The sequence below is a fragment of the Dendrobates tinctorius genome, unplaced genomic scaffold, assembly GCF_039654945.1.
Source record: "Dendrobates tinctorius isolate UK_male_01 unplaced genomic scaffold, ASM3965494v1 ptg000089l, whole genome shotgun sequence".
Classification (NCBI taxonomy): domain Eukaryota; kingdom Metazoa; phylum Chordata; class Amphibia; order Anura; family Dendrobatidae; genus Dendrobates; species Dendrobates tinctorius.
Genome location: NW_027361757.1, coordinates 19,937,278 through 20,009,366, shown reverse-complemented (window position 1 = coordinate 20,009,366; position 72,089 = coordinate 19,937,278). Strand labels below are relative to the sequence as shown.

The 72,089-nt window shown below is 45.3% G+C and overlaps 1 protein-coding gene and 1 long non-coding RNA gene across 2 annotated transcripts; one reads left to right on the top strand and one right to left on the bottom strand.

Moving 5' to 3' along the window:
• Positions 1 to 17,031: 17,031 nt before the first annotated feature.
• Positions 17,032 to 59,314, bottom strand: KIFBP (kinesin family binding protein). Its single transcript, XM_073585884.1, has 7 exons — positions 58,909 to 59,314; positions 37,500 to 37,598; positions 22,642 to 22,721; positions 22,380 to 22,563; positions 20,005 to 20,098; positions 19,183 to 19,298; positions 17,032 to 18,187 (listed from the first exon to the last, which is right to left on the bottom strand). Exons 1-7 carry the CDS (start codon positions 59,278 to 59,280, stop codon positions 17,309 to 17,311), a joined length of 1,824 nt encoding a protein of 607 aa, XP_073441985.1. The 5' UTR covers positions 59,281 to 59,314; the 3' UTR covers positions 17,032 to 17,308.
• A 111-nt stretch (positions 59,315 to 59,425) lies between these two features.
• Positions 59,426 to 65,574, top strand: LOC141098259 (uncharacterized). Its single transcript, XR_012234193.1, has 2 exons — positions 59,426 to 59,490; positions 63,810 to 65,574. It is a non-coding gene; the product is annotated as an uncharacterized lncRNA (long non-coding RNA).
• The last annotated feature ends 6,515 nt before the right edge of the window (positions 65,575 to 72,089 follow it).

Genomic DNA, 72,089 nt, shown 5'->3' with positions numbered 1-72,089 from the left:
CAAAAACTTAATGGTCAGTTATAATGTCAGGAACACCGCACTGTACTTGCTCACTGAGCCAGTGCGCGTGTCCTGAGTGTCAGGATCCTGTCAGTGCCGGCGTGCAGCCTCCGCTGAGCAGGGACTCACCCGCACTGTAGGGGTACCGGGGTCAGGTGCAGCCAGAAAGTACCGATGCACAGGACCTGTGGATGCTGAAGTTTAGCAAGCAGACACGGGACCTGCGGTCATGTGACTGCAAGGGGGCGGGGCTTAGCGTCCTACTTAGTGAGATGGAAAGACACTATACAGAATTACTCAGTCAGGCAAAACAGGGTTCATACACAGAGATAGCCGTAACGTACAAAGGATGAGACAGAGCGGATAGTCAGGGCCAAGCAGCTGTCAAAATCAAACAGACATAGAAGGTACCAAGCAGAATCCAAAGCAATATCCAGGGAACAGACCGAGTCATACACAGATTATCAAGCAACCAGAATACAGCAAAAACACACTCAGGGGTCACCACACTATGCCAAGGGCAAGAGTATAACTGACAGGGATGGGAGCGTCCTGAGGCTATAAGAAGCCTCCCCAGAACCAATGAGAGGCCACAATCATAGCCCCAGGTGTGCAGGTAAGCCTGCACCGGGATCACAACCTTTAACCCCAGAAATGCCAGTCATCAGCACTGGTTCCAGACATTAACCCCACGTGTGCGAGTCAAAACCGCACTGAAATCATGACACCATCAGCAGATTTGGCTTTCAGTACCATCTTTATGTGGATGACACACAACTATACACGTCATTCCGCGACCTTACCCCCTCTGTACTACAGAACGCCAGCGACTGTCTGTCCGCAGTCTGTAATATCATGTCCACTCTCTATCTGAAACTCAACCTCTCCAAAACTGAACTTCTTCTGCTCCCGCCGTCTACTAACCTCCCTAAATCTGACATTTCCTGCTCCGTGTTTGGCACCTCAATAACACCCCGGCAGCAGGCGCGCTGTCTTGGTGTTATGTTTGACACCAATCTCTCCTTCACATCCCATATACAATCTCTTGCCCACTCTTGCCGCCTACACCTAAAGAACATCTCTAGAATCCGCCCTTTTCTCACCATGGAAACAACAAAAACCCTCACTGTAGCATTGATCCACTCCCGGCTGGATTACTGCAATATTCTATTAATTGGCCTTCCCGTCACTCGACTATCCCCTCTCCAGTCCATACTTAATGCAGCAGCCAGGGTTGTCCATCTGGCTAATCGGTACTCGGACGTGTCCGCTCTTCGTCAGTCATTACACTGGCTGCCCATTCATTATAGGATCCAATTCAAATTGCTTGTTCTCACCCACAAAGCTCTCCACGGTGCGGCACCCCCCTACATCTCCTCCCTCATTTCTGTCTATCGGCCTAGCCGATCGCTGCGCTCCGCAAACGACTTTCGACTAACCTCTGCACTAATCCGTACCTCCCACTCCCGACTCCAAGACTTTTCCTGTGCTGCTCCTATCCTCTGGAATGCTCTACCCCAAGAAATTAGGACTAACCACAATTTGCACAGTTTTAGGCGCTCCCTCAAAACACATTTGTTCAGAGCGGCTTATCATGTTCACTAATCAAAGTCATTCTATGTGTAAGGGTGCGTGTGTAGCCCATTCACTATCTCCATCCATCTTTCACTCCCTCAAGATGGCTTGACCATCATTATAAATACACCATTGTAAATACACCCCTGTACTCTGTATTTCCCCCACCTCATTGTAGATTGTAAGCTCTCATGAGCAGGGTCATCTTATTTCGTCTTATTTTGCTTTATTTATTGTATTGTTAATGTTGTTACTTATGACTTGTGTTTTGAAACTGTTAAACTGTAAAGCGCTGCGGAATATGTTGGCGCTATATAAATAAAGATTATTATTATTATTTTGAAGGCATGCAAATTGTCTCTTCAGAGAGGAAGAGGACTAGAACTCTAGTGCCACCTGTTGGAAGTAGCAATCCTAATGTGACAAGTCTTGTTGGAGGGTCGATATTGACTTTTAGGATTGCTACTTCCAATAGGTGGCACTAGAGTTCTAGTCCTCTTCATCTCTGAAGAGACAATTTGCATATTTCCCAGAGGAGTATTGTGGCTTTAAGTCTCCTCATCTTGGCATGCTTAACATGTCACTCTCCGCAAGGAGAAACGATACGTTTTGAAGGCATGTCACCCAACCAATGCTTAATCCACAGAGACCTACGGGCTGAGTTGCTAAGAGCCAAGGACCTGGACGAAATAAGCACATCCAAGAGAGCATTACAAAAATAATCACTAGCAGACCATGAATTATAGACAACATTTCTTCTCCATCCACCCCATTTTGCAGATCACAAGGTAGGTTGCACAACCAGATATGAAGTAACCTTGCTAAAGGGATTGCAGTCATGGCGGCCTTAGAAATGGTTGCAAAGGCAGAGTATGATTTTTTCAGTAACGAGTTTGCTTTCTTCTCCATTAGGTCATTAAAGAGGAAGCAGTCATCAGAAGGGAAGACAGACTTTTTAGCCAATTTGGCCACTGCTAGAAACACTTTTGCAGGAGATTGCCAAAGTTCAACAAAAGAGGGGTCTAATTTATACATACACTTAAACTGGGGTCAGATACTTTTTATCTGGTTTGTTCCAATCTATTCTAAACCATGGCTTCAATGAGGAACGAAAATGAAAGGATTTATTGTCAGATTAAGAATAGCAGTAGAAGGTCTCTCTTTCTGGCTTACCCTTTATGTCTTTGTCCAACTCTACTAGCTTAGGTAAATTCTCTTTATGAAACAAATAATAGTCCTCCGGGATTCCAAATTCAGAGCCCTCAAAAGAGTCAGAATCGGAAAGATCAGTAACCGAAGAAGGAGCTGGGTACAGAACATTTCTTCTTGATTTACATTTTTTCCTTTGCAAGCCATGGCTTCATTAAATGCATCTATTGAGAGCAAAACCAAGAAAAAGACTGCACCTTTCATTTTGGAGAAACGCAACTAGAGCTCTTCTGCGCAGTCAGCAGGGAGTGGTTGTTGACAAGACACAAGATCTATGCTTACACTTCCTTTTTACTTAACAGGAATGGAAGAAGACAGACATTTGAAAGCAAAAACTATAAGCAGTTGGTTATAAAATAAGAACAGGGCACTGTAAAATAAAGGTTCATCCCAATTAATGCTAGGAAGAAAAACTAATAAGCCTGAATATATTAGCTCATACATGTATGTACTGATGCAAAAAAATCAAATCCCCTATCAACTGGTATCAGAGGAATGAAAGTGGGGATCGTCCTGTATTTACATTGGTGGAAAGACCGGCTGCATGGAAGAGTTTCGGCGTTGTAAGCGGCTTCCATGCTTCAGGCACAGACTGAACTTCCGGACGACAAAGAACTGCTGAACATAGACCCGTCCTGAGAGACGTGTCCACCGGAAGTACGTCATCGAAAAACATCCACACGAGGAAAATGATCATAATAGTACTACAATGCTGCACAGCCCATGTGAGAAATCACTTTCAGAAAGAGGGGAGAGCCTCTACCATCAGTGTTCCCCACCAAGAATACTCTTGGTAAAAAAAGGTAAAAGTTACATTAGAGATTATCCTCCAATCACCCAGAAAGACTTCAGAGGAAGAACCCAGGTTGTCTCTCCATAGAACTGAAGAAATAAAAACTCCCATGACCCTATATAGTGGTAGCCATTCTTGCTGCTAATCACTGCTAAATATTTCTTATGTTATATCAGGTAAGTAACCTAAACCCCATACTGTGCTGCCACAGGGTGTCCAGGAAATACTAGATACCTTAGGTCAGTGTTCCCGAACTCCAGTCCTCCAGAGCCACCAACAGATCAAGTTTTCAGGATTTCCTTAGTATTGCACAGGTGATGAAATCATTGCCTGTACAGGTGATGAAATTATCACCTGGACAAGACTAAGGAAATCCTGAAAACATGACTTGTTGGTGGCTCTGGAGGACTGGAGATGGGAAACACAGCCTTAGATAATAAAGAGCAGACTTTTGCAGAAATGTGCTGGAAGTTGCTGACTCTAACCCTTCCTTTTGTCATTTACCGTAGTTATGATCTGCAATTATTGGAGTCTCTTAATACTATGTCGATTACCGTATGTCAGACACCACCTGAAATAAACAGTTTTACCTATATTTCATACAGAAAATTAAAAAACACAAAATAAGAAAAAGAAAAATTATAAATGACAAAAGCACAAAAATAAAAACTTGGCAAAAAAAAAATGAATTCAAGATTTAAAACAATGTCACAATGAACTTGATCAATGGTATCCGCTGTTTAGCTTTAAACAAAGGCCAAAATAATATGAAGATATGATTAGAAGATTCATGGGGTTTAGGTTAACTTATACTGTGTATATTTAATGAGAACAATTTGCCTTCCTACTTACGCCCTTTTGAAGTTATGTCATGTGATGAAGCGCATCAACGCCAATTCCAAGCACTATCACACACCAATACGGCACAGACGTAAACCTTTTCCAGTGGGAGGTGGTAATTGACGTCTGTTACATCATCTGTTGATTTACAGACAGGAAATGTTCTTTTTTTCTTTAGTCTTGATGACTTTAATGGTAAATCTAACGATAATTTATATATTCTCATAAACTGATCATTTATTTTAATCTAGACACTGATAAATATTACCGCAAATTATTTCCTACACTGTCTCAGCAGCTAAAGTTGCCACAGCATGTTCATAGTGGTCTACCACTGGTCCACCTAAATTAATTGGTCATTAGGATCACTTTTGAGCCTTCTTTCACATATGCAGGGTAAATGTAATATTATATAGCTGATGGAATTATTTTTCTTAATAACTGACATAAGGCGCCAGCCTCCTTCTTCCTCATTAAGTGTTTCGCCTTTTCCTTTTAAACCCATTTCACAATGGCCGAGTTCCCTTATTTGTGCTGATATGCTTTACCCCTTAAAACGTTAACTGTATTTTTAGGTGTTGGCTAACATTAAAAATAAAGAGCCTCAAGGAGCAGCGCTAGACTTCTAGACAGGCAGTACATAGTATTGCTGGTGTGTCCTGCTGATTTAAAGGGAACCTGTCATGTCAGGTAACCCAATATCTGCAGGTAAATAGCGTTAATCTGCAGGTTAAGGGCAGTCCAACACGGTCTTACTGCATACTGAAAAATGGGAGTCTTTCAGACTTACAAGCGTGCCGGCACGGCTACAGTCATCGCTCACTATACTGTGAGCCACATCTGTAAGCATGTTCTGTCCCAGGACTTTGACTGACAGCTATGCAAGGGCCGCTCATAGTGCAGTAGCCATACCAGCACGCATGTATGACTGAAAGCCAGCTCCAGGGAGGAGATACATTTTCTCCCAGGAACCACACTTTCAGTAAGGCTGTTAGCACCCTTCTGATGCTACTTACGTGCGGAGTAACCCTACATTTGCAGGTAAAGTAACATGTTCCCTTTAAATAGTGTTGAGACTAATACTAGTCATGGTTTCTAGAAAAGACAGTCCTGTTGCTAATCTCATGCAGAACTAAATCTAGCTAAAAAAAAAAAGACATCATAAAGCCACTACATTATTAAATAATTATTATCGGAGTCAGAATTCTGGGTTTTAACCGCTAACCGCCACAAGCGACAGGTACAGTAGTAGGTAAACTGACCAACTCAGACAAGTCTTTGTGCAAATGGTTATAAACGGTCACGGTATCTTATCATGAGCGCTGTTTGGATAGTCACTGTTAGGATTGTGCAGGAACATTTCCTATTAACAAGGGGAATGGTACCACCATGTTGTCGATTTAATCATACATTTCCAAGAGGAAGATCAGAGAAAAGGTACACCGAAGAGTTCTAGAAAAAATATTCCTATTGAAATTACATTGTTTTCAAATCTACTGATTTTTTTGGACTATAAAATGCACCAGACCATAAGACGCATCTAGGTTTTAGAGGAGGAAAATAGGAAAGAAAAGTTGAAGCAAAAAATGTGGTCATGACGCACTGTTGTGAGGGGAAATCTGTTGCCAACACTGTTAGGAAGGTAATGTCACCCAATTCTGTACTAATGTCCTCCATCCTGTTATATATTTTCCCCATCCTGGGCCTTGTATATACAGTTGAACCCTGAAGTTTGCATACGCTATATAAAAAAGACACATCTGCATGTTTTTCTCAATATCTGACATGAAATCAGAATAAACCTTTCCCGTTTTAGGTCAATGAGGGTTACCATAATTATTAATATTTGCCAAATGCCAGAATAATGAGAGATAATGTTTTAAAGCATGTCAAAAGTTTACATACATTTCATTAGTATTTGATACCATTGGCCTTAAACTGAATGACATGGCTCAGACGTTTGAGATATCCTTCCACAAGCTTCTCACATTTGGTCGGAATTTGGGCCCATTACTCCCAACAAAACAAGTGAAACTGATCCAGGTTTGTAGGGCGCCTTGCTTACACCGGCCTTTTCAGATTTGCCCATAAATTTTCAATATGATTGAGATCAGGGCTTTGTGATGGCCACTCCAAAACATTGACTTTGTTATCCTTAAGTCCAGGCCTGGGCAAACTTCGGCTCACGGGCCATATCCAGCCCCCTCACTGTTCCTGTGCGGCACACCAACACAGCCAGACAGCTGGAGAAGAACAGATCTTTCTCAGAATCATTATTGCAACTGTAGCCCCGCCCCTGACTTCTCATTGGTGGATGTGGGGCTGCCCAGTTCCTGGCTTGCAGAGAGCTGGTGAAACCTGTGCAGGAGCCAGAGCAGTCAGCAGGACACCAGGAGGGAAGCACGGACTACAGCACCCATCTGCTGCACATAATGGGCAAGTAGTTTCTAAGTGGAGCCCAGATACCCCAGATACCACCTGGGAGGCAGCATGGACTGTCTGCTGTGCTGAGTAGGTCACAGCACCTGCGTTGCCTTTCACACTGTGGAATGAAAGTTGTGGGACTTCAGTTTATGGTCAGGGAGAGCAGCTAATTAGCAGCCACTGCATCTCCCTGGATTGTCCTGGCAGCTGATAGGAGAAAAAACTTGGGCTGAGTATTCCTACTGAATATAGGGTCCAGCACTCCCTTCCCCCCACCTCCACTACATGCAGCCTGCAGATGGGATATTCCTTGTGCTCCCCAAACTGCTTTTCTGCCCCACTATGTACTCTGCTGTCTCCTTACCTCTGGCTATGAGGGTTAACCCTTACCTCTCTCTTTGCTCCCAGCTTGTACTGTTGTATGTCCTGTGCAGGAGAGGTAAGGGTTAAGTCCCCCATAGTGCACCCCCTGTGATCTGTGGCTTATCACATCGACTCCATAGACTGCAATAAGGATTCCCACCCCCTGCCTGTCACCTTCTGCCCCATATGTGATGTGCATCTCTGCATGTGGAGCAGAGGTGGGGAACAACATTTTTCCAATATTCCCAGTTTGATTGCTTCTTACAATAAGCTTTACTGCAACAAGTATTGTCAGGCTATGTTCACATGACTGTAATATTTGTCCGAGTGCTGTCCGTGAAAAAAAATAAACCTGACCTCAGACAGAGCACTAGGAGCAATGTTATGGAATTGGGCTATCCAGATTACAGTCAGAAAATGTCTGTGTGAGAAAGGTCATAGCACCCATCGGTCTCTTCTGTATTTCGAATGAGACTCGCTTGTTGAAGTCTGAGTGTGCAAAAAAAAAAAAAAAGGATCCCATATGAATCATCTGCATAGCATCTGATTTTTGATAAATAATCTTTAATTTTATACAGCGCTAACATATTCTGCAGCACTTTACACTTTGCTCACATTATCATCGCTGTCCCCGTTGGGGCTCACAATCTAAATTCGCTATCAGTATGTCTTTGGAGTGTGGGAGGAAACCGGAGTGCCCGGAGGAAACCCACGCAAACACGGGGAGAACATACAAACTCCTTGCAGATGTTGTTCTTGGTTGGATTTGAACCCAGGACTCCCAACGCTGCAAGGCTGCAGTGCTAACCACTGAGCCACTGTGCTGCACTTCCAGTACTAACAATGGACACTGTATTTTGTAAATTTTATACATTTCTGATGTATAAAAATGGATGCTATACGGTTGATAATAAAGATGGAAAATCATCTTTTTCTTGATGAAAATGATTTTTTTTAATATGTTCATGTAAACTTGCAGTAATCACATAAGCAACTGCTTTTTATAAAGTGATGAAATTAATATTATACAGAATTAAACGGTGATCCAAAACCAAAGGCGAATTCCATACTAAATTTAATTCAAAAATCTAATCACTTTTCTAATATACCGTATATACTCGTGTATAAGCCGAGATTTTCAGCCCATTTTTTGGGGCTGAAAGTCCCCATCTCGGCTTATACACGAGTCATATACCTGGGGGTCGGTGGGGCAGCGGGGGTGTCAGAGATCATACTGACCCCCCCTAATGCATCTCTGCAGCCCCCCCGCTTCTCCCACAGTCTCCCTTCAGCGGTCACGTGGTCACGCTCATTAAACTCATGAATATGTGCATATTTATGAGTTTAATGAGCAGTACCACGTGACCGCTGAAGGAAGGGAGACCGTAGGAGAACGGGGCTGCAGAGACCGCACCAGGAGGGGGTAAGTATATGCTATATTCACCTGTTCCCGGTCCATCGCTGCTTGCTGCTGTCTGCTGCGTCCTGTGTCAGTGACGTTAAGCCAGCAGAGGGCGTGGTGACGTGGCTAGTGCGCGCCGCGCCCTCTGCTGCCTAAACAGTCACTGACAGATGATGTGGCAGACAGCGGCGAGCAGCGATGGACCCGGGACAGGTGAATATCTCAGGTGCCAAGTCCTGAGTGAGCGGCGACAACGGCACCTGTCCCCCATCGACGAGAGGTGAGTATGGCAATTTTTTTTTGCAGCATATGGGGTATAATCTATGGAGCAGCATATGGGGGCAGTCTATGGAGCAGCATATGGGGGCATATTCTATGGGGGCAGCATATGGAGGCATATTCTATGGGGCAGCATATGGGGGCAGCATATGGAGGCATATTCTATGGGGCAGCATATGGGGGCATATTCTATGGGGCAGCATATGGGGGCATATTCTATGGGGCAGCATATGGGGGCATAATCTATGGAGCAATTTATGGGGGCATAATCTATGGAGCATCTTATGGGGCATAATCTATGGAGCATTTCATGGGGGAAAAATCTATGGAGCATCTTATGGGGCATATTCTATGGAGCATCTTATGGGGTCATAACCTTTATGGAGCAGCAAATGGGGCATATTATTCCATGGAGCATCTTATGGAGCCATGATTAACCTTTGTGCAGCATTATATGGGGTGTATTTTGTATGGAGCATCTTATGGGGCCATCATGAACTGTATGGAGCATTATATGGGGCTCCTGATTCAATATGGATATTCAAAAACATTTAACCTACTGATGTATCAATTAATTTTACTTTTATTGGTATCTACTTTTATTTTTGAAATTTACCAGTAGCTGCTGAATTTTCCACCCTAGGCTTATACGCGAGTCAATAAGTTTTCCCATTTTTTTGAGGCAAAATTAGGGGGGGTCGGCTTATACTCGGGTCGGCTTATACGGTAATTCAAAAAAAAATTCTACCTTTCCCTCTCTATTTTTTTTTTTTTTTTTTTTTTACTTCCAATGACTTTTTTTGAGAATCCCAATGGATTTTGGGGTACTCACACGGGACGTCATTAGGGGGCATAGGCTGCGGTCACTGCCACAGCTGCTTTCCCCACCATGAAATGATGCATCTATTTAAAGACTGGACTGGTACCTGCCGGGTCATCACTTCTCTTTAGAGCCATCAAGGGAGCGCACGGACACTGTGCATTCAAAGGAATATAGCAAAGGAAGCTCATACTAAGTATGCATCAGAATTTACGTATAAACGCATTATCAGGTGAGCAGGACTAGCCGAGCCTCCAAAACAGACATCACTGATGGAGCTTCATTTCAGAGAGGGTGCAGAGTCTGCGGCAGTGACCACAGCTTCTGCCCCCTGATGATGGCTAATTCGAGTATCCCAGCATGTGCTGGTGAATCTCAAGCAGTATGTCATGGGACGTTAAAAAAAAAAAAAAATAAAAAAATAAAAAAAAAAAAATACAAGAAGTCACAATGTAGAGGGTACATTAGGGAGTGTCAGTTTCTCATGCAGCCCCTTGGGAAAATTAAATGCCCACCCCTGCTTAAGCCACTTTACCATTTTGGCAGTATGCTTCGGGTCATTGTCCATTTGGAAGACCCATTTCCGCCCAAGTTTTAACTTCCTGGCTGATGTCTTGAGATGTTGCTTCAGTATTGACACATAACCTTCTTTTCTAATGATGCCATCTATTTTGTGAAGTACACTAGTCCCTCCTGCAGCAAATCAACCTCACAACATGATGCTGCCACCCCCATGTTTCACAGTTGGGATGATGTTCTTAGGCTTCCAAGCTTCTCCCTTTTTCCACCAAATGTAACGATGGTCATTATGCCCGAAAAAGTTAAATTTTAGTTTCATCAGACCATAGGACATGTCTCCTAAAATTAAGGTCTATGTTCCTGTGTGCGTTTGCAAACATTAATCTGTCTTTTTTATGTTTCTTTTGGAGTAATGACTTGTTCCTGGTGGAGTGACCTTTCAGCCCATGTTGATACAGTACTCATTTCACTGTGGCTAATGACACAATCTTACCAACTTCCGCCTTCATCTTCACAAGGTCTTTTGCTTTTGTCCTTGGGCTTGATATGCACGTCGGACCAAAGCACATTCATCTCTGGGACACTGAGTCAGTCTCCTTCCTGAGCGGTATGATGGCTGGACATTCCCATCTTGTTTGTACTTGCAAATAATTGTTTGTACAGATGAATGAGGCACCTTCAGGTATCTTGAAATTGTATCCAAGGATGAGCCAGACTTGTGCAAGTTCACAATTCTCTTCCTGATATCTTGACTGATTTCTTGAGACTTTTCCATGCTACACAAAGAAGCAATGTGTTTCAGATGTGCATTAACCCCTTCCTGACATCAGACGTACTATCCCGTCCATGGGACCCGGGCCTCTATGCCCATGGACGGGATAGTACGTCTACCGCGATCAGCGGCGCCCACGTGGTGAGCGCCGCTGATCGCGGCCGGGTGTCAGCTGATTATCACAGCTGACACCCGGCACAATGTGTCAGGGGCGGTCACGAAGGAGTTAACTGCTCCTACCCCCCCAGGGCCTGTACGCATATTGAAGAAAGCAGGATTTAGTGCCCAACATTGAATAGCAAGGCCTTTTAGTATGATAATGAGATAAGGCCCAAAACAGAACTTCAAAGTTTAAGCAGGAGCCACGCCAGCATGGGGCAGGAAGGGGCCTGGGGGCTTCAATTAGAATATACCTGTCAGCTAGACTCAGAAATACACATCCATTGTCTCTCCCAGCCTCTCCGGCTCCATCCTAGGATCATGGATTATGAGCACATCTTTCGAGTTATGGACTTATGAAAATATCCAAGTGACCCTGAGGAAATCGCGCATCTGGCAGTGCGACTCCTGAGGCGGTGAGGGTTCTGGGGCCTGAGAGACATAGATTGGCCCCCCACAGCGACCCAATGGGGCCATGTTTGCTCTCCACACGACAGGCAAAACAAACGGCATTCACTGGTACCTCTCATGTCCTGATCCGATCATGCTGTTGAAAGTTACCCCCTTTCTTAGATATTGGGAATAAGTTCTGCAGGGAGCTAAAGGGTGGAGATTATTAGCCCACCCTCTGACACAGGGGGAGGAACCTAGCGTGCTTAACTAGCAGCACATGGCACAGAGTCTCTCACATTCACAGAGGAACCAGACGATGATCTAAGAAGGAACTGGGGACAGATCTGCCAAGGGGAGCAGCGCCCGCGCTTTGGGGTCTGTCCGGCAACTAAGATTCTTGTACCTGTGGACTGCAGAGCTCCCGGCACCCACATGCAACCTACAATCTGGTAAAGTGACCTCCAGCTTAATATCTCTAAGTCTTGTACCCTTATTGTTATATTTTACTGTGACTGCAAATCCACTGTAATTCCATTGTATAGCTTACTGTATATTTCTGTAATTATCTAGTGCGCCCTTAAGGCAATTAAACCATAAAATTAATCTTGGGCTGATGCTTTTACTCTGATTACGAATCTTAGAATACCCAGCGGGTAACAGGACATCCTCCCCGGCGGCCATTTGCTCTAGGTGCAGCTCCCTTACTGACCTGAGAGACAAAGGGGGCGCCGGAGAGCTGTGCCTGTGTAGTTACGTCACATTGGTGACGTGGGAGGAACGGGTCCTGTTTCCTCCACAGATACCAAATGTAAATTTTTGGTGAAGAATCAACAACAAGTGGGACACAATTGTGAAGTTGAACGAAATTAATCGGTTATCTTAATTTTTTGTGGAAATACAAAAACTGAAAAGTGGGGCGTGCAATGTTATTCGGTCCCTTTACTTTCAGTGCAGCAAACTCTCTCCAGAAGTTCATCGTGGATTTTTGAATGACCCAATGTTGTCCTAAATGACTAATGATGATAAATATAATCCACCTGTGTGTAATCAAGTCTCCGTATAAATGCACCTGCTCTGTGATAGCCTCAGGGTTCTGTTTGATGCCCAGAGAGCATCATGAAGACCAAGGAACACAACAGCCAGGTCCGTGATACTGTTGTGGAGAAGTTTAAAGCCTGATTTGGATACAAAGTGATTTCCAAAACTTTAAACATCCCAAGGAGCACTGTGCAAGGGATCATATTCAAATGGAAGGAGTATCACACCGCTGCAAATCTACCAAGACCCGGCCGTCCCTCTAAACTCAGATTATGGTAATCCTAACTGACCTAAAACAGGAAAGGTTTATTCTAATTTTATGTCCGATATTGAGAAAAACAGGCATATATCTTTTGTGTATGTAAACTTCTAATTTTCAGCACTAAGTTGAAACAAGTATTTGATACACTGCCAATTTTGTAAGTTTTCCCACCTACAAAGAATGGAGAGATCTGTAATTTTTATCGTAGGTACACTTCAACTGTGAGAGACAGGATCTAAAAAGAAAAAAGAGCCAGTTGTGGTTCTCATATGTGATATACCGTTGAAGGAGTGATGTATCATAAGAAAATAACATACTATTGGCATCAGGTTTGGTCTATTGTGTCAGATTAGGGGATTAGCTCCAGGTATCACTGTCGCTTAGGTCAGAAAGCTCATCAGGAACTCCAAGATACAGTTCACACCAGATAGGTTTGATGATACAATTGAGTGCAACCAGTTTTATTGGTCCCATATAGAAATCAGCAAAATAAGAACAGAAAAGGAAAAAAAAAAATCCTAGGCTGTCTGGCAGCTAACTATATACGCAAATCCTGACTCATCAGAACTGAGCCTAGTGCACAGCATCACCAACAAACAATTTCTTTACTTACCGCAGATTTTCCAGGAGCAGAGAATCATCAACTTGAATACTCTCTGCCCTTTAATACCATGGCATTGCAGGTTGTTAGGGTTGGCGGAACGCACCAAATATGAAATAATAAGATGCGTTCGCAACCCGGGGTCCACCATGCAGTGATGGAGAAACCGCAGCTAGCACAATGGCGGGGCGGAGCGGAGCTGCGAGTAAGCATGTCATTCATTGTGAACAGAGCGCAGAGTACCTGACTCTGTTACTCCACAGAGCAGCAAACAGAGAGCACTCTAAGCTATGCCCTGTTAGACGTCACAGGAGCATAGTAGAAATTACGCTAGCTGGGGTCCCTATGACTTAACCCACCAAGGAAGACTTATCTGGTGGTTGACCCTGCTCTGACACACGGTGTGCTTTAGCTTGCGCACCTGACCACGCCTGGTGCAGATGCTAACTTCAAGCGGAAGTTCCCACCCTACACTGCCTGTCTAGACCAACACTCGCAGTGCTATTAGCAGCACACGTGCACACAGCGTGGTAAAGAAGCCACTAACACACCACACCTGATACTAGCACACAGGCGTGGGCCATTGAGCTTTTTAAACCTTGCTCAAGTCCAGACAGACAGGACCTTGCCTGTGGACCAATCTGAAGCTGCCACATCACCAGAGCAGCTGAGGTCCGAGCACCAATGAGAAGGCGCCACATCCTGGACATGCTCAGTAGGGTGAAGGCCAGCTCCAGAGCACAGCGCTGCACATGTATACCAGTAGTCACCATAGGCTTAACTGGAGAACCAGCAGCAACTACACATGCAGCACGAGCCTGAGCAAGGCGCTGAGTCCGGAGTCTGTGCTGAGCAGTCATCCCAGCGACTGAGCCCGAATGGGAGACTGTTACACCAGACAAGGCCTGGGATCTATGCCGTGCAGCAGGAGAATCCCGGCGCCTAACACAGGTGATTAGCCAAAATTATCCTGAAAGCCAGAGAAAATACATAGTTGCCACCTAACCAAACAGCCTGGCTTGTTTATTTACACTGTATAAGAAAGGAACATACGGAAACGTACATCACATACTTTTTCCCTGGTCCTGTATTTAGAAAAAAAATATAAAATATTGAAAATTTTACCCTGGCCACTAGGGCTTTTTTTAGTATCCTTCATGTTCAACTAAGTAGTCTCACTATAAATCAGAAGCAGGATGACAATGACAGGTAACACCCCTATACAAAGCTGATAATATAGGATCCATCAGTCACAATAGATCTCACAGCTTAGATCCCCCTTTGCACATGCTTATTAGATGCTTCAATAGAAAACATTAGGGGCAGTGTCAGACTATTTGTTATGAGCTCATTTTCTGCTCCACCAGTTGAGAGCTCTCCTTCCGTTCTCCCTCTGGTGGTGACAGGAGGTGGTGAGGTTGGTTTAATTGGTAGTGATCTGTCACCTGGTGAGGAGGATAACAATTGGATCTCTGGAGTATCAGACTGGATATAAGACACCCGACGCCCTATCATGGTGCTGGTGATTCAGTCTGTTTCTCAGGTCTTGGACTCAGCTCTGTTCCAGTCTTCTCAAGTTAAGTTTGTTTTTGCTAATGTTCACACTTGCTCTTGTTGGTCAATTCAGTTTTTTTGTGTGGTCAGCCAGCCCGGCTGGGCTGTGCTGAATTTCCACTCTTATTTATCTGTATTTGCCAATTTGCTCTTTTGTCCCTTATTAGATTGGCCTCTTTTTGCTCTGTCTCAGAATATTTCAGAGTGCTGATATAGTGGAGAAGTCTAGTGACTTTAGGGTTAATTTTCCTATCAGATGTGTTGGACATTATTTTTGGTAGGGTTTTTGGCAGATTGCAGACAGTGTCTTTCCTTTCCTGTCCTTTCTAGTTAGTTTGGCCCCATCTTTTGCTCAGCCTATTTTCCTGCCTTTGTATGTGTTTTCATCCTGTTTCACCATCAATACATGGGGGGGGGGGCTGTCTTTCCTTTGGGGTCTGCTCTGGGGCAGTTAGTTTTCCTCTTTTCCTGCTTTAGGCTGATTTAGCTCTCCGGTTGTGACGAGGCATCTAGGAACAACGTAGGAACGCTCCACGACTGCTGCTAATTGCGTGGTTAGAATCAAGGATCTGTAGTCTGCATAGTTACCAACCTTAGCTTGTGTTATTTTTTTTCCTCGGCGACCCATTCATAACACTATTGCTGCTAATGTACATGTGAATTTCCTAAAACAGGAAGTTACCATTATTGAAATTCAGCACATTTTTTTCCAAAATACATTTAACAAAAACTGAAATTCAACTGTAGCTCAATTTCTGATAACATATTCCCTTTTAATATGGCAAAAATATAACTTTTCCTTGCAGACGTGGTACAACTAATAAACAGGAACAGGTTTATTTATGGATTCGTGTACACGTTATTTTGGGGTTTCTAGATATTTTTCATATTCATCTACACCTTTGGCTTGGGGACAGCTCATAGAATCCCACGGCTTGCAGTACCACCTCTACGCCAATGACACGCAGATTTACCTTTCTGGATCTGACCTCACCTCCCTACTGACCAAAATCCCACAATGTATGTCTGCTATCTCAGCCTTCTTTTCTGCTCGCTTTCTCAAACTGAACATAGACAAAACAGAATTCATCATCTTTACCCCCATCTCACTCTACCCCTCCACCAGACCTATCCATCAATATCAATGGCTGCTCGCTTTCTGCAGTCCCGCACGCTCGGTGCCTTGGGGTGATCCTCGACTCTGCCCTCTCTTTCAAACCACATATCCAAGCCCTTGCCGCCTCAAAGTTAAAAATATTTCCCAGATTCACGCATTTCTCAACCATGAAACCACAAAAACACTAGTGCACGCCCTTATCTCCCGCCTCAACTACTGCAACCTCCTACTCTTTGGCCTCCCCTCTAGCACTCTGGCACCACTCCAGTCCATCCTACACTCTGCTGCTCTGCTGCCTGACTAATCCACATGTCTCCCTGCTATTCCCCAGCCCACCCCCTATGCCAGGCCCTTCACTGGCTTCCTATTGCCCAGAGGCTCCAGTTCCAAACCCTAACCATGACATACAAAGCCATCCACAACCTGTCTCCTCCATACATCTGTGACATGGTCTCCAGGTACCTACCCGCACGCAACCTTCGATCATCTCAAGATCTCCTTCTCTACTCCCCCCTTATCTCTTCTTCCCACAAGCGCATACAAGACTTCTCCCATGCTTCCCCATACTCTGGAACTCTCTACCACAACACATGAGACTCTCACCAACAACAGAAACCTTCAAGAAGAACTTGAAGACCCACCAGTTCCGACAAGCCTACAGCCTGCAATGATCCTCAGTCTACTGAACCACCACACAACCAGCTCTACCCTCTCCTAGTGTATCCTCACCCATGACTGTGAGCCCTTGTGGGAAGGGTCTTCTCTCCTTCTGTACTTGTGTGTCCCTTGTCTTACACGTTTATTGTACCTGTCTATATTTCCCCTTTTTCACATGTAAAGCGTCATGGAATAAATGGCCCTATATAAATGTATAATAATAATATTGATTACATACAGAATATCTCTCTTAGTCAGTCAATCATTAGCATTATTTTATTTTTTTATGTGACACTACCATAAGATGGTTTCGAGTTACATTGTTACAAGATTCCTCAGTAAGGAATACATGTACGTAGTGCATATAACGCATGCAACGTAAAATATGCAATGACGTAAAAAGATTGACAAAACTCCCCATCAAATACTACTCTCTTCTGCACTTTTTGCTCCGGACATAATTTAATGGTAAGATGGTAGAGTATTAATAGCAATAAATAGACATGTAAATCACTAATCTCACAGTGCAGCTCATGAGAAGGAGGATAACTGTATCCTTAGCCTTTCCATCCGTGCGGGGAGGAGAGCCACCATTTCCTTGGTGAGTTCGAGCTCTGTCTCCACCGACTTAATGGCATCCTCATGGTCTGCACAGTAATTTACTACAAAGGAGTAGTAGCTGAGCGATATCTGCATGTTTTCCAACTGTTTCTTTCCATCGGCTGTAATGAGCTTTCCATAAAGGCGTGCAATGTGGAACTTGGCTACTAGCGCAGGACGGACGACATCATCCTCCAATTTGTCAGGGAACTTCTTATCTGGACTTCTCAAGGAATCCAAAAACATCTCGTAGAACTTGATTGCCGACTGTGCCAGGCTGTTGATTTTCTTGATGGTGTGAGAGTCCATTTCGTCCAGTTTATTTCCGATGGCTACCTTCAAGTCCATCATCTCGTAATAGGTGTCTGCCAACTCGAACTGAAGCTGTCTACAGATGAGAAGATAGTACTGCGGGTTTAACTCTTTACATAACGGCTCCAGCATATCTACTCGGCGCTTGTGCATTTTACATCGCCGCTCATAGTCTTCCTCAAAGAAGGCCAGAACTTTAAACAGGGCACTGTGGTCCTGGATGACTTCTATATGGTCGGTGACGTGTCCATCCAGCTCAAAATATTCCTTGGCCTCATTAATATAATTTTGCCCCACGAGAAAATTCTCTCTCGCTTCCTTAAAGTCCAGAGGAAGTGAACAGTCTACTTTTTCTTCCACAGCTAAAATGGAATCATACAGGTCACTTGATCCAAACAACACTGCCTTCTTCCGGCCTTTTTCCTTCTCATCCTCCTGCTTTTTACGTTCAGCTTTAAGTTCTTCCTGAAGGTCAACATCGAGTTCGCCTATGTTATCCTAAGGCCAAAAAAAAAAGAGGGAAAATGAAAACAAGCAAGCATTTACATAATAAAATAGTAATGTATAGAAAGACATATCTTCACATTGTTCCACATAGAAAATGCTACTGAATGATAGAATGGCCAAGAACTTTATACATGAATATACAGCTTTCTTCCATTCCAGTCATTCTAACACTTGTAATGCTGGCCTTGATAATGTTACATTACCTTACACACCAGGATATGTGATTACGGGCACTGGGATTTTAAAGAGAATACCTGAGGTATGATCACGATAATACCTGAGGTTGGTGGTGACCTGCGAAGGGCTGGGATCTTATGCGGAGGCGAGATCCCGGTGACCGAGCGTTTTGTTAGAAGCTGCCACGTGGGACTGTGTTGTATCCCTCATCTGCTGGATCCATTGAACTCATCCAAAGACTATTTCAATATTTCCCTGGCGTCGGATTACCGGATGGCGCCCCCGGGTCGGCTCCCTTTGTGTGGACTCATTGTGGACGCTGTTGCATTACCCTCATTTGTGCTGCCCAGCTGCCTGTTCCAATAAATCTTGATGGATTGTTTATCGGCCTGGTGTCTCTTCCTGCTATGTCGCGTACCCCATCACAATATTATTATTATTAGGTATGCCCTTGATAATACCTGCGGTATGCCCATGATAATACCTGCGGTATGATCACAAGCTGCTTGTACAAGCTTTTTTTACATGGACACTTGTCTCTGACTGCAGTTTCCAGAATGTAAATCGGCAGAGAAAGCTTTGTGCCCATGCTGTGCCAGATAGTAATCCCTCACACTCCTGCAGGTTGGCATTAGGATTCTCCCATACCTACGGTGAGGGATTCCAATACTGCCATAATACTGGGGTTCAGCTTCTTATGTAAAATTGTCTAATAGATTAAATTGACACCTTAAATATACACTGTAAGTACAAAAGTATTGGACTCAGTCACTTTTATTGATTAAAAAAAAAAACAACAAAACTGTTACCTCCAGCTGTTTACGTGCATCTGCCAATAAATTGAGACAATATTTCACCCAGCATCGGGCTATTTCGGCTTTCTTTTGTCTTAGATGATCCAGGCGCTCCTGTTCTGATTCATCGGCTTCAAAAAGTCAAAAAGAAAGTTATTACTGCTTATGAAAAAGAAGTGCAAGCTATGAGACCTCGTAAAGCTGGCGGTCGTAGGAACATCTACATGAGCCCCAAAAGGCTGGAACGGATGTCACAATCCATCAATATAAAACACTATACGGTGTACATATTCTGGAAAGGCAAAAAAATGAGACCCAATCCTCAGACGTGAAGCTAAACAAAATTGATTTAACGTATGCGGAACATTTACACATGCATCAAAGTTAAGGACATGACTTGACGTACATGCACGCCAAAAGTCGAGAAGGACTTTACATTTTCCTATGCTAAGAATTCTAAAGTATCCGTAAAAATTGAATACTAAACAGTTGATCCACATGTGATCCGATTTGTTTTGCGCACCCATAGAGTTCACTGAGCAAATCTCATCCAACACAAGAAAAAAAAAAAAGCTTGTGTACGCCGCGTTTTTTTTTTTCTTTTCAAACGCAGATTTGGTCTGTGAAAAAATCAACTCAATGGAACAGCCCAAACTGAAGTCAGTGTTTTTTTATGGACAGTACTCGGACCAAAAATATGGTTGTGTGAACTTGGCCTAAGGCAATGGTTGAACGACTATTCTAATCTAATTCTAGGACAGACTCTAGATCTGAACGAGTCACTAAGATCAGGAGGAGAAGGGCACGAACAAGAAATGTCTTTTAGGTTTCACCTACTTTCTTTTGTGGCTTCAGGGGAAGGTATTTGTCCGGCTTTGCTGAAAATGACAGTGGATGCAGCAAGGCAGTGTCTGGCCTCCATGTAACATTGCTATCAATAAGGAGAAAAAAGGAAGGGACAGTCAGAATAAAAAACATAATCTGAGGAAAGTAAAGAGACCTGGGAAATCATAACCTGATGGCGGTAGAGAACCTAAGTACCAGTGGTCCTGCTCTAAGACTTGTCTGCTATGGTGGTTCCCAGCGTATAGTACAAAAAGATTCTCACAAGCGGAAAGCTTACTTGTAACCATGTAATAAATCCTGAGAAAATATGTTATACCAAAGAACAAGAGACAAAAGGTATCGGCATTATATGTAAAATGATCAGGTATAATATACATATGCCGATACCTTTTGTCTCGTGTATCATTCTTTACTTTGTATATGGTCAGAACCTTTATAACATTCTTATACGGCAGAAAACAGATGCAAAAAGTGTAGTTGCAGTTCTTTGGTAATATCCATTTTATCAGGATTTATTAAATTTTTTCGGTAACAGGACTGGCGGGGTTATAGCCCTATTATGGCCTTTTGGGTACTTATTTGTCATTTTAATTGCTATTAAATTGTGCGTTGTAGTGTGTTTCAATAACATTTCTATTTTTACATGGTGTTCACTGTGTATATAGCACGTTTCTTTTTCTTTCATCATTTAGGTCATTCAGACATGCTTCAGGTTGATCCCTAAAATATTGGGGTGCCCTCTTCGCCTTATAGTAACACTGATAATGTCCACAAATAGGAATAGTAATAGTATAGAGCAGTAGCCAGTGCTGAGCCCGCATCTTTCCCCACACATGACAGCTCATCTGTTCGGCTGTCATGTGCCTTTAAGGCCGTGATCACACATGCGAGGAATACAGACGAGTCTCGCGTGTTAATACCCAGCACTGCCACCAGCACTCAGGAGGGGAGTGTGCGGCTCCATGTATTGCTAAGCAGCCGCATGCTCCGATCAGAGTGCCGGCAGCAGCCGGGTATTAACATGCGAGACTCTGCCATATTCCTCGCATGTGTGATCCCGGCCTAACAGCTGCGAGTGAATCAGAGCTCCACCCACGGCTGCTAATCAGTTAATTGCCAGTGTCAATCTCTGACAGTGAGATCTAACATGCGCCAGCAGGACATGTTTCATTTTGGCTGTCAATCAGCGCTTATGTCACTTGATCTTGAGGCGCCGAAGGGTTATCATAACAGCCGGGGGGTCTGCAGGAGGCCTCCGTTCTGGTCATTACAATACTCGTGTAGCGCAGGCGATCAGATGATCACAGCTTCAAGTCTCCTAGAGTGACTATTCCATACAGTAAAGAAATAAAAAGTTTTTAAAAATATGAAAAAAAAAAAAAGTTAAAAATCACCCTCTTTTTGCCCCATTGAAAATAAAAGAATAAAAAAAAAAAAAACTACACAGATTTGGCATCTCTGCGCCCAGAAATGTCTGACCAAAAGATAAAGTAAATTAATCAGATCTGTAAACGACGTAACAAAAAAAATAATATATAGAAATGCCAGAATTACGGGGTTTTTGCCGGCAAAAACATTGCAATAAAATGTGATCAAAACATCGTATCTACCCCAAAATGGTATCAATAAGAACATCAGCTCAAGGCACGAAAATTAAGCCCTCACCCGCCACAGAGCCCAAAAAAAGAAAACGTTACAAGTCTCGGAAAATGGTGAAAAATGCAAAAATATTTTTTATTCATACAAAATTTTGGAATTTTTTTTTTGTCCACTTCAATAAAAAAACAACTATACATATTTGGTATCTGCGTACTCTTACTGATCTGAGGAATTATATTACCAGGTCAGTTTTACCATATAGTTGACATGATAAATAAAAAAAAAAAAAAAAAAAAGAAAAAACAATTGTGGAATTTTTTTTTTAATTTCGCTGAACTTTGAATTTTTTTTTCAGTACACTGGTAAAACCAATGGTGTCACTCAAAAGTACAACACGTCCCACAAAAAACAAGCCCTCATACGGCCATATTGACGGAAAAGTTCTGGCTCTTGGAAGAGGAAAAAACGGAAGCGCAAAAATAGAAAAAGGCCCCTGGGTGAAGGGGTTAATACTTTTCCCAAAAAGCACTAGTAATGTTGGACTAATGCCTGCCCCAGATAATACTTTAATAATGTATTAATGCCTTTCCCAGATGGATTAGATTAGTAAGGCAGCAGGGACCCCTTTCCAGGATGGTACTGCGACAGTGTAGGAACCGTAGAGCTTCTTACACTATGATATATGACAGTAATGCAGGACTGAGATCTTCCCCCAGATAATCCATTAGTATTGATATCCAACACTGATAGTAAGGCTGCTGTGATACCTTTCCCAGATAGTACTGTGATAAAGTAGCGGCGTTGATTGCCCACTCCACTGGGTTGTAGCCATCATATTCCAGTTGCCTCTGCAGGGTAGTGTGACAGTACTGGGCGGCCTTTTCGTCCTGCTTCAGGTGTTTGTATACTTGCGCCAGGTAGTACAGTGTGTGCGTATAGACCCTCTCGAACCTGTAACAGTAAAGTCAAAGTTTTAGGCCAAATCTGTTACTAAGAAGCAGCAGGATGGGAGGGTGATGTAGCACCGACCTCTTGGCTCTCTCCTGCTCAGTGACTGTTTGCTCCTCAAGTGTGAAGTGCTCATCAGGATCAGTCGGGGGTGTCCCAATCTGGTAAGAGACAAAAGAAGAAAACATTCTGGGCTTATCTGTTAGTCACTAGTAAACCTATAAAAAAAAGATTAAACAAACCACATCTGCCCCCTGATGAAGCTATGGCGAAACGCGAATCGGGAGCAAACATCTGAGGTGATGTAGTTTGTTTGATACAGTCTTATTATGTTTACTATTTCTGTGTGGGTTCTTATGTGGAAACATCAGGAAGGGCTCATCCATAAATGCTTATGAGCGAGCTAGTCACTTATGCCATAGTTTGCAGCATATTATACGTAGCACTCCTTTTTCACTTTTTGCATACTTATTATTGCAGTTTGTTAGATATTTGCATGTAGTGTTATATACAGTGAGGGAAATACGTATTTGACCCCTTGCTGATTTTGTAAGTTTGCCCACTGACAAAGACATGAACAGTAATAATAAAACGGCCAGTATAATGTATATAGCGTCAAGACCACCAACTGATGCCGATCAACGAAACGTGCCCAGGTCAAGCAGCTTGTGGGTTATCAGCTGACCACGTTGTAAGGCGGTCAATTAAAACATAATAAGTATGATAGGACATAACATCTTACCCATATGTGCAAGAATGCCTGCAAGTCGCGCCGAGACCCCGACGCACGTTTCGCTAACCAGCTTCCTCGGGAGGCAGTGTGACACTGGACGTTTTGTTATTAATTTATATATATGGGAGATTTATTTCTACCTAGTACCCTGCCTTTCTACCGTCTGGTGAGCATCTGGGGTATTCAGTTATATATAGGATATCACTGCGCTTAGCATTAACCCTTTTTGTACCTGCATTGTTGCACCATGGTTTCATCATTGTCCACTGGTCTTTTACTATTTGCCCTCTTTTACATGTGTGATGTACTATTGTCTTTTATTTGTTAGTGTCTTCTTGAATAAAATTTGTGACATTTTTGCATAGAGGATGTTTTTCATTTTTTGGTGGTATAATATATTTTTTCACACATGTGAATTATTTATTTAAGGGATATAAGCTCCTAGTTTTTCTCTTATGTTTTACAATTTGTGTGGAGTATCTCGCTGCTTCATTAAGCGTGCCATATCTTTCTATCTTTGGTCCTTGGTATGTTTTCAAGACTTAATACTTGGTGGAAAAACCCTTGTTGGCGAGCACAGCAGTCACACGGTTTTTGTAGTTGATGATGAAGTTTGTGCCCACGTCAGGAGGAATTTTGGCCCACTCCTCTTTGCAGATAATCTCTAAATCATTAAGATTTTGAGGCGGTCGCTTGGCAACCTACCCTTAAAATTATAGACTGTTCATGTCTTTGTCAGTGGGCAAACTTACAAAATCAGCAAGGGGTCAAACACTTAATTCCCCCACTATATAAATTTCATTATCAATCCAAATAACTTATTATGAATTACTACTTTATTCACTGAGCCTTTTTCCTGACAAATCTACTTCTCATATTGGTGACACTGATATTGCAGAATGGAATTTATATATATTATAGTTGTGCTCAAAAGTTTACATACCCCGGCAGAATTTTTGCTTTCTTGGCGTTTTTCAGAGAATATGAATGATAACACCAAAACTTTTTCTCCACTCATGGGTAGTGGTTGGGTGAAACTGTATCTGTCTTGTTAGATGTTACTTGTATCTGTTGTTATATATTATGTTGCCTCTTTGCCACAAAGAATTCCTTGTATATATGTAATATGTACTTGGCGATAATAAATTTGATTTGAAACCTTTTATTGTCAAACTTACTGTTTTCTCTTTTTAAATCAAAATGACAACCCAAAACATCCAAATGACCCTGATCAAAAGTTTACATACCCCATTTCTTAATACCGTGTATTGCCCCCTGTAACATCAATGACAGCTTGAAGACTTTTGTGGTAGTTGTGGATGAGGTTCTTTATTTTCTCAGATGGTAAAGAAGCCCAAAAAAAAGCAAAAAGTCCAGTTCCTGTAAATTCCTAGGCTGCATAGCATGAACTGCGCGCTTGAGATCTCACCAGAGTGGGTCAATGATATTGAGGTCAGGAGACTGAGATGGCCACTCCGGAACTTTCACTTTGTTTTGCTGTAGCCAATGACAGGTCGATTTGGCCTTGTGTTTTAGATCGTTGTCACGTTGGAACGTCCAAGTACGTGTCATGCGCAGCTTCCGGGTTGATGATTGCAAATTTGCCTCCAATATTTGCTGATAACGTGCTGCATTCATCTTTCCTTCAACTTTGACCAAGTTTCCTGTGCGTTTGTAGCTCACACATTCCCAAAACATCAGCGATCCACCTCCCTGCTTTACAGTAGGAATGGTGTTCCTTTCATCATAGGCCTTGTTGACCTCTCTCCAAATCAGTTTATGGTTGTGGCCAAAAGTTTAAATTTGGTCTCATCACTCCAACTTACCTTGTTCCAAAATTTTTGAGGCTTGTCTCTGTGCTGTTTTGCGTATTGTAGGCGAGATACTTTGTGGCATTTGCGCAGTGATGGCATTCCTCTGGCGACTCGACCATACAGCACATTTTTCTTCAAGTGCCTCCTTACTGTGCATCTTGAAACAGCCACACTGCTAGTTTTCAGTGAGTCCAGTATTTCAGCTGATGTTATTTGTGGGTTTTTCTTTGCATCTCGAACAATTTTCCTGGCGGTGTGGATAAAACTCTTGTTGGGCTAACTGACCGTGGTTTTGTTTTTACAGAGCCCCTGATTTTCCATTTGTCAATCACAGTTTGAACGCTGCTGACTGGCATTAGCAATTCCTTGGATGTCTTTTTGTATCCCTCTCCTGTTTTATACACTTCAACTACCTTTTCCCGTAGATCTATTGACAATTCTTTTGCTTTCCCAATGACTCACAATCCAGAAATGTCAGTGGCTGGATGAAAGATGCAAGAGTCTGTCTGGATCCCAGAAACTCACTCAGCTTTCATGCACACACACTGATTACAAGCAAACAGGTCACAGGTGAAGATGTTACCTTCAGTAGCCAGTCAAACCCATTTGTATCAACTTCTCTGCATGTTATCAGGCCAAAATCTCAAGGGTATGTGAACTTTTGATCAGGGTTATTTGAATGTTTTTAGTTGTCATTAGGATTTAAAAAGAGAAAACACAGTAGTTTGACAATAAATGGCTTCACCCAACCACTAACCATGAGTGGAGAAAAAGTTTTGGTGTCATCATCCATATGCTCTGAAAAAGCGCCAAGAAAGCAAAACTTCTGCCGGGGTATGTAAACTTTTGAGCACAAATGTATATTAGGAATGTCAAGCCATACCGATAGGCTTCATAGAAGGTTGTTAATTTTCACTATATACAGCGATGTCGGTGCCGGGTCTCCCGAGGCTCATGTGACATTGATATGCCATGTGAGCCCTGCAGCCAATCAGCTGCTATTTGGCTGCTGTGTGATCACTTCCTTTAGGGCCGGGGAATCTTTTCTGACAAGAACCATTTGGATATTTATATCATCCCTCGGGGGCACTACAAATCACGGGCTAACTCCGCCCACAAATTACATCCTAGTGCTCGCACTGGTGTCAGGACGTAATTTTTTATTGAATGCACATCAGCGGTCAGTAGTGAACACTGGGTGTGTGTGCCCACAGAGGAAGAAGGAATTAATGGAAAGGCAGCCATCAAAATACAGCCGACGCCACAAGTACTGCAGGGTCCCCGGGAATCTGTCTGGGGGCCGGATGAAAGGTCATAGAGGGCTGTGAACAGCCTGCGAACCTGAGGTTCCCCACACCTGCTTTAGAGGAACCTTGAACAAGCGCAAAAAGTGAGAGGTCAGCTGTCCAATAGCGGGAAATGATTGGCTGCAGGGTTCACTTGGTATAACAATGTCACGTGAGTCTTGGGAGATTCGGCACCGACATCTCTGGAACGTCTACAATATGGGAGGGAGAATAAGATATTTTACATTTTGCAATGTGGACTACTTCATTTAGAAAGGGATTGTTCAAGTAGTGGACAATCTCTTTAAGCTGGCACTAAGGGAAGCTCACTGCAGAGATTTATGCAGCTCCCATCATCATCCCGTCATCAATGTCATGCTTCTTGAACAATGACAGCATGAAGTCCTGACAGGCCTCGTCAATACAGAGAGCAAACATCGCTTTAAGCACAAATCAGACATAAATAAGGGGCTCTTTGGCTCATTCACACCATACTTGACACGTCTCTCTGCTAATCAAGCGCAGCAGGACAGGACAGGGCGGGCGTCAGGACAGGGCGCGTGGCAGCTGGTTTTTAGACCTTGTTTTCTCTCAAAATGTTTCAGACTAAAACACTTCTCTCTCTAATGCAGAGGTCGCACAGGCGTATTTCATGGTCCGTATAGAGAACACAATACCTGGACTGACGATGGCTCTCCCAACCTGAACTTGCAGACACACACAAGGCTGTAAATTTGGGTCGAGCATCGTGGTCTACATACAGATGGTGAAACACGCCTGTGTGAACCCGGCCTAATAAGGAGCCCTGATGGGATGATTCATTAGCAAATAAGACATGGAGTGAGCTCCCCCTAGTGGCTATAGAAACGCTTCATGGTAGTCAGTAAGCACTGCGTTTCATATGCCAGTCTCGAACATGAGATGCGCCATCTTAATAAATCTGGCATATCTTGTAGGTCCGGATGCCACAACCTGAAATTTCCACTAACAGTAAATGTAACATAGTAACATAGTTATTAAGGATGAAGGAAGACTTTAAGTCCATCTAGTTCAACCCATCTCCTATCCTAACATGTTGATCCAGAGGAAGGCAAAAAAAACCCATGTGGCAAACAGTAAAGGCCCCGTCTCACTTAGCGATCTCGGTAGCGAGATCGCTGCCGAGTCACAACTTTTGTGACACAACAGCGATCTCGCTGGTGAGATCGCTGTGTGTGACAGCGATCAGCGCGCGCCCCCCCCCCCCTGCCGGTATCCGCTGGAAGAAACCTCTGGACATTTCTTTGGTCGCTGGTCTCCCGCTGGCCAGCACGCATCACTGTGTGTGACAGGCGGGAGACCAGCGATCAGGTGTAAAAAATAAAAAATATAGTTATTCTCACCTTCCGACGTCCCGTTCAGCCATCCTGCCTCTCTCCACGCTCCGGTCCCAATAATCCTTTGCACGAATGACCGCGAGATGTCACGGTCTCGAGGGATAACAAAGTCTTGATTTTGATTCTATGTTTTACAGCGATGGCCAGCGATGCCGGGTGCTCGGCATCGCTGTGCTGATCGCTGGTGAAGCTGTCTGTGTGACAGCTCACCAGCGATCACATAGCGACTTACTAGCGATCCTGACACCTTGATATCGGTGTCGGGATCGCTAGTAAGTCGCTTAGTGTGACGGGGCCTTAAGCTTCACACTGGGGAAAAAACTTCCTTCCCGACTCCACATACGGCAATCAGACTAGCTCCCTGGATCAACGCTATATATATATATTTTTTTAAATTCGTTTATTAAACCATAAGCAGTTTTACAATACACACATTTAGCACAAGACACCAAGCTTGATACAAATTATATATATATGTTCTGACAGTATGAAAACATGAGGCACAATGTGTGTATCAATTGTGTGTAAATAAAGCAAGCATAATATCAATTGAATCACAATAGTGTTGTGTGTATTATATCGGTAATAAAACCTGCCTGGCTTCTAAACCCTACCTACATCTACCAAAACATAACCTAAACTATCCCGCAGCCTACTTCTATATAATGAGCAGTTTACTGTGCGACATCTCCGCTCTGCAAAGTAAGGTGAGAGGAGTTCCACTTCTCCCAAATCTTTTGGAATTTACCCGGGCACCCTCTATTCTGATACAGTGTACGTTCATATGGGATAATCGAATTTACCAGAGTGATCCAGGACCCAAGAGAAGGAGGTGAATTCCCCATCCACCGTAATGCTAGTATCTTCCGTGCCATCAACAGCGTCTCCCATAGAAAGATCCCAACATAATGACCCCATGCCTCCTCATCCCACACTCCAAACAGACAAATCAGTGGCTCAAGGGGAACTGGGGTTTGTACTAAAGATGTTAATAATGACGTCACCTCCCTCCAGTATTGCGCAACAACAGGACAGCACCAAATCATATGGATAAAGTCTGCATCTATTGAGTGACAGCTCAAACATTCCGATGACGGATATCGGCCCATCTTAAAGAGTCGAATCGGAGTCAAATATGATTAATAATATACAGTTGTGTCATCCTGTTGTTGGCAGACGGAGACACCCAAATTGGTGACTCCAGGATTTCTTCCCATTCTTCACCCTGTGTACCTGGGATGAGCCTCTCCCATTTCTTCCTAACGGACTCTAAGGCACATTCTGTCCCCACTGACAACATTTATGTACAGTCATATGTAAAAGTTTGGGCACCCCTATTAATGTTAACCTTTTTTCTTTATAACAATTTTGTTTTTTGCAACAGCTATTTCAGTTTCATATATCTAATAACTGATGGACTCAGTTATATTTCTGGATTCAAATGAGGTTTATTGTACTAACAGAAAATGTGCAATCTGCATTTAAACAAAATTTGACCGGTGCAAAAGTATGGGCACCCTTATTTTCTTGATTTGAACACTCCTAACTACTTTTTACTGACTTCCTGAAGCACTAAATTGGTTTTATAACCTCATTGAGCTTTGAACTTCATAGCCAGGTGTATCAAATCATGAGAAAAGGTATTTAAGGTGGCCACTTGCAAGTAGTTCTCCTATTTGATTCTCCTATGAAGAGTGGCATCATGGGCTCCTCAAAACAACTCTCAAATGATCTGAAAACAAAGATTATTCAACATAGCTTTTCAGGGGAAGGATACAAAAAGTTGTCTCAGAGATTTAACCTGTCAGTTTCCACTGTGAGGAACATAGTAAGGAAATGGAAGAACACAGGTACAGTTCTTGTTAAGCCCAGAAGTGGCAGGCCAAGAAAAATATCAGAAAGGCAGAGAAGAAGAATGGTGAGAACAGTCAAAGACAATCCACAGACCACCTCCAAAGACCTGCAGTATCATCTTGCTGCAGATGGTGTCACTGTGCATCGGTCAACAATACAGCGCACTTTGCACAAGGAGAAGCTGTATGGGAGAGTGATGCGAAAGAAGCCGTTTCTGCAAGCACGCCACAAACAGAGTTGCCTGAGGTATGCAAAAGCACATTTGGACAAGCCAGATACATTTTGGAAGAAGGTCCTGTGGACTGATGAAACAAAGATTGAGTTGTTTGGTCATACAAAAAGGCGTTATGCATGCGCTGTATTGTTGACCGATGCACAGTGACACCATCTGCAGCAAGATGATGCTGCCGGTCTTTGGAGGTGGTCTGTGGATTGTCCTTGACTGTTCTCACCATTCTTTTTCTCTGCCTTTCTGATATTTTTCTTGGCCTGCCACTTCTGGGCTTAACAAGAACTGAACCTGTGTTCTTCCATTTCCTTACTATGTTCCTCACAGTGGAAACTGACTGGTTAAATCTCTGAGACAACTTTTTGTATCCTTCCCCTGAAAAGCTATGTTGAATAATCTTTGTTTTCAGATCATTTGAGAGTTGTTTTGAGGAGCCCATGATGCCACTCTTCATAAGAGAATCAAATAGGAGAACTACTTGCAAGTGGCCACCTTAAATACCTTTTCTCATGATTTGATACACCTGGCTATGAAGTTCAAAGCTCAATGAGGTTACAAAACCAATTTAGTGCTTCAGGAAGTCAGTAAAAAGTAGTTAGGAGTGTTCAAATCAAGAAAATGATAAGGGTGCCCATACTTTTGCACCGGTCAAATTTTGTTTAAATGCAGATTGCACATTTTCTGTTAGTACAATAAACCTCATTTGAATCCAGAAATATAACTGAGTCCATCAGTTATTAGATATATGAAACTGAAATAGCTGTTGCAAAAACCAAAATTGTTATAAAGAAAAAAGGTTAACATTAATAGGGGTGCCCAAACTTTTACATATGGCTGTATATAGAGAGGAGATGAGACCTTGAGGGCCCTGTGATTTGAGAATCCCTATCAAGGGTAGAGACGAAATGGCATTCTCTATACCCATACACCTCATGTGCGATTGAAAAGCTGATCTTAGTTGTAGATAACGGAAAAACTGGGATCTCGGGACACTGCGATTATCTTGTAATTGCTCAAAGGATACCAATGTTCCACGATCATATAGATCACCTATCGTAGAGACACTATACTGAACCCAGAACTCGGCGGTAGCACCGGGAGGTAGTCATTATTCCATAGAGGCATTCCAGCTATAATATCCCCGAATCTAATCACCCCCTTAATCTGTCTCCATATCGATCGTGCCAGACGAAGCAGAGGTAACAGTCTCGAGACATTTATTTTCCTCATTTCCAAAAAGCCCAGTGGGCAAACAGTCCCTGCAGCATGAAGTAGATGACTCTCAGAAGTCGGGAGGTGACCTCCACTCATTCATGTACTTATGGCCTTGGCCTGTCCAGCTAAATAATATAAAAAGAAATTGGGTAACGCTGCCCCCCCTCCCCTCTTGGGCCTCTGCAATGTGGTTAGTTTAAGTTTGGGCCTGGCTTTCCCCCAAATAAAGGATGTAGTTTGAGAATTTAGATTGGCAAAAAAGGATTTGGGCAAGCTTGGGGAGTAATATCATTTTAATTAAATTAATACGTCCGGCTACAGACAGTGGAACCCTAAACCCTAAATCGCGAATTTACCTTTGACCGTCTCCAGCAATGGTTGTATGTTGAGTTGTAGATCAAATTTACTACCCTTAGAGATATAAACACCCAAATATTTAAAACTGGTTACAATGGGCAGTAAGGAGAGAGTCTCAAGTTGTGGCATTGGAGCATGGGAAAGGGGCATCAGAGCAGATTTCTCCCAATTTATGTATAGGCCAGAATATTTACTAAACTTATTTATAGTAGTGATTACTCTTGTTAGGGTCTCTTCCGCTTTGTCCATAAATATCACCATATCGTCAGCATATAGGCCTATGGTATCCGTCCGACCTGCTATTTCTATACCAGCAATATCGGGGGAGGATCTTATACGAATTGCCAGCGCCTCAATAGCAAGAGCAAAAAGGGCCGGGGAAAGAGGACACCCCTGACGAGTTCCCCTATGTAATGAAAATGACTTGGATATGGAGTTATTTATGATGACCCGAGCCTTGGGTTTCATGTATAAGACATTAATCCATTTTTGGAATCTTTCACCAAATCCATACCTCTGCAAACATGCACGGAGAAAAAGCCACTCAAACAAGTCAAAGGCCTTGGCCGCATCCAGTGATGCCAATGCACATTCATTATCCGGTACCAGGGAGCTATATTGGGCCACTGACTGGACACGTCTGATGTTTATGGAAGTGCTCTTACCCGGTATAAAACCCGTTTGATCAGGGTGCACAAGATCTAATATAACTGAGTTTACTCTTTTGGCCAGAATTTTTGTAAACATTTTATAATCCACATTTTTTAAGAACTATTATATTGGCCTCATAAAAGGACTCCGGCATACATCCCCCCTCCCAAATCCCACGAAACACTGTCAACAAGAGGGGCGCTAGTATATCCTGATATTTCCTATATAACTCCACAGGAAATCCATCCGGCCCAAGGGCCTTCCCGGAGGCCATGTCTTTTATGGCGTCCTCTACCTCCTCCAGAGTAAATTCAGCATCCACAAAGGCCTGTTGGGTAGGATTCAGCGTAGGAAATTCTGTGTCTAACAAATAATTTAAACACTCCGGGCCATCTAGCTCCATCTTAGAATTGTACAATGAACCATAATAATCAAAAAAGCACTTTAGTATCTCCTCAGTTGAGGAAACCAAAGTACCGTCCGAATCACAAATTTGTAGAACTGTGTTAGTTGCATTATGCTGTCGTACTAAATAGGCCAGAAACTTACATGCCTGATTCCCCATTTCAAAATAAGACCTCAGGGCAAAAAATAATTTACGTTTCGATTTGGTGTCAGTGTATTGAGCATATAACCTTTGAGCGGTCAGCCATTCTACCGTTACTGTCAGTTTGATCCGATATATAGGCTGCCTCCGAGTCTTTCAGACGTCGCTCCATCGCGTCATCCTCCTCTGATGTCACCCGTTTAATATGAGAAATCGTGGAGGATAGACAACCCCGTAAATAGGCTTTAAGAGCATCCCAAAATACATTAATATTACGGGGTTCAGGGTGGGATGAGATGAAGCAACGTAGCTGATCTATCGTTCTATCAGGGGGTGTTATCAACTTCAGCCAAAAAGGATTCAGCTTCCATACTATCCCATTAGTCAATGGCCCATATTTAAGCTTGAGAATAATTGGACTATGATCTGAAATCCCCCTGCTTCCATGTTTAATATCATCCACCCACGCCGCCAAACTGCTGGACCCAAAAATGTAGTCTATGCGAGACAGAGAGCGCCCAGTGGAGGAGTGGCAAGTATATTCCCTCGTCTCTGGATGGCGCATCCTCAATAAATCTAGCCACCCACTACCCGTCATGAATTGTGACAGTTGGGATGTGCCCGGAGGGGGGACCCCACCCTGTATTCCATCGCCCAGTCTCAATTTATCAAGATGGCTATTCATGACCAAATTGAAATCTCCCATACAGATGACATGTGCATCTGCGTAATTTAAAGCAAAGCTCAATGCCTTCTGAAGGATTGATATATTGGCCGGAGGGGGATTATAAATACAAAGAATTACATATTTCTCAGAGTTAATCAGCGCATGTACGAACACAAATCTTCCATCGGGGTCTTTCCGGGCCTCCCACCGAACATCTTTATGAATTAACAGTGACACTCCCCTTGAGTAGCTAGTGTGAAAAGCATGTATAAACCATTGCTGTACCCACCGAACCGTATCCCTGGTCAGGTGCGTCTCTACCAGAGCCACAATGTGAGGACGGTGATGTCTGATCTGTGAGAACACCTTAATTTTCTTCCGAGGGGTTTTTATGCCTCTTACATTCCAGGTCATACAAATCAGCTCAGAACCCATTTCCCCGCATCTGGATATGGTGCATAATGGTGCCCGATCCCGGTGCAGAGAGCCCACACAGATAACAGAATTTGACGTCGGCTACGGCCTCCGACTAAACAACTATAAAAATTAAAACTTTTGAAAAAGAAAAAACAAAACAAGAACCTAATAACATAGGCGTATAGTCCTACGCTCTCATCAAAAATTAAACAAGGGGATACCATCACTGAGTACAGCGTCCGGTATAGCTGGCATCTGGGAACTCGCCAGGAGAGCTCCAATTAGACCGTCAATTAAGGAAATCTGAAGTAACAGCCGCCACATTAGGACTCCTTCGCAGGGGATCCCCCATGGGACCGCAGCCACTCAGTCGCCTCCGGCGGATCTGTAAAAAATACGGAGGAACCCTCATGGACAACTCGGAGCCAGGCCGGATATACCATCGAATAAACAATGTTCCTATCTCTGAGTTGTTTCTTGACCTCAAAGAACTGCACCCGCTTCTTCTGCAGCTCCACGGAGAAATCCGTAAAAATGGAAACGACAGCATTGTTGAATTTGACAGGACTTTTCAGGCGTGCAAGACGCAAAGTGGTATCTCTGTCCTTGCATTTGAGCAGCCGTGCCAGGAATGATCGAGGTGGGGCCCCCGGAGACAGGGGTCTTGTAGGGACTCTGAGCTCTTTCAACGGCGAACATTGAGGAGAATTCGTCCCCCAGGGAGGTTTTAAGCCAATCCTCCAGAAATTGCTCAGGATGTTGACCTTCCGAGTGCTCAGGCAGTCCAACAATACGGATGTTATTTCGGCGCATTCTGCTTTCTAAGTCATCCGCCTTCTGCTTCCAAGCATTCATGGAGCCCGCCACCTTTGTTAACTTAGCTTCCATGGGTGTAATGGTATCTTCCACCTTAGAAACCCTCGTCTCCACCTCCGTAATGCGTCCCCTCATGGCCTGCATATCCTGACGGAGTCTCCCCACCTCCGTATAGACATCCTCAATTTTCTCCGTCAGGGATGTCCTGGTCAACGAGATAGCCTGCATCAACTGCTCAGATGCTTGTTTAAAGGGGGTCTTACACTAAGCGATATCGCTAAAACGTCACTGGTTTTGTGACGTTATAGCGATATCGCTATGTGTGATACTTACCAACGACCGGCTCCCCCGCTATCCATCGCTGATCGCGCGAGATCGGGCGGCTCCATTTCTCGTCGGGCGCTTCCTGCTGTGTGACACGAGCGACGCGTGGAGGCGGGCGGGAGGACGTCAGGATCGCTGTGTGTGAAAGGTAAGTATCGTGCGCTGCGTCGCTGCTGCATCGTTGTGAGATCTTTCTGTATGAAAGCTCACTAGCGATCATTTAGCGATGCACCAGCGATCCTGACCGGGTCGGATCGCTGGTGCATCGCTAAATGTAAAAGGGCCTTAAGGGTCAGTTCCTCATGTTCTATCTCCTCCTCGCCCCCAGAATAGTGGTTTTTGCATTGAACTTGAGAAGATGTGCTCCTATTATGCCACGCACCTTCAGCGGGATCAGATCTAGCGAACTCCTTCAATTTTTCCGCCGCTTCTGTCCCTTTAAGTCGGCTCATAATTGTCTGCAGCGTGTTCTGATAAAACAATTTAGGCGTGCGATCCAGGTATTACCCACCACAGATAGGGACCACAGCAGGGCCGGCAACAGTTAATAATGGGTCAGGCTGCAGAGGGACGCCTGAGGGAGTACAAGGAAGGCAACTAGGTGCAGTTCAGATCAGTGAGGATGTACAGAGCCTCCCTTAATATTCGCACCAGCCAACACAGCGGGCAGAGAGGAGAGGGTTACCACGCGGGTGGGGTGAATGTGGACACCTCTGTCAGCAATGCCTGCATTTATGGGTAAGTAGGGACCTGCTATAAGTGTATATGGGGGTAGCTCCTCTTGGTAAGCACCTATTATTATTTATTGTTATAGCGCCATTGCGCTTTACATTGCCATGGCGCTTTACATGTAAGGAGGGGTATACATAATAAAAACAAGTACAATAATGTTAAACAATACAAGTCATATCTGGTACAGGAGGAGAGAGGACCCTGCCCGCGAAGGCTCACAATCTACAAGGTTCACATTAGTTTGTATGTGCCAGTCAGCTTTTTTTGTCTCTTGTATGTTAGCTTACTGATCGAGCACTCCGTCCTCCACCAGGTGGTGATTTTAATTATAGCAGGTCCCTACTTACCCATTAATGCAGGCATTGCTGACAGAGGTGTCCACATTCACCCAGGAATCCAGACATCAGCCTTAGAGAGGTATTCATACAGTGTAGGTACCCATCAGATTTGAGGTCGCCTTGACGTTGACTGGTGGGCAGATATTTGGCCAAATTTTATGCTAAGAGTCTCATTTTTTCTAGAATTCTAAAGCTGTATTGCAATTCTAATTACATATATTCCACATTAACATGCCTTAGTATGATAGAGAGCAAGCATTCTTTGTATAATGTGAGTATGCTTAAACCTTCTTTCCTCCAGATGTAGAGGATGCCCCCTTGTCCCAGTCACAGGTCTAAGAGTAAAAAGATCATTAGAAAGGTTTTTGTACTGTCCCCGCATATATTTATACATTGTAATAAGATCACCCCTAAGCCTTCGGTTTTCCAAACTAAATAACCCCAAGTGTAATAACCTGTCTTGGTATTGCAGACCCCCCAGTTCCCTAATAACCTTCGTCGCTCTTCTCTGCACCCACTCCAGTTCAGCTATGTCTTTCTTATACACCGGAGACCAGAACTGTACACAGTATTCTAAGTGTGGTCGCACTAGTGACTTATATAGAGGTAAAATTATGTTCTCCTCATGCATGAGCATCTATGCCTCTTTTAATGCATCCCATTATTTTATTTGCCTTTGCAGCAGCTGCATGACTCTGGCCACTAAATGTGAGTTTGTCGTCCACCCATACACCCAGGTCTTTTTCAGTGACTGTTTTGCCCAGTGTTTTACAATTAAGCACATAATTATACATCTTGTTTGTTCTATCCAAGTGCATGACCTTACATTTATCCCCATTAAAGCTCATTTGCCATTTATCAGCCCAAGCTTCTAGTTTACATAAATCCTCCTGTAATATAAAATTGTCCTCCTCTGTATTGATAACCCTGCAGTTTAGTGTCATCTGCAAATATTGAAATTCTACTCTCTATGCCCCCTACAAGGTCATTAATATGTTAAAAAGAAGTGGGCCCAAAACGGACCCCTGCGGTACACCACTGCTAACCATGACCCAGTCCGAGTGTGCTCCATTAATAACCACCCTTTGTTTCCTATCCCTGAGCCAGCTCTTAACCCACCTACACATTTTCCCCTATCCCCATTGTTCTCATTTTATGTATCAACCTTTTGTGTGGCACCATATCAAAAGCTTTTGAAGAGTCCATGTACACCACGTCCACTGCATTCCCTTGGTCCAGTCCGGAACTTACCTCTTCATAAAAGCTTATCAGATTAGTCTGACAGAAACGGTTCCTCGAAAACCCATGTTGATATTGGGTCAAGTCAATTTCTTTCAAAAATTATAGTAAAACTGCTGGTACTTTTTTTTAGAAAAATTTAGAAACTTTTCCCACCAGAAAATTTTCTCCAGTCCAGAATTTGGCGTCAGAAGAGTCGAAAAACTGCCCAAAGTTTGCCAGGGAACACTGTACTGGAGGGAGGAGTACTACCTATGTTGTTGTGTAAGGTGGCTCCAGCAGGGGGCGCTGCACCTCCACTCCAGGTCTGTATCTATCATTACCTGAGAACGCTCATTACTTACCTTTTTCATATACTGACAGTACAAGGACTCCGCAGACTCCAAGTAAGTCTGAGCTATGATGATCTCTCCTCTGTCCGCCCACAGAATCCCAAGATTATTCTACAAAAAAAAAGACAATATATAACATTTATCATATGCGGCAGGGTACTATATCCGGTATTTGTCAGCTGCTTCAACAACTACTTTTTCCTAACACAGCGAACCCTCCACGATAAAGCGTTGAGTCAGTCCAGCTCCAACATGCGGGAAACCAAACAACTGCTCAGTTTCCTTGCGGCGCCACCACAGGACAAACTACAAATTACAACGTGATAACGACTTTATAGGAACTGCCCCCCCACAGCGTCTCAGCTAGTCACAGAGGGTGGGCACACAAGCCCTTATAATACAAACATCAGATAAATCCATCATACGGTACTGCAATGATAATGGGGGGATATGTCAATGCTAATCAGTCAATCGTTTCTGGTCACCTTTAAATAAGAGAAGTTTATACGACGCCCATAAGGAGTTAATCTCTATAGTTCTGCAGCAGCAGAGTGGAGATCTGCATGGAGAATCAGATCATGAGCACAGTCACCAATACGCGGCACGTCGTCCTCGCCTCTCTCACCCAGCCATACTCTCCCTCTATGGTAGACTCAGTACACACTAATGATAGATAAACCTGACAAACCCTCTCCACCTAATGTACATGGCGCCTCCACCCTCTCCCCTGACCGATATCAGAAAGATGGATCACACATTGTATTATTCAACATCCCGGTTATCCCCATGGAGATCAGTTGTCTGGCCGTGTCCTACTTCTTTTTCCTATTGAAAACACATGCACACTTGGTAAACTGAGCATGCATGTACATACGGGTCAGCCACCTAAGGCCGGGCACACAGTGTTTGTGGGCGCTGCGGGCATAGGCCGATCAGTGCTCCGACTCAGGACGGACGCCTGGGCACACTATACTATAGTGGCTCTCTGTATACAGGCGGTATTTATTATTATAGCACCATTTACTCCATGGCGCTTTACATGTGAGGAGGGGTATACATAATACATACAAGTACAGTAATCTTAAACAATACAAGTCACGACTGGTACAGAAGGAGAGAGGACCCTGCCCGCGTGGGCTCACAATCTACAAGGGATGGGTGAGAATACAGTAGGCGAGGGTAGAGCTGGTCGTGCAGCGGTTTGGTGGATCGGTGGTTACTGCAGGTTGTAGACTTGTCGGAAGAGGTAAGTCTTCAGGTTCTTTTTGAAGGTTTCCATGGTAGGCGAGAGTCTGATATGTTGTGGTAGAGAGTTCCAGAGTAGGGGGGATGCGCGAGAGAAATCTTGTATGCGATTGTGGGAAGAGGAGACAAGATGGGAGTAGAGAAGGAGATCTTGTGAGGATTGGAGGTTGCGTGAAGGTAAGTACCGGGAGATGAGGTCACAGATGTATGGAGGACTCAGGTTGTGGATGGCTTTGTATGTCATGGTTAGAGTTTTGAACTGGAGTCTTTGGGTAATGGGAAGCCAGTGCAGGGATTGACAGAGGGGAGAGGCCAGGAAATAGCGGGGGGGGACAGGTGGATTAGTCGGGCAGCACATTGGAGGGGTGCGAGAGTGTTAGGCCTCTTTCACACTTCAGTTTTTTGCCATCAGTCAAAATCCGCCAAAATTTGAAAATGGCGGATCCACCATTTCCCCCATTGGGATACATTAGTGGCGGATTTTGACGGATGGTCGTCCGTTGCGTCCGGTATTCGGCGGATCCGCAAGATTCCTTGCGGATTCTGTCTGAGGGGGACGGAGCTTGCAACGTTTTTTGTTCGCCGTCTAAATGTCGGGTGACGGCGCATCCGCCGTCATCCGCCATGCGGTAGAATGGCCGCCTATGGGCGGCGGATCCGCCAGGACCCGCGATTTTGCGGAATCCGCCGGCAGGATCCGCAAAATCGCACTGCGCATGCCCAGAAAAAAAAGATACTTTTCCAGACAGTCCCAAAACTATATAAGGTGGGCTAATTGGGCCCAGACATGCAGTAGCAGTCAGCCAGGAACCAAGCCACCCACCAAGCCTGCCAGACACCCACCAAGCCTGCCAGACACCCACCAAGCCTGCCAGACAGCTATCAAGAGGCCTGCCAGTACCAGCTCGCCTAAAAGTGTGAGTATACCTATTTGTTTATGACATTTCTGTGTGTGTGTATGGCCTGCTAGTGTGTAGCCTGCGTGTGTGTGTGTGTGTGTGTGTGTGTGTGTGTGTGTGGTCTGCGAGTGTTGCAGGTCTATGTGTATATTTTTTTTTTCATACTTTTTTTTCTGTTGCATGTGTACTGCATTTTATTTTCATACAACTGTAATATTGTATTTTTTATGCTGTGATTGTGTGGTGTATGGTATGTGGTGTAATTGGGCCCAGACAATCCGGCACCAGCAACACTGAAGACACCGAGCTAGACATCCGACTGCAGCCTGACTGATAGAAGATTGAACTAGAGCTATAAAACCTGCCTGCCCAGCTGCAAGTCTACCACCTGCAAGACCCCTGGAGCGTGTGCGTGTGTGTATGGCCTGTGTGTGTGTAATGCATTTTTTTTTTCCATCCTTTTTTATTTTCTGTTGCATGTGTACTGCATTTTATTTTCATACAACTGTAATATTGTATTTCTTATGCTGTGATTGTGTGGTGTAAGGCCGGTTTCATATTTGCACTTTATAGCGCAGCGATGACCTGCACACGGCCGCCGCTAATCCCCGTCCCATCCGGTCATCGCCGCCTACTAGCGCACATGAACGCTTGCGATCTGCGCACCCTATCTTTAGCATAGGGTGCGCAGATCGTGTGCTGGCAGGATTTTACCGTGTGCTGCGCACTTTTGAAGGTGTGCCCTTGTGCGCCAAACGCAGCATGTTGCATTTTGGCGCGCACGGCACACCTTCAAAAGTGCGCAGCATACGGTAAAATCCTGCCAGCGCACCCTATGCTAAAGATAGGGTGCGCAGATCGCAAGCGTCCATGTGAGCTAGTAGGCGGCGATGACCAGATGGGGCGGGGATTAGCGGCGGCCGTGTGCAGGCCATCGCTGCGCTATAAAGTGCAAATGTGAAACCGGCCTAACTGGTATTGTATGTGGTGTAATTGGGCCCAGACATCTGGCACCAGCCACACTGAAGACACCGAGCCAGACATCCAACACCAGCCCGACTGATAGAAGACCAAACTAGAGCTACAAAACCTGTCTGCTCAGCTGCAAATCTTCCACCTGCAAGACCCCTGGAGAGTGTGTGTGTGTGTGTGTGTGTGTGTGTGTGTGTGGCCTGGCCGTGTGTTATGCGTGCTTGTGTGGGTTTTTTTTTTTTTATATTTTCATTTTTTCTTTTGCATGTTTATTGTATTATATTTTCATATTTGCAATTGTGGTGTGATTAATGTATCTGTTGTAAATCGGTGTTGTTTTATTTTTTATTTATTGTGGTATTTAAACTAAAGAGCAGAGTAGCTCTTTTTTTTGTTGGGAAAAAAAAACATGAAAAAAAAAAACAAAACTGTTTTGAAAAAATCTCCATAGTATCATTTTAAAAAAAAAAGGTAAAATTAAGTTACCATAAAGGTACATTAAATTTTTTGGTATACAAGTGTGGTTAAAAGTGAGAGATTGCAACATACCATGAAAAAAATCTGTATATACACAGCAATTACACACCTTAAATCACAGGTTAAACTCTCGGTGAGAGTTTTTCAGGGAATTCAAAAACATGCAAACACAGTGTGGGTATACACAGAAATTAAACACCTTCAATCACTGGTTACACTCTCGGGGAGACCTTCAATCACTGTGGTTACACTCTCGGGGAGAGTTTTTGAGGGAATGCAAACACTGGTATACACAGCAATTACACACCTTCAATCACTGGTTACACTCAGTTACACTTTTTCAGGGAATTCAAAACACATGCAAAGATAAAGTGTGGGTTTACACAAAATATTACACACCTTCAATCACTGTGGTTACACTCAGTGAGAGATAAGGGAATTTAGACATGCAAACACTTAAAACTGTGTATACTTAGTTTCAGGGAATTACACAAATTATATACAAATGAAGATTTTTTTTATGGTTTTTTTTTTTTTTTTTTTTTTAACTTTCATATAATTTTCTTTATACTTTCAGATCACTTCATGAAGTGCCACCAGAAAGGCAGCAGCAGACACGGCCAGCCAGGCCGCAGCAGGGATGGTGAACGAGGCCGCAGCAGAGACGGCCAGCCAGGCCGCAGCAGAGACGGCCAGCCAGGCCGCAGCAGAGACGGCCAGCCAGGCCGCAGCAGAGACGGCCAGCCAGGCCGCAGCAGAGTACAGGCAACCATTTGTTTCCCTGTAAGTATAAAGACCTGAAAGCTTATTATGATCCTTTGTATAGTAGCTTAACAATTGTCTTTATACTTGCAGATCACTTCAGCAAGCACCACCATCCAGACCGCAGCAGAGACGGTCAGCCATGCCGCAGCAGAGACGGTCAGCCAGGCCGCAGCAGAGACGGCCAGCCAACCATTAGTTTCACTGTAAGTATAAAGGCCTGAAAGCTTATTATGATCCTTTGTATAGTAGCTTAACAAGTGTCTTTATACTTGCAGATCACTTCAGGAAGCACCGCAGCTGCCAACGCAGCTGACCCAGACCGTAATGTCTTCTTCTGAAAGCTCCCCCTCACATCATCAGCGAGCTGAGGTAAAATTTTTTTTTTTTTTTAAACTCTTATTTTTTTTTTTGTTTAAAAACACTATCCATGTATTATGTTTTGACAGGAAGCTGATTCAGAGGAGCTTCCAGGAGGAGACGTGCAGGGTGGAGAGACACAAGGAGGGGGTGCGCAGAGTGTAAGTTTAGCACATACACACATACATAATGCTACACCCAACACAAACATTCATCACAGTGCACACACAATAACTACACATCCATCCAAACAAAAAAATTTTTTTTTTTCCCCACAGTCTTCAGAATCCGGTGCCCGCACTAGTGACTCCCAGGACATCCCAGGGTCGTCAAGGTGATGCCTCTGGTGGTCGGCAAATGGTAAGTAACCCTATTTGGATAATTGTTTAAATGAACATCATGTGTTTGAATAGAATGTAATTTTTTTTTTTGTTTTTTATCTTCACAGGTTTCACAGCGTGCTCCCCAGAGACAACTGGAGGAGGGTGTCATTATTGATACAGATGAACTGATCTGTGAGGTGGAAAACCAGGAGCCGCTGTGGAACATGGCAAACCGTTTACACGCCGACCAACCAACCACCCGACGGCTCTGGGATGAGGTCTGTTCTTCAGTTATAGAGAACTGGGAGGAACTCAATGCGAGGGCCAGGGATTTTGTGCGTAAGTATTACAACTTCAGTAACTTATATTCCAGCATGTGAAGTGTTGAATACTAAACCCCTTTTTTTTTTTTGCTTCACAGGTGACAGGGTTGTCACGGGGTCCTTCTCTGGTATCACACAATCAACAGAGCAAGAGGAGAGTGAACAATTCCAAGACATTTATTTAGGCAAAAATATGAAAGGTCCATATTCAGTCCACCCCACAAAGGATAGATAGTCCAGAATCTGAATGCAGTTCAGTAACAGTATAACATGTCCAGGGAGATGAGAGTCCAAAATCCAGCTGACAGTGATAACATGTTCCATATATTCTTCTCTCTCTCAGAAGTCCTGTCTTCACACCATGCTCTGCACACAGCAACTGACTTGCCCAGCCCCCCTCATTATGTCCAGGGAGTCAAAACAGGTTGGGGGCTGGTTTTCAGGCCTCCCAGACTTGACAAAAGGTGCCTGGGGGATTATGACACTACAGGGGGTCATCAAGAGTCATAGATAAAAGTCAGGCTGCAGACATACAAGGCATCAAGATTAACACTATGCAAATCAGTGAAATAGCAATATACACAAAATGATATCCATATAGCATATCACACCATCACAACCGTTATCACACGGTGGCGGTCGCTCCGGGATCGCTTCAAGAGGGACTACAACAAGGAGATGCAGACCCCAAGTGGATCGGGAGGACGCCGGGGACCCCAGTACAAGAACTACAGAGCCCTGGCGTTCCTGCGATCAACAATGGTGTGCAGAAGGTAAATATTCCCCAAACCATTTCTGTAGTAGAAATGTTTAACCAAATTTTTTTTCAGCAGACTTAAATTAAATATCAATATTTTTAATATACATTATTTCTCCTTTTTTTTAGCACCATCTGCAGCACTCGGGAGTCTGCATCAGAGTTGCGTCCCTCTGGAGTGATCCCTAGTGAGACCGCCCCCGGTGACCACATCGAGGTATCCGACCACTCTGTACCTACCCTCTTGTCTCATCCCTCTATCCCCTCCACCAGCACTGGAGCAGCAGGGCAGACTTCATCACATGAAGCTGCTGGTGACGACTTGTTCCCTGTTCCCCACCCCTCAGACACTGCCGCAACATCTCGACCAACTTTTGGTTCTGGCCGGCAGCGTCTGAGGAGTCAGGAAAGGATGACCTTGTCTGACTGTTTGAGTCTAAACTCATCTGTCCAGCATGGTTTCCACACTTATGGACAACAGTTATCTTCTGGGTTGACCATGATCAAAGTATCATGGAACTCAGAAGATGCATGGAACAGATGAATTTAGAATCAAACCAGACACAGAGACATACCTTTTTTCAATCTGTTGTCCGGCAAATGGAAGGTTTAAGTACTCACCAGCAGATGCGTGTGATGCAAGCCTGTCAGAATGCTCTAGTGGAAGTACTTGCTGAAGCATCCCATCCTCCCCCTGTCCATCCTTCCCCCGTCCATCCTTCCACCACCATCCATCATACAGCCATCCCTCCTTCTACCACTCCCTCTCCTTTCTCTAGTTCCCCATTCCATTCTTCCCAGTACCTTCCTTCCGTTTGCATTATACCCCAATGCCCTCACCATACCCACTCCCACATACACCTTCAATGTACCCAAAAACCTCGTCTGTCCATCCACTCCCGTCCCAACCACGTGTTAAACCCCCCTTCCACTTCTGGTCCTCACCAACTCCCTCCCCAGTCCTCTACCCCCCCCCCCCCCCCCCTCGATGTGGTCAACCCTGTTAACCCCTCCAATACTATCTCCACCCAACATTATCACACTTTATAAAGTGTTTTTTTCCAAAAAAAGGTAATATATACCAAAAAAGAAAAATAAAAAACATTTTACAAAAAAGGTTTAAGATACCAAAAAAAAAAAATTAAAAAAAAAAAAACACAAAAATTCACAAAAAAAATAAAGTTATTACAAATTCAGAAATAAACAATGTTTTTTTTTTTCAAAAAGAACTTTATTGTGTTGTTTCTTTTTTGTTTCTTTCTTTGGAAATATTCAAAGTACACCAGTGGTGTAAAAGGTAAACACAACACTTGGTAACACAACACTGGGTAATATTTCACAGTACACTGGTGGTGTACAAGGTACAAAAAACCAACACTTGGTAGCACAACATTTGGTACCAAACACTTGTTAACATATCAAAGTGTAAAACATCGCTTGGTACACAACACTTGGTAAAATTTCAAAGTGTAAAATTTTACGCTTGGTACCCAACACTTGGTAACATTTCTAAGTGTAAAACAACGCTTGGTACACAACACTTGGTAACATTGCAAAGTGTAAAACTTTAAAAAAAAAAAAAAAAAAAAAAAAAAAACACTTGGTAAACCAAATCACATGGTAACACAACGCTTGGGAAAACCAAACACTTGGTAAAATTTCAGTTTAAAAAAAAAAAAAAAAAAAATGGTACTCACAATTGGTATATTAAGAAGGAAATTATATCATGTCATCTTGCCAGTCCACTTGTCCCTCTGGTGTCACAAAATAGTCTGCAAAGGTGTCCCTGATTCTTGCCACTGAGCCAGTACTCCGAAAAGTTCGCTGCTCATAATCCCACAAGGTGGTTTCAGACAGATTTTCATCGATGGAAACTGGTTCCTTTGAAAGGACAAAATTGTGCAGGATTACACAGGCCTTCACCACCTCATCCACAGTCTCTGTTTTCATTTTCATGGCCGTTAACAGGACTCTCCATTTGGCAGTTAAAATTCCAAACGCGCACTCCACCACTCTGCGTGCTCGGGTTAACCGATAGTTATAGATTCTTTTCCGGTGTGTTAATCCACGACTACCATATGGTTTGAGTAGGTGCTTAGAAAGCTGAAAAGCATAGTCGCCAACGCACACAAAAGGCATTGGTGGGCCTGTTGTTCCAGGGAGTGGTCTTGGAGGTGGGAAGTCAAAATTGTCTCCATACAAGCGACGGCCCATGGTGGACATCTTGAATACCTGAGAGTCATTAGAACGACCGTATGCACCAATGTCCACGGCAATGAATTTGCAGTTTGCATCCGAAATGGCCATAAGCACAATAGAAAAGTATTTCTTATAGTTGTAAAACTGTGAACCAGATCCCATGGGTTTCACAATCCTGATATGCTTGCCATCCACGGCACCGATGCAGTTTGGAAACTGGCAGATTTGTTGAAACTTGTCTGCAATCTCCAGCCACCTCTCCCGTGTTGGCTCTGGGATGTATTCCTCCTGTAGAGAATCCCACAATGCCCGGCAGGTCTGTTGTACAATTCCAGCAATTGTGGAAATCCCAATCCGGAACTGGAAATGGAGGGAGGTGAATGATTCTCCAGTTGCCAGGAATCTGTTAAAAAAATGGAAAAAAAGTAAAATTAATACAAACTACAAGCCATAACATAACAACAAAAGCCTGCAGAATCTGAAACGTTTTAAAAAGTAGATAACTTACCGAAGGGTCACCATCAAACGCTCCGCCGGTGATATAGAAAACCGCATTTGTGTGTCCCTTCTCCGGATTTGTTCTCCAACACGATCCACCAATATCTCAAAGAATTCCAGCCTCATGCGCACGTAGTTGAAAAACTTGTCCGGATTATCCCTCAATTCCAGGTACAGTGTGGAAAAAACGCCACGGGTAAACCTCTGCGCATTAATGGGATGAATCCACTTGCGCCGTCTCATCATACGCAGGATTCGCAATCTTCTTTTCTCCCTCTGGAGAGCAATAATTGCCAACTGATTCAAGTGAAGATCCAATTCCACACAGAAGCTGTCAATACTCGCAATAACTCCTTCCAGACTCACACTAACTCCTTCCATCGCTGCCACTAGCTCTAAAACCTTTCAATGAAATTGTATCACAACACCCTAGATATATTTCTCCCTAGTTTCCAGTATCCAATCACATTTGGGAGCATTCTCCAAGAGCGAATCATATTTGGGAGCATCCCATTTTGGAGGTGTGGAAAAACTGATCCTCAAGAAAACGGATCCAACGGATGTGAAAAACGGATGCCAACGGATGGTACGGATCCGTTTTGTTGAGGATCCGCACTTAAATCGGTATAGCGGATCCTTAGAAAAAATGGATCCATTCCATCAGCTGGCATCCGTTTTTATACATTTTTAGCGGATCCGCCATTTTCAAATTTTGGCGGATTTTGACTGATGGCAAAAAACTGAAGTGTGAAAGAGGCCTTAGGGTATCGTTACACTTAGCAATACTCCAGCGATCCCGATCAGCGATATGACGTGGTCAGGATCGCTGGTGCATCACTAAGTGGTCGCTAGTGAGCTGCCACACAGGCAGATCTCACCAGCGACATAGCAGGGGTTGGGGGTCGTTACTTACCTGTCAGACGAGGCGATCCTGATATCCTCCCGTCGAGGATGATCCAGGACATTCTCGCGCGACCAGCGATGAGCAGTGGGGGAGCCGGTCGGAGGTAAGTATCAGACATAGCGATATCGCTAGCAATATCGCTGCTACGTCACAAAATCGGTGACATTACAGCAATATTGCAAGCGATATCGCTATGTGTAACGGGGGCTTTAGATGGGTGGCCACAGAGGAGGTTGCAGTAGTCAAGGCGGGAGATGATGAGGGCATGGACTAGGGTTTTTGCACAATCTTGGTTGAGGAATGTACGGACCCGCAAAATATTTTTGAGTTGAAGTCGGCAGGAAGTGGAAAGGGCTTGGATATGTGTTTTGAAAGAAAGATCAGTGTCAAGGATAACCCCGAGGCAGCGAGCTTGTGGGACTGGAGAGCAGGGCTGTGGAGTCGGCAAGCCAAACCTGCGACTCCGACTCCTCAATTTCCCTTACACCGACTCCGACTCCCACACATATTGCTTATATTTAAGTGAAAAATTTATTGTAGTACAATGTGAACCTCAGACATTTAATCATTTTTATGATCCAATAATCAAGATATTTAGATAGAACAGAATATATATTGGTGTACTACCCGGTTTTCATTCTTTTTGGTACAGATACGATATGGATAGACAGATATGGATAAATGGATAGATAGAGCAGATTTCTAATCTGCTTTTGCTATTGAGAACATTATCTATGAGCTCAAAAGCCTTTCAGGTGATGCAGTTTTTTAAAAAGATGATCAACTTTTGCAGCTGAAAAACGTATCCTCAAAAAACACAGGAAAAACGCTGTGTGTGAATGTAGCCTTAGATCAGGAATAGAACAGCCATTTATAGGACATTTCATAACTTTCCCAAACTCCTATGAAAAAATATTCAGCACATCCTGCATTGAATTACTGTACCCAATTTATTATATATTTTAGGAGTCGGAGTCGGTCCATTTTATACCGACTCCAACTCCGACTCCACCAAAATGAGCACCGACTCCACGACTCCGACTCCACAGCCCTGCTGGAGAGAGTGGGCAACCGTTTACTTTAATGGATAGGTCCGTTGGGGGGGGGTCACATGAGATGGGGGAAAGATGATTAATTATGTTTTGTCCATATTAAGTTTTGGAAATCTAGCGGAGAACAAGGATGAAATAGCAGACAGACATTGAGGGATTCTTGTTATGAATGAGTCACCGGAGGAGGAGAAAACAAAAATACAAGCTAAGTCCAGAAAACCGGAGAGGTTGGTAGATATCGGATTGCAGACCCCTGATCCTATACACCACAACTAACAGTAGCCGTGGGGGGTTCCTACGGTGCCCTAGACCCCTCGTCACAGCCGGAGAACTACATAAGCCTAAAGAAGGAAAGGGGAAATCTAAACTGCCCCAGAGCAGACCCCAAAGCAATAGACAGCCCCCAACATGTATTGTCGGTGAAATACAGAGCAGCAGTGGGCTTTTCAGATCATTGTCTAATTCATTTAATTCCAGCCTACAGGCAAAGGTTGAAAACATCCAAACCTACAGTTTATACAAAGAAGACATGGTCTGAGGCGGCAAAATTGCAACTACAAGCATGCTTTGAATGCACGGACTGGGAGGTATTCCAGGAAACATGCTCGGGTCTGGATGAATGGGTTGATGCAGTGTCCTCATATATCCGTTTTTGTGAAGACACGTTTATTCCATCCAAATCTGTCCACTTTCGGGGCAACAACAAGCCGTAGTTTACAAATAAAGTCAGGTTGATCCGTAAGAGAAAAGAGGAGGCTTATAAAGCAGGCGATATTACTAAATTCAAGAAACTTAGGAACTCGCTATCTAAAGAGATCAAGTTAGCCAAACACCAGTATGCAAAGATTCTGGAGGAAAGGTTCTCATCAAAAGATAATAGATCTGCATGGAGAGGATTAAGAGAGGTCACCAATTATAAAAGCCACCCCACTATAGTGAACCCCAGCAGAAGTCTGGCAGCAGAGTTAAATGAATTCTACTGCAGATTTGAGGCAAGCTCTACACACAGTGGCTATTCATCTCTAAGCTCCTCAGTATGTTCATATAAAGATCATTCATTGTGCAACACCCAAGTAGTGATCTCCGATGCAGAGGTGATACGCATCCTAAAGGGACTTAAGGTCAAAAAGGCACCTGGCCCTGATGGTGTATCTCCAATGTGTCTGAAAGTATGTGCTACCCAGCTTGCCCCTATACTGACAAATATATACAATGTGTCACTGAAAGAGTGCGTTGTACCTCAGTGTTGGAAAAATTCCACAATTATCCCTGTCCCCAAGAAAGTGGGATCCTCCGAGTTGAACGACTATAGACCAGTAGCACTCACATCTGTAGCTATGAAAGTCTTCGAAAGAATTATGATGTCCCACCTGATAAAATTCACGCAGAAGCTATGGGACCCGCTTCAGTTTGCCTATAAGGAGAATCGTTCGGCAAACGACACTGTCAATCTGGCACTGAAGTACATTTTGGATCATACAGATGAACTGCACTCATATGTCCGGATTCTTTTCATGGACTTTAGCTCAGCGTTCAATACCATTGATCCGAATTTACTTCATAAGAAAATGGTAGCTCTTGGAGTCCCTCTTAACTTATGCTTGTGGATTTATAACTTCCTGACAGCCAGGATACAGAGTGTAAAAGTTGGACCATTCACTTCGGACACCTTGGTCACAAACATCGGGGCACCTCAGGGGTGTGTTTTGTCCCCGTTACTGTTTTCTCTCTATACGAATGATTGCATCTCTTCAGCAGACTCAGTAAAAATCTTGAAATTTGCCGATGATATGACACTGATTGGTCTCATCAGGGGAAATGCTGAAGACTTGTATCGGAGTGAGGTGGAAAGAATATGTGACTGGTGTAAAGTCAATAATCTTGTACTCAACACTAAAAAAACTGCTGAGATGGTTGTGGATTTTAGGAAAGATCAACATGAGATACTTCCAATCTACATCCATGACGAAGTGGTTCTTAGGGTCACAGAGACCAAATTCCTTGGTGTTATCATCTCTCATGATCTTAAATGGGGGAAAAACGTGGATGCTGTTATAAGAAAAGCACAACAGAGGATGTTCTTCCTGCGTCAGCTGAAAAGATATGGTTTGTCTAAGAATCTGCTGATCTTATTCTTTAATGCTGTCATCAGATCTGTGATTTGTTCCTCTCTGATAGTCTGGTATGGGGGAGCCACTGCGCATGACAAACTCCGCTTACAAAGGACTTTCAGAACAGCAGAGAGAATTATAGGTTCCCCCTGCCTAAAATCCAGGATCTTTATGATAAGAGTATTCGATCCCACGCATTGAAAATTTCATCCGATCCCTCTCACCCGGGACACTCCTCATTCCAACTACTCCCTTCAGCACGTCGCTTCAGAGTCCCCAAATGCAGCACCAACCGCCATATGAACAGCTTCTATCCACTCTCTGTTCAACAATTAAATCGTCATGTGTAGACTATATACTGTATCTGTCTTGTTAGATGTTACTTGTTGTATCTGTTGTTATATATTATGTTGCCTCTTTGCCACAAAGAATTCCTTGTATATATGTAATATGTACTTGGCGATAATAAATTTGATTTGATTGATTGATTGAAAACACAAACACAGACAGAAAGACAGGCTGAGCAAACAATGGGGCCCAACTAACTAGATAGGACAGGACAGAAAAGATGCTGGCTGCAATCCGCAAAAAACCCTACCAAAAATGTCCCAACCGTCTGATAGGGAAAAAGGCCTTGAAATCGCTAGACTTCAAAATCACTATATCAGCACTCAGGTATATTCTGAAAACAGAGCAAAGAGATCAACTGATCAGAGACAAAAATGGAATTCAGCCAGTCCCAACCAGGACTGGCTGAATACCAACGCTAAGGAAACCAGACAAAATCTCATGGAATAATAGCAGGGCAAAAACTTAGCTTTTAGTAGACAGGAACTAAACTGGATGCAAGAGCTCAGAGCAGAAAGCATCACCAGCAGCCCTACAGGGCGTCGGCTGCCTTATATCCACTCAGAAATTCCAGATGTCCAATCACACTCCACCTGTTCAGATGACAGGTTCTTCCCATCCCAATCAATTTCACTACCTCTCTTCACCAGCAGAGGGAGTTCATCAGACATCAAAGGTGAAGGGGAGAATGAACTCACAACAGATTGTTTAGTAGGGAGGTTATATCTGGTCCAGAGATGTAGATCTTTGTCATCATCATCATAGGGCTGATACTGAAAGCCGTGAGATTCTATGAGCTGTCCGAGGCCGAAGGTGTAAATGGAGAAGAGCAGGGGCTCTAAAACTGAACCTTGCGGGACTCCGATGGATAGGGGGCGAGGTGAGGAGGTGGTGTGCAAGTGGGAGACGCTGAATGTCCGGTCTGTTAGGTATGACGCAATCCATGATAGGGCCAAGTCTGTGATACCAAGAGATGAGAGGGTCTGCAGTAATAGAGAATGGTCTGTCAAAGGCAGAGGACAGGTCCAGGAGGAGGAGGACAGAGTAGTGACGCTTGGCCTTGGCGGCTAGTAGGTCATTGGTGACCTTAGTTACGGCAGTTTCAGTGGAGTGGCTGGAAGCCAGATTGTAATCTGTCAAGGAGGGAGCAAGAAGAGAGGTTGGAGGACAGTTCAAGATGGACGTGTTGTTCTATTAGTTTGAGGCATAGGGGAGAAGTGATATAGGGCGATAGCAGATACAGAGGATGGGTCAAGAGAGCTTTTTTGAGGATAGGTGTGATTGAGGCATGTTTAAAGCTTGAGGGGAAAACACCAGTTGTTAGTGATAGGTTGAAGAGGTGGGTTAGGGTTGGGATGAAGACTGTGGTGAGGTTTGGGATGAAGTGGGTTGGGATTGGGTCAAGTGCACAAGTGGTGAGATGTGATCTTGAGAGTAGAGTGGAGAGTCGATCTTCTGTAATGGTGGAGAAGTTGGTTTTGGAGGAGGAGGGCAGGGCAGTAAGGAGGAAGGGCACTGAGGGTTGTTGACCAAAACTGCCTCTGATGTTATCAATCTTTCCTTGAAAAATTAGGCAAAGTCTTCAGCTGAGATGAGTGGGGAGGGAGGGAGGAGGTGCTGGGGGGCGGAGGAGAGAATTGAAGATGTTGAATAACTGTTTAGGGTTGTGAGACAAGGAGGATATGAGAGTTGAGAAGTAGGTATGTTTTGCTGCAGCGAGTGTGACCTTAAAAGTAGTGAGGGACTGTTTGAATGCGATGAAGTCCTCATTGAAGTGGGACCTTTTCCCATCTCCGCTCAGCAGCCCTGGAAGCCCGCCTCAGTTCTTTGGTCAGACTGGTGTGCCAGGGCTGTCTGTTGATTTTGCGAGCTTTGGTATGTTTGAGAGGGGCAACTGATTCCAAAGCTACAGCTATTGTCTTGTTATATAGAGCGGCAGCGGCATCCGCATTGTGTAGGGAACTTATATCTGTAAGAGGGAGGAGGGATTCAGACAATGAGTGTAGATCGAGGTGTTGAAGATTTCTGCGAGGGAGTGCAAGTTTTTGAGGTGGGGATTGTGGACCTGAGGAGGAGAGGGAAGAGAATGTAAGTAGGTTGTGCTCAGAGAGAGGAAGAGGTGAGTTAGAGAAGCTAGATAGGGAGCAGAGGCGGGTGAAGAAGAGGTCCAGTTTGTGGCCAGCTTTGTGAGTGGCTGCAGAAGACCATTGAGTGAGGCCAAAGGAGGAAGTGAGAGATAGAAGTTTAGTGGCAGCTGAGAGGGAAGTGTCAATGGGGGTGTTGAAGTCGCCCAAGATGATAGAGGGCATATCAGTGGAAAGGAAATTAAGTAGCCAGGTGGTGAATTGGTCAAAGAAGGTGGTGGCTGACCCTGGAGGGCGGTATATGACAGCTAGTTGGAGGTTGGAAGGGGAGTAGATGCGCATAGAGTGCACCTCAAAGGAAGGGAGGGTAAGAGGGTGGCAGTGGGATTGGGGTGAAGGAGCAGTTATCTGACAGGGGAAAACCAACTCCTCCACCATGCTTGCTGCTGGAGCAGGGGGTATGTCACTATATTTAATACTAGCTGGAGGACCGATGTTATCGCATCGGGAGGGTGGTAATGTCATGATGTGGGCAGGCTTTGCAGTGTTGAGAATCTCTCGCCCCATGTGCTCACCCGCCTATTAACTCTCTCTTTCCCCAGCTGCCACCGGGATCAGCCGAACGATTCATTGCACCTGTGTGGAATTCGCGCAGGCGCAGTAAATCAGACCGCCACCATCTTTGTTCAGACATATAGCGGCGGTCACATTATAACTGCACATGCGCTGTGTGGTGCGTACGGCATATACAGTGTGTGTGTGTGTGGTGCGACGGTGTTCCGCTGGTGGTACCGCGCAAGAGGCTGGTACCACCAGCAGTTTCCATTTTGAGACACCCATCACTTGGGTGTCCCAATATGGCGGTCGGTGAATTTCCGCCCCTTGGAATTCTGGGATCCGAACACATCTGGACAGAACAGTATATACGGTAAGTATATATTAGATACTTATATATTTTTAATATACTATATTTATATGATTATTATGTAACAGTTGAAGAGCTCGGCGTTGCCTGGGCATAGTAACCAACTGTGGTTAGTTATAACAAATTATGATGATTATATTGCACATAAAAGCATTTCACATCATATATTCAACACTACAGATTTGCAACACAAATTAAGTAAACGATTACCCAAGTATTGATAGTACTTAATTTTCAACTCATTCAAGATTTTTGGTTTTTCCTTTTGGTGCAAAGATGAACAGATTTTTGGCAGTTCCAACTCTTGAACAGACCACGTAAAGTTGACCATGAGAAAAGCATGGAGATTGCAAATCGATCCCTACTATTTTCAAGGACTGTCCCTGAGCATTGTTAATGGACATTGCAAATAGCAGTTGAACTGGAAACTGGAGGCGTTTAAAATCAAATCAGATGGAATGAGTGGAATTCTTGGAATTAAAATGTCCTCTCCTTTGTCACATCCTGTTTCTGAGCTGTGTATTTAACCCTATCCTGTGTGATGTCTGCTGAGCTGTGTACCTAATCCTCTCTTGTATGATACTTTCTGCTGAGCTGTGTACCTAAACCTATCTTGTTACTGACTGCTCAGCCATGTATCTAATCCTATCCTGTGTGATACTGACTGCTGAGCCGTGTATCTAACCCTATCCTGTGTGATACTGACTGCTGAGCCGTGTACCTAATCCTATCATGTGTGTTACTGACTGCTCAGCCGTGTATCTAATCCTATCCTGTGTGATACTGTCTGCTGAGCCATGTATCTAATACTAATCTGTGTGATACTGTGTGCTGAGCTGTGTATCTAATCCTATCCTGTGTGATACTGCCTGCTGTGCCGTGTATCTTTTCCTATCCTGTGTGATACTGACTGCTGAGCTGTGTATCTAATCCCATCATGTGTGGTACTGACTGCTGAGCTGTGTATCTATTCCTATCCTGTGTGATACTGTCTGCTGAGCCGTGTATCTTTTCCTGTCCTGTGTGATACTGACTGCTGAGCTGTGTATCTAATCCTCTCCTGTGTGGTACTGACTGCTGAGCTGTGTATCTAATCCTATCCTGTGGGATACTGTCTGCTGAGCCGTGTATCTTTTCCTGTCCTGTGTGATACTGACTGCTGAGCTGTGTATCTAATCCTCTCCTGTGTGGTACTGACTGCTGAGTTATGCATCTATTCCTATCCTGTGTGATACTGACTGCTGAGCTGTGTATCTAATCCTCTCCTGTGTGGTACTGACTGCTGAGTTATGCATCTATTCCTATCCTGTGTGATACTGACTGCTGAGCCGTGTATCTAATCCTCTCCTGTGTGATACTGACTGCTGAGCCGTGTATCTAATCCTATTCTGTGTTATACTGTCTGCTGAGCTGTGTAGCTAATACTATTCTGTGTGCTGAGCTGCGTATCTAATCCTATCCTGTGTGATACTGACTGCTGAGTCGTGTATCTAATCCTCTCTTGTGTGATACTGGCTGCTGAGCTGTGTATCTAATCCTATCCTGTGTGATACTGACTGCTGAGCTGTGTATCTAATCCTATCCTGTGTGATACTGACTGCTGAGCTGTGTATCTAATCCTATTCTGTGTGATACTGACTGCTGAGCTGTGTATCTAATCCTATTCTGTGTGATACTGTGTGCTGAGCCGTGTATATAATCCTATCCTGTGTGATACTGACTGCTGAGCCGTGTATCTAATCCTATTCTGTGTGCTGAGCCGTGTATCTATTCCTATCGTGTGTGATACTGACTGCTGAGCTGTGTTTCTAATCCCATCCTGTGATACTGACTGCTGAGCTGTGTATCTAATCCTATTCTGTGTGATACTGTCTGCTGAGCCATGTAGCTAATACTATTCTGTGTGATACTGTGTGCTGAGCAGTGTATCTAATCCCATCCTGTGTGATACTGACTGCTGAGCCGTGTCTCTAATCCTATCCTGTGTGATACTGACTGCTGAGACGTGTATCTAATCCTATTGTGTGATACTGACTGCTGAGCCATGTATCTAATCCTGTCCAGTGTGATACTGTCTGCTGAGCCGTGTATCTTTTCCTGTCCTGTGTGATACTGACTGCTGAGCCATGTATCTATCCCGTGTGATACTGACTGCTGAGTCGTGTATCTAATCCTCTCCTGTGTGATACTGACTGCTGAATCGTGTATCTAATCCTATCCTGTGTGATACTGACTGCTGAGCTGTGTATCTAATCCTATCCTGTGTGATAGTGACTGCTGAGCTGTGCATCTAATCCTATCCTGTGTGATAGTGACTGCTGAGCTGTGCATCTAATCCTATCCTGTGTGATACTGACTGCTGAGCCGTGTATCTAATCCTGTCCTGTGTGATACTGGGCTCCCCCTGCAGTCTGTGTCAGAGGGTGGTCTGTGTTGGCACGGTAATAAATTGTGTTATTTCCAGCTTTACAGAAGGACGATAACACCATGGAAATGATAAGAATAATAGGCCAAATTGTTTGGTGAATTGAAACGCACAGGGTTAAAATTTCACCTCACAACATAGCCTCTGATGCTCTCGGGGTCCAGACGTGTGACTGTGCAAAATTTTGTGGCTGTAACTGCAATGGTGCAGATGCCAATCCCGGACATACACACACATTGAGCTTTATATATTAGATTATTGATCGGTCTTAAGAAGCTTGTGACCCTTCATACTGTACTTCTTACCTTTTCTTGCTTTTTCTCTCAAGCTCCTTGCGCTGCCTTGTCCATGCACTGGAGCAGCAGTTTTGAATTCCAGGTCTACAGAATATCTGCCCTCCAGGGTGAGCGCCTCGGCTCCCCTCCTCCGTGCTCAGACACTATTTACACACTCTGTCTGAGGACGGGGCAGTGGAGAGAGACGCCTGTTAAGGAGCACAGATATTCTGTAGATCTGGAATTCAAAACAGCTGCTCCAGTGCATGGACAAGGCAGCGTAAACATTCCAACAGCAAGGAGGTGGAGGGATAGGTCATGGAGTGCGGTACAAAGGCACACGACTCAAAAGACCGATCAATATTTAAAAAATAAATCACTGTATAGCCAGGGCTGTGGAGTCGGAGTCGGTGCTCATTTTGGTGGAGTCGGTATAAAATGGACCGACTCCGACTCCTAAAATATATAATAAATTGGGTACAGTAATTCAATGCAGGATGTGCTGAATATTTATTCATAGGAGTTTGGGAAAGTTATGAAATGTCCTATAAATGGCTGTTCTATTCCTGATCTAAGGCTACATTCACACACAGCGTTTTTCCTGTGTTTTTTGAGGATACGTTTTTCAGCTGCAAAAGTTGATCATCTTTTTAAAACACTGCATCACCTGAAAGGTTTTTGAGCTCATAGATAATGTTCTCAATAGCAAAAGCAGATTAGAAATCTGCTCTATCTATCCATTTATCCATATCTGTCTATCCATATCGTATCTGTACCAAAAAGAATGAAAACCGGGTAGTACACCAATATATATTCTGTTCTATCTAAATATCTTGATTATTGGATCATAAAAATGATTAAATGTCTGAGGTTCACATTGTACTACAATAAATTTTTCACTTAAATATAAGCAATATGTGTGGGAGTCGGAGTCGGTGTAAGGGAAATTGAGGAGTCGGAGTCGCAGGTTTGGCTTACCGACTCCACAGCCCTGTGTATAGCGGAGGTATAACTGTAGCTTCAGTCCACAGCCCAAGGTCCTGTTCACACTGTACTTCATGCAGTGCATTCAGGTGATTCATTCTCAATCCACCAAACATTGATAAAGACGGACCCCCGACGGCCAGAGTGCAATGACAGGAAGGAAATTCATTTCCTGAAGGGGACACCGAAAGGTGGCAAGTGGCAACTCCTTTTGTGTCATCTCTATTGCCCCATTCGGGGTCTGTCTGCACACATTTAGGAGCATTCAGACAATCACCCAAACGCAATGCAGAAAACAATGTGAACAGGGCACAAAGAGCAGGGCCAGCCTTAAACATGAGCAACAAAGATACTGATCCCGTTTCCATCCAATGACAGCTGGACACCTTTGTAGCAGGAGCTCCGAGACCCTGACTGCAGGCACCCATCCTGGGTCCTGATCACCCACCCCTGGCTCCCTGCGGCTCCATCCTGGCTCCTGATCACCCACCCCCGGCTCCCTGCGGCTCCATCCTGGCTCCTGATCACCCACTCCTGGCTCCCTGCGGCTCCATCCTGGCTCCTGATCACCCACTCCCGGCTCCCTGTGGCACCATCCTGGGTCCTGATCACCCACCCCCGGCTCCCTGCGGCTCCATCCTGGCTCCTGATCACCCACCCCCGGCTCCCTGCGGCTCCATCCTGGCTCCTGATCACCCACTCCCGGCTCCTTGCGGCTCCATCCTGGCTCCTGATCACCCACTCCCGGCTCCCTGTGGCACCATCCTGGGTCCTGATCACCCACCCCCGGCTCCCTGCGGCTCCATCCTGGCTCCTGATCACCCACTCCCGGCTCCTTGCGGCTCCATCCTGGCTCCTGATCACCCACCCCTGGCTCCCTGCGGCTCCATCCTGGCTCCTGATCACCCACTCCCGGCTCCCTGTGGCACCATCCTGGCTCCTGATCACCCACTCCCGGCTCCCTGTGGCACCATCCTGGCTCCTGATCACCCACTCCCGGCTCCTTGCGGCTCCATCCTGGCTCCTGATCACCCACCCCCGGCTCCTTGCGGCTCCATCCTGGGTCCTGATCACCCACCCCCGGCTCCCTGCGGCTCCATCCTGGCTCCTGATCACCCACTCCCGGCTCCTTGCGGCTCCATCCTGGCTCCTGATCACCCACTCCCGGCTCCCTGTGGCACCATCCTGGCTCCTGATCACCCACTCCCGGCTCCTTGCGGCTCCATCCTGGCTCCTGATCACCCACTCCCGGCTCCCTGTGGCACCATCCTGGCTCCTGATCACCCACCCCCGGCTCCCTGCGGCTCCATCCTGGCTCCTGATCACCCACCCCCGGCTCCTTGCGGCTCCATCCTGGCTCCTGATCACCCACCCCCGGCTCCTTGCGGCTCCATCCTGGGTCCTGATCACCCACCCCCGGCTCCCTGCGGCTCCATCCTGGCTCCTGATCACCCACTCCCGGCTCCTTGCGGCTCCATCCTGGCTCCTGATCACCCACCTGCGCCTGGACGTAGATGGAGACGCAGTCGTGCGACATCCGGGAGCGCTCCAGTAACCGCACCGCCTTCACCAGGTGCTCCTCTCCCGCAGACAACTCCTCAGTCTCCGTGTGATTCACCCCCAATCGGAACTCAATGACCGCCAGCCGCGCAGCCTGCAGCCGCCCCTGCTCCTCCTCGTCCCCCTGTGAGCCGCCCTGCCGACCGCTCTCCTCCTCCGGAGCCAGCAGCGCCCGCACCTCCCGCAGTATTTCCCGGGCGCGGTACTTGGAGCGGTACGGCTCATTCTCCGGATCAGTCTTGGACTCGACCTCGGAGGCGGTGATCGCCCGCTGGTAAACGTCGCACGCAGCCTGCCAGCTGTCAGCCATGATGGTAAATGCTAGACTGTATGGGCTCCTTCCAGGTGTGATGTCATTTCTGGGGGCGTGTCATACCAGGGGGGGCGTGTTCTGACAGCACAGGCAGGAAGAGAAGCCTCCATTACACACTGTCTCAGCTGTCTCTATGGTGCCGGCGTCTGTGAGCGGTGTGGAGTTAGGTCAGCGGCGTCAGTGACAGGCAGGAGGGTTTAGTAACAGGTTGGTGTCTTCTTAGATGTTTGGTTGATGGGGCTGATACTTGGGGCTAACTAGTGGGATTTGGGGGCTTACCTGGGAGCTGTCGGGCTCCCAGAGGGGAGGGGGAATTAATGCACGCTGGTGGGGTCTGGTTGGGTTGGGTTGGGTTGGGTCGGGGGGGGGGGTGTTAATGCACGCTTACGGGGTCTGTTTAGGGTCTGGAGGGGTTAATGCTTGTGGGGTCTGCTTGGGCTCCCAGAGGGGTTAATGCATGCTTGCAAGGTCTATTTGGGGTCCGGGGGGTTAATGCATGCTTGTGGGGTCTGTTTGGGGCAGGGGGCTTGAGATATATAATGCACACTTGTGGGGTCTGGTTGTACTTTGGGGGGTTCTAATATATGCTTGTGGGATCTGTTTGGGGCAGGGGGGTGGGGGTTAATGCATGCTTACGGGTCTGGTTGTGCTTCGGGGGGTACTAATGCATGCTTGTGGGGTCTGGTTGTGCTTTGGGGGGTACTAATGCATGCTTGTGGGGTCTGGTTGGGGAAGGGGGGTGGGGGGTTAATGCATGCTTACGGGTCTGGTGGGGTCCGGGGAGGGTTAATGCATGCTTGTGGGGTCTGGCTGTACTTTTGGGGGGGGTTCTAATGCATGCCTGTGGAGTATGTTTGGGGCAGGGGGTTAATCCACACTTACGGGTCTGGTGGGGTCCGGGGGGGGTTAATGCATGCTTCTGGGGTCTGGTTGGGGGTGGTGGGGTTAATGCACGCTTGTGGGGTCTGGTTGTACTTCGGGGGGTACTAATGCATGCTTCTGGGGTCTGTTTGGGGCAGGGGGTGGGGGTTAATGCACGCTTGTGGGGTCTGTTTGGGCCAGGGGGGTTACTAATGCATTTTTGTGGGGTCTGGTTGGGGGTGGGGGTTAATGCACGCTTGTGGGGTCTGGTTGTACTTCGGGGGGTACTAATGCATGCATGTGAGGTCTGCTTTGGGCTCCCAGGGGGGTTAATGCACGCTTGCAGGGTCTGTTTTGTCATGGGGGTGGGGGTTAATGCACGCTTGTGGGGTCTGTTTGGGCCAAGGGGGTGGGGGTTAATGCACGCTTGTGGGGGTCTGGTTGTACTTCGGGGGGTACTAATGCATTTTTGTGGGGTCTAGTTGGGGGTGGGGGTTAATGCACGCTTGTGGGGTCTGGTTGTACTTCGGGGGGTACTAATGCATGCATGTGAGGTCTGCTTGGGCTCCCAGGAGGGTTAATGCACGCTTGCCGTGTTTGGTTGGGTCCCGGGGGGGGGGTTAATGCACGCTTGCCGTGTTTGGTTGGGTCCCGGGGGGGGGGGTTAATGCACGCTTGCCGTGTTTGGTTGGGTCCCGGGGGGGGGGGGTTAATGCACGCTTGCCGTGTTTGGTTGGGTCCCGGGGGGGGGGGGTTAATGCACGCTTGCCGTGTTTGGTTGGGTCCCGGGGGGAGGTTAATGCACACGCAGGGTTGGGTAGTCCTGGGGGGGGGGGGGGGGGTGGTTAATGCACGATTGTGTGTTCTGTTTGGGTCCCGGGGGGGTTAATGCACGTTTGTGAGGTCTGGTTGGCCTCCGGGGGATTAATGCATGCTTATGGGTTCTGGTTGGATCTCAGGGGTGGTTAATGTACGCTTGTGGGTTCTGGTAGAGGTTTCCGGCGGGATTAATGCATGCTTGTGGGGTCTGGGTGTGCTCCTTACTGTGGGGGGATTAGTGCACGTTTTTGTGGTTTGGTTGGGCTCCAGGGGGGGTTAATGCATGCTTTTGGGGTCTAGTTGGGCCCTGGGGGGGTTAATGCACGTTTGCGGGGTCTGAGTGGACCCTGCATTAACCCACCCCAGAAGCCCACCAGATCCCACAAGCGCGGAGGGTTTAATTCACACGTGTGTCTGGTTGGGCTCACGGGGAGGGGGTTAATGCATGCATTTGTGGTCTGATGGGCTCCTTGGGGGTCTAATGCAGGGCCCAACCAGACCTCTCAAGCGTGCATTAACCCTTCCCCGGGGCCCTACCAGACCCCACAAGCATGCGTTAATCGACCCCCAGAAGCCCAACCAGACCCCATGAGCGTGCATTATCCCCAGTAGGGCCCCCCGGGGACAAACAGACCCCACAAGCGTGCATTAACTCCTCCTGGTCTGGTTGGGATCTTGGGACGGGGGGATTTAATGCGCAATTGTGGTGTCTTGGGGACTTGATGCTAGGGCAACGGGGCCTGTCTGCATCTGGTGTGACTTGAAAGGGGTGGATTGATTTTGGGGTAGGCGCTCGACTGGTAGGGCTTTTTGTTTGGGGAAGAAGTGCCATCTGGTGGGGGTTTATACTTTCGGGGGATGGACATCCGACGGGGGTTTATGATGGGGAAGCTGTACAACCGATGGGACTTATGCTGGGAGGGGGTGGACATCCGATGAGGTTTATGCTGGGGAGAGGTCAGGGGTGGACGTCCGATGAGGTTTTATGCGGGGGGTGAATGTCCAATGATGGTTTTATGCTGGGAATGGCATCCAATAGGGGCTTAAGGGGGGTGGACGTCCGATAGGGGCTTAGGCTTAAGGGGGGTGGACGTCCGCTGAGGGTTTATGCTGGGGGGGTGGACGTCCGATGGGGGTTTATGCCGGGGTGGACGTCCGATGGGGGTTCATTCTGGGGGGTGGACGTCTGATAGGGTTTTATGCTTGGGGGCGTGTGGACGTCGGATGGGGGCTTATGCTTGGGGGCGTGTGGACGTCGGATGGGGGCTTATGCTTGGGGGCGTGTGGACTTCGGATGGGGGCTTATGCTTGGGGGCGTGTGGACGTCGGATGGGGGCTTATGCTTGGGGGCGTGTGGACGTCGGATGGGGGCTTATGCTTGGGGGCGTGTGGACGTCGGATGGGGGCTTATGCTTGGGGGGGCGTGTGGACGTCGGATGGGGGCTTATGCTTGGGGGCGTGTGGACGTCGGATGGGGGCTTATGCTTGGGGGCGTGTGGACGTCGGATGGGGGCTTATGTTTGGGGGCGTGTAGACGTCGGATGGGGGCTTATGCTTGGGGGCGTGTGGACGTCCGATGGGGGCTTATGTATGGGGGCGTGTGGACGTCCGATGGAGGCTTGTGCGCTTGAGGGCGTGTGGACGTCCGATGGGGGCTTGTGCGCTTGGGGGCGTGTGGACGTCCGATGGGGGCTTGTGCGCTTGGGGGCGTGTGGACGTCCGATGGGGGCTTGTGCGCTTGGGGGCGTGTGGACGTCCGATGGGGGCTTGTGCGCTTGGGGGCGTGTGGACGTCCGATGGGGGCTTGTGCGCTTGGGGGCGTGTGGACGTCCGATGGGGGCTTGTGCGCTTGGGGGCGTGTGGACGTCCGATGGGGGCTTGTGCGCTTGGGGGCGTGTGGACGTCCGATGGGGGCTTGTGCGCTTGGGGGCGTGTGGACGTCCGATGGGGGCTTGTGCGCTTGGGGGCGTGTGGACGTCCGATGGGGGCGTGTGCGCTTGGGGGCGTGTGGACGTCCGATGGGGGCGTGTGCGCTTGGGGGCGTGTGGACGTCCGATGGGGGCGTGTGCGCTTGGGGGCGTGTGAACGTCCGATGGGGGCGTGTGGGCGTCCGATGGGGGCTTGTGCGCTTGGGGGCGTGTGGACGTCCGATGGGGGCTTGGGGGAGTGTGGACGTCCGATGGGGGCGTGTGGATGTCCGATGGGGTCTTGGGGGCGTGTGGATGTCCGATGGGGTCTTGGGGGCGTGTGGATGTCCGATGGGGTCTTGGGGGCGTGTGGATGTCCGATGGGGTCTTGGGGGCGTGTGGATGTCCGATGGGGTCTTGGGGGCGTGTGGATGTCCGATGGGGTCTTGGGGGCGTGTGGACGTCCGATGGGGTCTTGGGGGCGTGTGGACGTCCGATGGGGTCTTGGGGGCGTGTGGACGTCCGATGGGGTCTTGGGGGAGTGTGGACGTCCGATGGGGGCTTGGGGGCGTGTGGACGTCCGATGGGGGCGTGTGGACGTCCGATGGGGGCCTGTGGAAGGGGGCATTTGGGCTTTGATGGGTTTATCCTGTGGGGTCCACTGATTAGTGTGAGGTGGAGGTTTATGATTGGACAGGGGGGGTTACCCTGTGTGGCCCTCTGGTTGGTGTGCGGGGTGGTTAATGCTTCATTGGGGCACACAAAAAGCTATGTTTGTATGCTGCTTATGCTAGGAGGGAACACTACTAACTGGCATGAAGCTAATCCGTTTTCGCTTAGTGTCAGTAGGAGGCAGACATGGGTCCGAACCACCCAGGCTGGTTTCTGCCTTAGGTCTTGATTTTTTTTTTTTATTAATGATTTCCCTTTTTCTTTCAGATATGGCTTTTAAGCAGGGCTGTGGAGTCGGAGTCGTGGAGTCGGAGTCGGTGCTCATTTTGGTGGAGTCGGTATAAAATGGACCGACTCCGACTCCTAAAATATATAATAAATTGGGTACAGTAATTCAATGCAGAATGTGCTGAATATTTTTTCATAGGAGTTTGGGAAAGTTATGAAATGTCCTATAAATGGCTGTTCTATTCCTGATCTAAGGCTACATTCACACACAGCGTTTTTCCTGTATTTTTTGAGGATACGTTTTTCAGCTGCAAAAGCTGATCATCTTTTTAAAAAACCGCATCACCTGAAAGGTTTTTGAGCTCATAGATAATGTTTTCAATAGCAAAAGCAGATTAGAAATCTGCTCTATCTATCCATTTATCCATATCTGTCTATCCATATCGTATCTGTACCAAAAAGAATGAAAACTGGGTAGTACACCAATATATATTCTGTTCTATCTAAATATCTTGATTATGGGATCATAAAAATGATTAAATGTCTGAGGTTCACATTGTACTACAATAAATTTTTCACTTAAATGTAAGCAATATGTGTGGGAGTCGTGGAGTTGGAGTCGGAGTAAGGGAAATTGAGGAGTCGGAGGTTTGGCTTACCGACTCCACAGCCCTGCTTTTAAGGGCGACAGAGTGGAGTTATCACTCTGATCTCCCACCTAGAATTGTCACTACCATATCATCTGTGGTCTACGAGGCAGGGCCCTAACACATCAAGAGTGTTTGCGGTTTTCCGGCGGACAGTCCTTGCCACTAATCCCCTACCCTCTCGCCCCCCAGAGCCAGATAGAGTAGGGAGGGAAGACAAATCCGTTACCTGCCAGCCGCCAGAAAGTCTGTGTAAAGGTTAGGATTTGAAATCTTCAGGACAGGTATATCCTACCAGGCAGTGAGGGGGCTCCATTAAAAAAATGAAGGTACAAGACAAATATGTCCTAGTTTTCCCCTAAGCAATATGGACATCTCCTGGGGAAACCTTCCTATTCATGCGGCCTCCATGTTTGACAGTGGCTCCTGCGACCCTACTCTTAAAAATCCAGGCTCTCGTCTAGCCTCTGGTGGCCGGGCCACACCACCTGCGCCCTGAACAATCATGCACGCCAACTTTCTAGTGCTTCCTGCCCTCTACCTATCAGGGTAAGAGTACTTTTCTTCTGCAACAGAAGACTAAACTCCTGCTTCCCAAGAGATGCACAGTCCAATTGTGGTTTCGGAAATGTCCAGTCCAAAAAAGCAACCAACAGGACAAATCTCCTACCCGCCAGGAAAAGAAACCTTCCTTCAGGCCCAACCCCCTCCTGGCGTCCATAAACCCATCAGCGCTGGTCTACTACGCCTGGATCTAGCAGACTCCCTTCGGCATGACGGGGCGTTCCCACCTTGGATGTCTCTCGGGGTTGGCTGCCGTCTCCTTCACTATTCAAGGCTGGTATTATGATATCTGGTCCTAGACACCGGAAGCAGGCCATGGGGGGGGGCCGAGCCACAGACCCTACCATCAGTCCTGCCCGCATGCACCAACAGCATATTACAGTTGTACAATACATAGAAATGCATTGCATGAAACAAGCAAAATTTTTCAATGCAAAAAAAATGCACTTTTATAAAATTAAAGGTTTCTATGTATGTAAGAATGTTATTTAGCCAATATTTCTGTAAGTAAAAGTCTGAGATTTCTGTGGGAAATCTTAATTTGTTCCTCTTAAACTGGTTCTGAATGTAAATAAAACATTGCTTTAAGTCTCCATTTTGTAATTTAGCCTTTTATTTCATGCATGGACAAGCCCATGATGCATCTGTGTAACACATGGAAGGTACTGTAATAACTGGGTTAGGCTAGTCTCACACCAACATATCTACACGCAGTGCACGGCGCCCCCTCCGGTCATCTACTATCGCACATCGCTGCATGCCATCTGCGCACCCTATCTTGAGCATAGGGTGCGCAGACTGCGCTAGTAGGATTTTGCGTGCGCTGCGCTCTTTTGACGGTGCGCCGAGCGCCCCAAAATGCAACATGGTGCGCTCGGCGCACCGTCAAAAGGGCGCAGCGCACGCAAAATCCTACTAGCACACAGTCTACGCACCCTATGCTAAAGGTAGGGTGCGCAGATCGCATGCAGTGATGTGCGATAGTAGGAGATGACCGGAGGAGGCGGGGCTTAGTGGCGCCGTGCGCTGCATGTAGATACACTAGTGTGAAACTAGCCTTAGACAGGTAAACCACTTTTGAGACAGTAAAGATCACTTGTACAAGCTGCATAGATGTAAGCCTGCCTAAAGGGAACATGTCACCAGGATTCCCCATAAAAAACGATACAATCTGGTGTGCATGGAGCGTGTAAGCGCACGTTCACACTGGCCACTGAACGGAAAAAAAACAAACATGACTGAATACCCTGCAGTAAATGGCATAGTGCATGAAAATAATAGAGGGGATTTAGTTAACATGTTCTTTATTAAAAAAAAAAAAAAAAAGCCAAAGCCATCCCACCACTTCACGGTGACGTAATTGGGACAGTCCTAACTAATATTAAAAACCTTACCGCTTTGTCCTGTGACTTGCTTGTGGATAAGGACTGAGAAGGATTAGGCCCAAATAGTGGGGACACAGGAATGGGAAACCACATCGATATATAAAGGGTTTTAATATTAGTTATCACTGTCCCAATTAGGGTCACTGTGAAGTGGTAGATGGTTTATGGCTTCTGCATTTTTTTTTTTAAATCGAGCGTGTTAACCAAGTACCTTATATTTTCATGCATTATTGCTGTTTACTACAGGGTATTCAAGCATTGTTTATGCCCCCCCCCCCCGTATAAAGTACTACCACTACCTGTATGTTGCCATATACAGCAGTCTAGAATGCTGTGTATATAGTACGACCACTACCTGTATACCCTCTATATACAGCATTTTATAAAGCACGTCCACTATCTGAATGCCCTTATATATACACAACATTCTAGAATGCCAATCTGCATAACTTTGTTTTTTTTTTTTCTTATTAGATTTGCCCTTGGGGCAGCCCCATCCAATGTGCTTCGCTAGTCTTAATCCGGTGCCTCCTATCCTTCTTTGAGTCGACGACGCGTCCTAAGTCCATCCACACAGTGTCTTCCATCACGCTCCGGTGCAGACTTCTCTTTGTACTTTGCTTTGTGATCGGCAGGGCAGAGACGTGTTCCTGCACCGAAGCGTCATGGGGGAGGTTGTGTGGATGATGTAGGATGCATCATCCATGGGAAGGAGGACTACTGGAAGAAGAACAGTGACAAACATAATACCAGACTGCCCCGTAGGTGAGTATAAGATGTTATTCACATTTGCCTCAGACCACACGTGAGGACGTTTCGAGACCGTGCCTCAGACCACACGTGAGGACGTTTCGAGACCGTGCCTCAGACCACACGTGAGGACGTTTCGAGACCGTGCCTGAGACCACACGTGAGGACGTTTCGAGACCGTGCCTGAGACCACACGTGAGGACGTTTCGAGACCGTGCCTGAGACCACACGTGAGGACGTTTCGAAACCGTGCCTCAGACCACACGTGAGGACGTTTCGAGACCGTGCCTCAGACCACACGTGAGGACGTTTCGAGACCGTGCCTCAGACCACACGTGAGGACGTTTCGAGACTGTACACGCCAGACAGACCACATGGGAGAACATTCCTTCGTTGTGCCTGCCATGCCTCAAAATGGCACAGAAAGCAGAGTAGAAAGTTGGTCATTGTATTTTAACCCCTTCATGACCAAGCCTATTTTGACCTTACTGACCAGGCCATTTTTTGCAATTATGACCAGTGTCCCTTTATGAGGTAATAACTCTGGAACACTTCCAACAGATCCTAGCGATTCTGAGATTATTTTTTCGTGACATATTGGGCTTCATATTAGTGGTAAATTTAGGTCGATAATTTTTGCGTTTATTTGTGATAAAATAAGAAATTTGGCGAAAATTTTGAATTTTTATTCTGTTAAACTAGAGACTTATGTGACACAAAATAGTTACAAAATAACATTTCCCACATGTCTACTTTACATCAGCACAATTTTGGAAACAAATTTTTTTTTTTGTTAGGAAGTTAAAAGGGTTAAAAGTTGAACAGTGATTTCTCATTTTTATAACAAAATTTACAAAAAAAAATTTTTTTAGGGACCACCTCACATTTGAAGTCACTTTGAGGGGTCTATACGGCAGAAAACACCCAAAAGTGACACCATTCTAAAAACTGCACCCCTCAAGCTACTCAAAACTACATTCAGGAAGATTAGTAACCCTTCAGGTGCTTCACAGGAACTAAACCAACGTGGAAGGAAAAAATGGACATTTTAATTTTTCCAACAAAAATTTTCTTTTAGCATCAATTTTTTTTTTTTATTTTCACATGGGCAACAGGATAAAATGGATCCTAAAATTTGTTGGGCAATATCTCTTGAGTACATGGATACCTTTTTGGGTGCACAGCAGGGCTCAGAAGGGAAGGAGCGCCATTTGACTTTTTGAATGGAAAATATGCTGGAATATTTAGCGGTTGCCATGTCGTGTTTGGAGAGCCCCTGTGTGCCTAAACATTGGAGCTCCCCCACAACTGACCCCATTTTGGAAACTAGACCCCCCAAGGAACTTATCTAGATGCATAGTGACCACTTTGAACCCCCCAGGTGCTTCCAAAATTGATCCTTAAAAAAAAATACTTTTTTAAACAAAAATTTTCCTTTAACCTCAGTTTTTTTTTAACACTAATTCCATCCGAAACTCTAGTTGCACCCTAACCCTAATTCCAACCCTAACTCTAATTTCAACCCTATTTCCAACCCTAACCCTAATGGAAAAATAAAAATATGTTCTTTATTTCATTATATGTGGCTACCTATTGGGGTGATAAAGGGGGGGTTTATTTACTTTTTATTTTACTTTGATCGCTGTTAAAGTTTATCACAGTGATCAAAATGAATGAATGAAATCTGCAGCCACAGATTCAGGTGGGCGCACTGCGCATGCGCCCGCCATTTTCTAAGATGGCGGTGCCCATGATCTGGGACCGTGGGACACCGGGAGCAGCACTCGGAAAGGTACCAGGGGGTGGGAGGGGAGGTGATCGGAAGGCGGGGGGAGCAGATGATGACAGCGGCAGCCGATCGCCGCTGTCATTCAGCGGCGGGGGGCAGATCAACCCCGTTAACCGTATGGGGGGGTCAGATTGGTGTCTTCAGCCATGTTCGATGCTATTGCAGCATCGGCCATGGCTGGTTTGTAATATTTCATCAAATTTCATTGATGAAATATTATTATCGCTCTGATTGGCTGTTTCACTTTTAACAGCCAATCAGAGCGATCGTAGCCACGTGGGGGCGAAGCCACCCCCCCCGGTGAAGTACAAAGCCCCCTGTATCTGCGGGTCAGGTGACCTTTCATTGACCCCGGGCACCCGACCCACAGGGGGACTTTAAATCCATGACACAGCATATGCGTCATTGGTCGGATTGGCACCGACTTTCATGACGCATACGCTGCCACTGGTCGGGAAGGGGTTAAGTCATTACTTGTAGGTGGTCATTACTGTATATACAGGAGATCTTCATATAAAGATCTGTGTGGCCCGGTAGTGTACAGTGATGTGAAATACTTTTTGCCCACAACTCCTGGTTTTTTACTCTCTTGCATGTTTGTCACACTTAAATGTTTCAGAGTAACAAACAAATTAAAATATTTGACAGCACAAGTAAACAAAATTCAATTTGTAAATGAAGGTCTTTATTATTTATTGGGAAGAAAATACAGGGCCCTGTGTGAAAGTTATTGCCCCCTACTTTTTTTTTTTAACTGTGGTTTGTCACATCTTCGAAAAGCAAAGTTTAGTTTCCGTAGCCCTACCCAGGCCTGATTACTGCCACACCTATCCTCAATCAAAAAATCACTTAAATAGGACCTGCCTGACAAAGTGAAGTAGACAAAAAGATCCTCAAAAAGTAGACCTCATGCTGCGATCCGAAGAAATGCATGAACAAATGAGATGGAAAGTAATTCAGATCTATCAGTCTGGAGAAGGTTATAAAGCCATTTCTAAAGCTTTGATATTCCAGCGAACCACCGTGAGACCCATTATCCACAAATGGAGAAAACATGGTACAGTGGTGAAACTTCCCAGGAGTGGTCTGGTCATTAAAGTTAAAAAATACTGGGGCGGATGAAAAGGTTATTGAAATTGGCATTTTTTAAAGTTTATTTTATATGAAAAAAATATTTTCTTCAACTGTACAATATAGGAACATAGAGATACATTGTACATAGCAATGCATCTCTGTACTTATATCCTCTGCTTCTGAACTCACAACCTGCAGTACAGCTCACTATTAACAAATGTTCCAATATTTTTTCAGTGTGGGCGGGAGATCACTGACAGAGCTGTTACCTGTGGGCATTATTTTTCATGATTTTAATGTTTTGAATAAAGTTTTTAGCTTATTTCTATTTTTTAAGGGTGATGCAGAGTTTTTTTTTCCTCTCTTTGTATATATACTCCATTCCGATGTCATCAATGATACAATTGTGCTCAAAAGTTTACATACCGCCGTAGAACTTTTGCTTTCTTGGCCTTTTTTCAGAGAATATGAATGATAACATCAAAACTTTTTGGTGGTCAGAGTGGTCAGCTTTACCATCTGAGAAAATAAAGAACCTTATCCATAACTACCACAAACGACTTCAAGTAGTCAATTGATATTAGAGGGGGCTATACATGGTATTACAAAAAATGTGGTATGTAAACTATGATCAGGGTGATTTGGATGTTTTGGGTTGTCATAATTAAAAAAAGAGAAAACACAGTAGTATGACAATAAATGGCTTCACCCAAACACTAACCATGAGTGGAGAAAACATCAAGACTTTATCATTCATATTCTCTGAAAAAAGGCCAAGAAAGCAATAATTCTGCCAGGCTATGTAAACTTTTGAGCACAACTATACACCTGACAGGCCCATAAATTCTGATATCATCACTAAAATATACCTGTCAGGGGCTCATACATTCTGTATCTACAATAATATATACCTGACAGGAGCCCGTACATTCTGTATCTACAATAATATATACCTGACATGAGCCCGCACAGTCTGTATCTACAATAATATAGACCTAACAGGAGCCTGTAAAGTCTATATCTACAATAATACATACCTGACAGAAGCCCATACAGTCTATATCTACAATAATATATACCTGACAGGAGCCATACAGTCTATATCTACAGTAATATATACCTGACAGGAGCCCGTACAGTCTATATCTACAATAATATATACCTGACAGGAGCCATACAGTCTATATCTACAATAATATATACCTGACAGGAGCCCGTACAGTCTATATCTACAATAATATATACCTGACAGGAGCCCGTACAGTCATAGAATCATAGAATCATAGAATGGTAGAGTTGGAAGGGACCTCCTGGGCCATCTGGTCCAACCCCCTGCTCAAAGCAGGATTCGCTAAATCATCCCAGTTAGATGTCTGTCCAGCCTCTGTTTGAAGACTTCCATTGAAGGAGAACTCTACAATAATATATACCTGACAGGAGCCCGTACAGTCTATATCTACAATAATATATACCTGACAGGAGCCCGTACAGTCCATATCTACAATAATATATACCTGACAGGAGCCCGTACAGTCTATATCAACAATAATATATACCTGACAGGAGCACGTACAGTCTATCTACAATATTATATACCTGACAGGAGCCCGTACAGTCCATATCTACAATAATATATACCTGACAGGAGCCCGTACAGTCTACACTCACTGGCCACTTTATTAGGTACACCATGCTAGTAACGGGTTGGACCCCCTTTTGCCTTCAGAACTGCCTCAATTCTTCGTGGCAGAGATTCAACAAGGTGCTGGAAGCATTCCTCAGAGATTTTGGACCATATTGACATGATGGCATCACACAGTTGGCGCAGATTTGTCAGCTGCACATCCCTGATGCGAATCTCCCGTTCCACCACATCCCAAAGATGCTCTATTGGATTGAGATCTGGTGACTGAGGAGGCCATTTGAGTACAGTGAACTCATTGTCATGTTCAAGAAACCAATCTGAGATGATTCGAGCTTTATGACATGGCGCATTATCCTGCTGAAAGTAGCCATCAGATGCCTGTTCTTAGCTGAGAGGAGTGGTACCCAGTGTGGTCTTCTGCTGCTGTAGCCCATCTGCCTCAAAGTTCGACGCACTGTGCGTTCA

What these genes read in the sequence shown, in the direction of transcription:
- KIFBP (XM_073585884.1), bottom strand. Translation starts at nt 59,280, where the DNA reads ATGGCTGACAGCTGGCAGGCTGCGTGCGACGTTTACCAGCGGGCGATC. An exon ending in CCCTGAAGCCACAAAAGAAA is followed by an intron (nt 19,299 to 20,004) that starts GTAGGTGAAACC and finishes GACTTTTTGAAG; the next exon opens with CCGATGAATCAGAACAGGAG. An exon ending in ATGCACGTAAACAGCTGGAG is followed by an intron (nt 18,188 to 19,182) that starts GTAACAGTTTTG and finishes TTTTGGCCTTAG; the next exon opens with GATAACATAGGCGAACTCGA.